At 34.7% G+C, this 72,089-nt stretch overlaps 5 protein-coding genes across 8 annotated transcripts; 2 read left to right on the top strand and 3 right to left on the bottom strand.

Annotated features, from left to right (window-relative positions):
- Positions 1 to 4,728: 4,728 nt before the first annotated feature.
- LOC118030214 (zinc finger BED domain-containing protein DAYSLEEPER) lies at positions 4,729 to 8,318 on the top strand. Of its 4 annotated transcripts, none has more exons than XM_035034226.2 (6): positions 4,729 to 5,039; positions 5,154 to 5,232; positions 5,423 to 5,498; positions 5,748 to 5,987; positions 6,279 to 7,147; positions 7,235 to 8,318. In XM_035034226.2, exons 3-6 carry the CDS (start codon positions 5,459 to 5,461, stop codon positions 8,144 to 8,146), a joined length of 2,061 nt encoding a protein of 686 aa, XP_034890117.1. In that variant the 5' UTR covers positions 4,729 to 5,039; positions 5,154 to 5,232; positions 5,423 to 5,458; the 3' UTR covers positions 8,147 to 8,318. The 4 variants fall into 4 exon arrangements, with proteins under 4 accessions (XP_034890117.1, XP_034890118.1, XP_034890114.1 ...); XM_035034227.2 differs by having other exon boundaries at positions 5,766 to 5,987; XM_035034223.2 differs by having other exon boundaries at positions 5,154 to 5,206.
- Positions 8,319 to 8,555: 237 nt separating this feature from the next.
- On the bottom strand, positions 8,556 to 12,946 carry LOC118030215 (uncharacterized). Its single transcript, XM_035034228.2, has 7 exons — positions 12,261 to 12,946; positions 12,009 to 12,161; positions 11,458 to 11,804; positions 10,240 to 10,984; positions 10,033 to 10,129; positions 9,896 to 9,950; positions 8,556 to 9,007 (listed from the first exon to the last, which is right to left on the bottom strand). Exons 1-7 carry the CDS (start codon positions 12,781 to 12,783, stop codon positions 8,942 to 8,944), a joined length of 1,986 nt encoding a protein of 661 aa, XP_034890119.1. The 5' UTR covers positions 12,784 to 12,946; the 3' UTR covers positions 8,556 to 8,941.
- Positions 12,947 to 20,136: 7,190 nt separating this feature from the next.
- On the top strand, positions 20,137 to 21,021 carry LOC118030187 (oleosin G). Its single transcript, XM_035034183.2, has one exon. It carries the CDS (start codon positions 20,338 to 20,340, stop codon positions 20,830 to 20,832), a length of 495 nt encoding a protein of 164 aa, XP_034890074.1. The 5' UTR covers positions 20,137 to 20,337; the 3' UTR covers positions 20,833 to 21,021.
- A 4,947-nt stretch (positions 21,022 to 25,968) lies between these two features.
- Positions 25,969 to 28,364, bottom strand: LOC140954363 (uncharacterized). Its single transcript, XM_073403692.1, has 3 exons — positions 27,892 to 28,364; positions 27,285 to 27,785; positions 25,969 to 26,050 (listed from the first exon to the last, which is right to left on the bottom strand). Exons 1-3 carry the CDS (start codon positions 28,362 to 28,364, stop codon positions 25,969 to 25,971), a joined length of 1,056 nt encoding a protein of 351 aa, XP_073259793.1.
- Positions 28,365 to 28,721: 357 nt separating this feature from the next.
- On the bottom strand, positions 28,722 to 34,036 carry LOC140954364 (uncharacterized). The gene is made up of 7 exons (XM_073403693.1): positions 33,719 to 34,036; positions 33,111 to 33,425; positions 32,436 to 32,909; positions 32,192 to 32,247; positions 30,840 to 32,028; positions 29,559 to 30,323; positions 28,722 to 29,075 (listed from the first exon to the last, which is right to left on the bottom strand). The coding sequence occupies exons 1-7, from the start codon at positions 34,034 to 34,036 to the stop codon at positions 28,722 to 28,724; spliced, it is 3,471 nt and encodes a 1,156-aa protein (XP_073259794.1).
- Positions 34,037 to 72,089: the final 38,053 nt, after the last annotated feature.

Genomic DNA, 72,089 nt, shown 5'->3' on the forward strand with positions numbered 1-72,089 from the left:
TTTGATTTTTTGGGTCCTTTTACTAAATTGATTTTTCTTTTCAATATCACTGTTCAATTAAATATAAAATTAATTTTGTATTTTAATTTTGATCCTCATTTTTTTAATTCTTTTGTATAATTTTTTATTTATTTCATCCTTCAATTTTTGCTTGATTGAGAATTGATCTTCCTAATTTTTTGAGATTGGGTGTTTCGGGTCTGATGACCTAGGTTACAGGTTTAAAAACTTAACAAAGTTTTTATTTCTTTATTTAAAAAAGGGCTTTACAATTCCAATCTCATGACCCTGACCGTGGGTTGAGAAAGATATCTCAGGTTGGTTGACATTGATCACCGAGGTTACAAGTTTAAGCTAATTCGGGTTCATTTTTTTTATGTCTTTTTGTTACCCTAGTTTTTTCTTCTGTATTTAATGGGTTGTGAATTGAGATACATTGTTTATTTTATTTTGAAAAAAATATTTCTTCCCCATGTTATCCTAATCACTTTTCTTTTTAAATTTTAATAATTTACTATCATTTTTTTTTTCATCTAATTGAAATATAGCCATCTTATTTGATTTGATTGGACTATAACTTGAGGCACACATTTTTTATTTTTTTTTTGAAAAAAACACTTATGGCAACCGAACATTATATTTTGTGCAAACAAAAGTACTCCGGTCTCATGGCAAAGCATAGGCATCAAGGCTAGTATAAAAGAATCTCAAAAATTAAAATATTTAATAATGCATGCATGCATAGTTAAACACTTACATAACTAACTCGTGTTATGTTGTGGGTTGGGCCAATTTGTTTTTAACATAAAAAAATGTTCAGGCATTGATAATGTCTTTTTCAACAATAAGAAAATCATAATAATTAACTTAAAATTCAATGTGTATTTTTAATAAAATAGATTGAGGATTATATACACTAATTAATGATAAAAAGAGATCCTAACACTAACTAAAGATCGAGTCATGAAGTTGAGAAACATGCATGGATAAAGATATCTAATCATATGCTTTGAGAAGCCTTTTTATTTATTTTTTTAAATGGCACCAATATTTTTTTATAAAAACATTAACAATTTAAATTTCATTGGAACAAAATAATTTTCTAATAAAGTCTTTTTTTTATTAATATATTTATTTTTTTAAAAACAAATATAACATTTTTTTTCTATGTCACTTTTAATGAAAACTAAAGGAAATAAGAAGATATGCGTAAAAAACAATCGGACAATTTTAAATAAGAACAAAAAAAAATCCCTAACTAAAACCCCTTTATCTCATTAACATGGTCCTTATTTTTTTTTTTATAAAAAACATTTTCACTAGGACATTTGGTTCTTAAAGAACGTCCTATTATTATTCTAAAAGCAAGATTTTTTTTTTTAAATAACACCATGATAATTTTAATACAAGTGTATTAAAAAACATAACTACAACAACAACAATAATACAACATTCATGTCTTGTCATAGGGAACTCTTTGCAAGCATTACTAAACTCATCTTAGACCTGAATAATTACCTAGTCTGAGTTTCAAATTAAACCAATGAATGCTAACTTGATGTGACCTAATCAATTTTAGTGAGTCTAGAAGATAATCTAGAAGATTGATAAAAACATGGATTTATTTAAAAGAAATTTCAAGATGACATCTTTTTTTTTTTTTTAAATATTCGAGGTGATGACATATCATATCGATATGGGTTAGTTAACCTATCAACCTTGCCACCTAAGTTATAGACCCAATAGAGTTTTAAAAGTCTGTTTTTCTAAAATTATTTTTTATTTAATTATATATGATGACAAAAACTGGTCACCGCATTAAAAAAAATGAATAAAAAAATTTGATTATGATGGGCCATATAAAAAGAAAGATTGCTCGAGAACTAAGTAAAAATTAAATAACATAAACTAATATAACATATAAAAATCATTCTTAGTTAATGTAAGGATTTAAAATAAATTATACATATTATATTTTTAATTATTTAATTTTTAAGAAAATGAATATGAATTGATGAAACAAAAATAGGCTAGCAGTGCAATCCTATTGGCCTAGCGCTTAGGCCTTTAAAAATAAGCCTAGACATGTGGGCTTTTATTTTTTTCTTTCAAATTGATCTTCCACCCATTTTTTTAAAAGAACTAAAAGATGTGTTGTTTGTGTGCCCGAAATCCGGCTAACATAAAGGTGGCAGAAATATGAGCTATGCATTTTTTATCTCAACCCCCTTTTTTTTTTTACATATTTTGGTCTATAAAAACATGAAAAACACTCTCATAACTTCACGAAACTAGTTCTCTAACTCAAAAAACACTCTAAACTAGTTAAAACAACACATATCAAACAAAAAAAATCACGCAACCCTAATATACTTTTTTAAGTGATAGGGCAACCCAAAAACACTTTGATGGCACTCCTTTGGCCAAGCCTAATCTTGGCCATGTTGGTGAACTAAATTGGAACAACCAACCTATTTCTCTTTTCTTAGTCATTTTCCAGCGAATCATGTTGTTCTTCCTCAAACTCGGAGACTAAAATGTAAATAAAATGAATCTTTGTACTAATCATTATAATTTTAAAACTCAAGGGACCAAAATAGAAGTTTGACAAAATTTTAAGCCTAGCAGCTGCTGACACCAATTTTATTTTAAGAAGAAGGGCTTATATCTTACAAAGGTTTTAGCTTTGGTCCCTCCTCATTGCTAATTTCTCACAAACAAGAAAACTAAATAAATTCTTACAAAATTAAGAATCATCTTATGTTAGGACCTTTTTAAAAAAAACTAAGATAACTTGAGAAAAACCAATATGAAATAAATAACCGAGCCAAATCATCAACTAAAGTAATCTTGAAGGATGAAATTGAAAAATAAAATTAATAATTAGACTAGAAAAAATAAATAAAGGACTAAAAAAGAAAATATATTTTATTTTTAAATAAAAGGCTACCATTTCACCCTACTTTCAATTTTTTTCCCCTAATATTTAATTTTACATAAACAACCATATGGAAACCCTTTTTACAAAATTAACAACCAGCTCAAAGCAATGATTTTTTTTTTAAAATTGAAAACCTGAAAGAAATCAGTATGAAACAAACCATCAAGCTCAATCACAAATCATTACAACGTGAAATGATGAAAATGAAAAAAAAATTCAATAGCTAAAGCAAAAATAAAAAATAAAATTAGGGACCAAGAAAAATGAAAGCATTGTGCAAATTCATGATGTTTTCACTTTAAAGCCATTGTAAAACGCAAATATTCCTTAAGTTGTCACCATATCAAGATGATACATTTTTTGTTCAGTAGTCTAGGTTGTCACCTTGTTGAGACAATCAACCTTTATTATATCCATCAGGTCAATCAAGATGGCTAAATGAACCCCTAAAAATTATCTTTTATTTAGTTGTCTAGGTTGAATTGTCATTGTGTTCTCTTCCTATTAGTGTAGAGTGTGTCGCTGTTGGTGGTCTGACTTATCGCTAATTGATCCCTGCTTTTCTCTCTTCTCCCCTAAAATTTATAGCTTGGCTCTTTTAGTTATTGGTATTAAAACTTTAGTCCTTATTCTTTTTATTTTTTATTTTTTGTTTTGACTATTTTGTAGAAGTTTATTTATTAGTAATTTTATCCTTCAATCCCAATTTATCAAATATTATATTCTTCAATTTGGTCCTTATTTTTTAGATTTCTAATTTTTTACTTTGGTTCTTTTGTAAAAGGTTTATTGACTTTCAATTTCATCATTCAATCTAAATTGATGGTATTATATTTTTTAATTTGGTCATTATTGTTTTGATTTTTAATTTTTTCTTGGTTTTTTTTTATAAAATTTATTATTTTTTTCAATTTCACCCTTCAATCAAAACATTATTTTTTATTTTTTATGTCAATCTTGACCCTTATTCTTTTATTTTTTTGTCTTTTTATTAAATTAATTTTTCTTTTCAATTTCACCATTTAATCAAATTTAAAATTTATTTTGTATTTTAATTTTGATTCTCATTATTTTAATTCTTTTGTATAATTAATTTTTTTTTTGTTAATTTTATCCCTCAATATTTGCTTAATTGAGAATTGATCTTCACGATTTTTCTAGATTGGATGTCTCGAATCTAATGACCCGAATCACAAGTTTGAAAAGTTAATACAAATCTTTTTTTTTAAAAAATAAATATTTATAATTATCATTATTTTTTATCAGGTTATTTGAATCTCATGATCTGAGTCGCAAATTTAGCATGATATCTCGAATTAACTCGACCTTGATTATCATGGTTATAAATTTCTAGTTTTTTTTATCATTTTTTATTTTATTTTAATATCTAAATATTATTTTTTATATAAAAAAATTAATGAATCACGAGAACCACTAGTACACACACACGTAAATCGTTGTAAAATAAATGGGTCGAAGGAACGTTGGATTTGAATGTGTGAACATCAAGCTCACAATGAGTAAGAAGCTCCACCTGGGGCTCGACAACAACTCCCAAACCAAGCAGCAGCCTTTGCATTATTATTATTATTATTATTTAGTTTTTACACAAAGCAAGGAAATTAAAGCACAAAAATAAATAAAAAGGACAAAGCTGGCTCCAAATTCCAAACTCTGCTTGACTGAGTCAAGCCTTCAGTTTGTAATGTATCTACCACCATAGAGAACCTGAGTCTCTCTCACTCGCTCCGAGCCACTCAGTCGAGTTGTTTTAAAAAACTTCTTCATTCAGTCATTAGGTTTCCACCAGCCGAGCCACACACGCAGGCGCAGACACGCACTCTCTCTCCTTCCTTTTATGACTTAATAGAATTTTCTTCTCTCAACAAAAAAGAAAAAGAAATCTATCAGTCTCTTCTTGCTCGGCTTAGATCCGGCTTAGTTAGATCCACAGCCTTTCTTTCTTTCTTGATCTCCCTCCCTCCATTTTTCTCTCTCTATACTCTCTCTCTCTCTCCCGCTCCGTAACACCTGTCTCTTTCTAAGTTTCTCTTCTTCATTTACCATAAAAAAACCCTCCAAATCCCAGTGATTAATGGTACTCTAACTACCTCTCCCTACACTTATACCAAACAACACTGCTTTCTCTCTTGATTTCGAATTCTTTTTTTATTAATATATAATTTATGGGTTTTTTTCTTTTCTGTTTCAGATTTTTCTTGTTAGAATTGGAGAATTATTTGAGAGGAAGAGATGGATTTTGGGGTAAGAAAGAAGGATCAAGCTAAGCTGTAAAACTTTCTTCCTTTTCTTCTTCTTCTTCTTCTTTTGGTGAAAATCTCCCTTTCTGTTGTGTTTTGGGTTTCAGACACTATTTTCTGGTTGTTTTTTTTTGGCTTTCTGTGTTGATAAATAGTGTATGGTAAGTAGTAAGCAGGCTGTTGTGTTCGTCTAATTAGTGTGTGTATTGGATTGTTTCAGACAGGAAGTGTGAGTGGGAGAGCTGCTGCAAACCAAATGGAGTGGACTGTAAATAATGCGTTCAAAACATACAAAGGTAAACTCCAATTTCACATTTTAAGTTTGGTCCTTCGAATGGGATTGGATTTATTCTTTTTCTCGCATCCTGTTGCATTTTACCTGTAAAGCTCAAGGTTTTGTTTTGTGGGGTTCATTTTTTGTTTGTACTTCCAATGATGGATTTCTTGATTGCTAAGTTTTAATCCAATAATCGTGCTGTGATGTGGAAAACTGGGAATGGAACTGATTGGATATTGCTTGTGTATGTAACTCTAATTGTACTCAGCTGTTGCTTGTGGAGTAGATATGGATCATCCCAAATCAATGATGGAGGTGGCACTCATCCAAAATGTCGATCCAGTAGATATTGGGCTGGGATCTTCAGAAAAGGGAACTACCGTGGTTCCAACAAAAAGAAAGAAGACAATGACTTCAGTCTATCTTAAATTTTTTGAGACTGCTCCTGACGGAAAGAGTCGGCGGTGCAAGTTTTGTGGACAAAGCTATTCTATTGCAACTGCCACGGGTAGGACTCCTATGCTAGTTCCATTTCCTCTTCTTTTCTCTACAATTACTCACATGTTGTAACTTGTAAGTGTCTAAAATGAAATTGAGATCGAACACTGAAACTGCTGACCTGAGCTTTGTGCTGCATTATGAGTCTGTTGTCCCGAAATCATGTGGCTATGTTCTAAATTGAAGTCTCCAAATTGCTCTTTGTTTTACCTTCTTGTGTTCTATTTTCAGATGAATTTGAGCATGATATCATGACAAGAATTTCTGTGTGCATGTAATGGTCTTAATTTATTTGATGAAGGCAATTTGGGGAGGCACCTGAGTAATCGCCATCCAGGATATGATAAGTCCGGAGATTCAGTCACTAGTTCAGCACCACAGCCCATCACTGTGGTCAAGAAAGCTCAACAACAGGGGAAACAACAGATGGATTATGATCATCTAAATTGGTTGCTCGTTAAGTGGCTCATCTTAGCTTCTCTTCCTCCTTCAACCTTGGAAGAAAAGTGGTTGGCAAACTCATTTAAATTTCTAAACCCATCAATACAACTCTGGCCAGGTGAGCGGTACAAAGTAAAAATCCGTGAAGTTTTCAGGAGCATGCAGGAAGATGTGATGGCTACTTTGGAAAAGGTTTCGTCCAAGGTTTCAATTATTCTGGATTTCTGGAGCTCCTATGAGCAAATATTCTATATGAGCGTCACATGTCAGTGGATAGATGAAAACTGGTCCTTCCAACAAGTCCTTCTTGACATATGTCAAATACCTTACCCTTGTGGTGGTTCTGAGATTTATCATTCCCTGGAAAAGGTTCTCAAGATGTACAACATAGAGAGTAGAGTCCTCTCATGCACTCACGATAACAGTCAGAATGCTGTTCATGCATGCCATACTCTGAAGGAGGAGTTAGATGGTCAGAAACTGGGGATGTTCTGCTATATTCCTTGTGCTGCTCGCACCTTGAACTTGATTATAGAAGATGGATTAAGAGCCACCAAACCAGTAATATCTAAGGTCAGGGAGTTTGTGCTAGAGCTAAATTCATCAGCCAAGATGTCAGAGGATTTTATTCAACTAACAGCAACTTATCAGGAAGGCAGTTGGAAATTTCCACTTGAAACTTCAGCACGCTGGAGTGGTAATTACCAGATGCTTGATATTGTGTGCAAGGTAATTGCTCTCTCACCTGAGATCTCTAACATCTTAATTTGAGATAAAGTGAGAAAACATGAACTAGGGTTTTATTTATGATTGCAGGCTGGAAAGTCTATGGATGGTGTTATGAGAAAGTACGAGGAGACAATTGTTGGGAGGATGGCGCTGAGCACTGCAGAGAAGAATGCAGTTAGTATCGTGCATAAATATTTGGAACCCTTCTACAAAACCACAAACAACATTTGCACAAATAAGTTACTCACCATTGGGCTGGTTCTCTTCTTCATGGATCACATCTCTGAGATGATTACCCTATGCAGAGATTCCCGTCACAGCTCAGATTGGCTAAAAAATGCTGCTGAAGACATGGCAACAAAGTCTAGGAGTTACACCACACAGGTTGGCAACATATTCATCTTCATGACAGCAATTCTGGATCCCCGAATCAAATGTGAGCTCATCCCTGAGAGCCTAAGCTCAGGAAACTATCTGGAGGAAGCCAGAACTCTATTCATAAGAAATTACTCCAACAGCCATTTTTCATCCATGACAAGTGGGTATGGCGCTCAAGAGATTGAAGATGGTGGGGGTGTTTCCTTTGCAGAGGAAATTGCTAGGAAGAAGCGAAGAGTGAGCTTGAGCAATGCAACCGACGAGCTAACTCAGTACCTGTCAGAGCCTCCCGCTCCAATACCAACAGATGTCCTGGAGTGGTGGAAGGTCAACAGCACGCGCTATCCACGTCTTTCAGTGATGGCCCGGGATTTCCTGGCTGTGCAGCCGACCTCAGTGGCGCCTGAAGATCTGTTTTGCAGTAAAGGTGATGAAATTGACAAGCAACGATTTTGTATGCCACATGATAGCACACAGGCGATTCTTTGTATCAGGTCATGGATGCAGGGAGGGATCAAGTTGAAGTGCAAGTCAGATGAGATAGACTACGAGAGATTGATGGAAATGGCAGGTGCTACAACAGCAGAAAACACTGCCGGCCTGGACAAGAAACAAAGATGATAAAAGACACGTCAATGAATGAGAATACAGGATGTAATTTTGGTGTAATTTAGTTTATGGAAGCAGAGTGCACTTACTGCCTATAGTTTAGGTTATCTCCTGCATAGTCCATTTGTAATTTAGGTGCCTGTTAACTCACAAGACGAACTGGACGCTCAGATTTTTTTTATAACCTCTGTTGTATCTATCAATGCTATGCATGTGCGGTTCGGAATCCCTGAGAATGCTAACCAGAGACGAACAAATTATGGCATCCTTGTTTAGCTGTAGTGGATCGATCAAATCTCATGGTCCATTACCATGTCTGGTTTTGTGATTTCTAAAATTGTAATATGATGAACGGTTATGATTGTAATGACTAATTGGATTACATTGCATAATGAATGGTTATAATTGTAGTGACTAATGATTTGCCATGCCCGGAATCTTCAATTCCGAAGACTATATTTATAGAAAAGCACTTTGCCTGCTTTTAAGCAAAAGGTCTGTTTTATTGGGCCGTAATTTCTAAGACGATGCACATTACTCTCAAGCTCTTTCACCAATATGGAAAGCAAACCACCTCCATGTCCAGAGCTCAGGTGGGGCAAAAGTTGCACCGTTCTCTTGTCTGATTTGCTAATAACAAATTTAAACAAAACTTATGTTTGGCAACGTATAGAATCATATCATTTTGATGTGAAGAATATGATTAGAAGAGGCTCCCAACCAGGTATAATAAAATTCAAAGTCCTGTTATTCCATGCAGGGGATCCGCTATAAAGGATCCTTAACCGAAGCAAGGCTTTTTCCGTATTACTGTATCCACAGGTGCTCCCTCCCATACTCGCGCACAATGACAGGCACACTTGTGGGTGGGATCTGCAGATAGCAATATGATTATAGACACAACCATCAGGAAGGAATCTCAAGCACCGTAAACAGTGGGTTAATACAAAAGGCAGCATCCATCACAACAGAGCAGCATGCACTAAAATATAATTTTTTTTTTTAAAAAAAAGCCAGGTAGGTGCAGAAATACCAGAGAACAGAGAAAATATAGATTAAATTATTCAACCAGCTAAATTAAACTTGAACATTCGTGGAAAATAAGAAGCAATAGTTGAATCACCATACAGAACAATAAGGTTTAAACATGTACATCTTGCATCTCCAGAAATTAATTCCTTCATGTTTTTGACTAGTTCACGTGCTGGATATGGTAATTAGTGAGTTGCCTATAGCAAAATTATCAAGTTCCAAATCGCATAATTATATTTGCATTGCACTGTAGTAGTTAGTACTTGACGACAGGGGTGTTTAGGATTGTGGCTGGACCATGCTTTTGAAAATTTTTGATTTTTTCTAGCTTTAAATTAGTTTTCTTTTTTGTATGTTTTTAAATTGTTTTGATGTGCTGATATCAAACACGAGTTTTAAAAAATAAAATAAAAAACATTATTTTAATTATTTATAAGTGAGAAACACTTTGAAAAGCAACTTCTACCACAATCCTAAACACGCATTGCATTTAACTTCTACTACTACTACACTGTAGTAGTTGGTCTCAATATTTTGTGTATTGTTTTACTACAACTATGCAGTTAAGTGTATTACATTATTGAAATGGAGTTGATATACAAAGAGTTGAGTGTATTATTTAGGTGGGATAATACTAGCATTAACTAATCATTTGTAAAGATTCATTAAACAAAACTGCAACACAGAATCCTGCAAAACAATCAAGTATTTTGAGACACCATGACTTACCATCCCATAATCAGTGATGATCATTGAGACATATTCCGAAGGAGTGGCATCATACCTGTCACAGTACAAGATCAAGATAGTATTTAGAAAATGTTTTTTTTCTGCTTTCTTAGGTTGTAAGGCATCTGGAAGCTTACATCAAATTTAGAAGCTGCAGATTGTCCTTATTGGTCAGATCATCCAGGAAATTAATATCCTTTCTTCCAGGAACCTTTGAAATAGCATCTGGATCACCTGCAGGCAACATGAAAAATGCTCCTTTATTTTCCTCTCGTAATCAAAGAACATACATGTAATCAAGGGATAAAGCACTATGAACTGATCTTGCAAGGAAACAAACAAACCTAATTCATTTGAACAGATTGAATCAAGCAGTACTCTTTCATGAAATTTATAGGCTTCACAGCATATTAAGACTGGAACATGGAATGCATGAGCAACCATAGCAACGCATGCAGTCCCAACCCGCGAATACACAGTTCCATTAGATAATACTGAGGAAGAGCCCAAGAAAACTCGAGTAACGTCATGCATGATATAAGAAACAGCATTTATGTGAGTATATGTACACCTCAGTCCCTTTCCCACCAGTCTACGGAGTAGGGCTTGGCCCTCAAGTTTCGGATGAGAGTCCACTATAACAACATGGAACTGTTTCCCAAGCTCATGGGCATATAACAGAATCATCTCAACGACACATGATGATCCATATGTGAGAAGAACATCCCCATCCGTGATCTTGGTGACAGCATGCCTAATTATAACATTGTCAGCAAGTACTATCTTCTCATTTATGAAACGATCAATATCTGCACAAAGGGAGGCTTTTGCTTCTGATTCAGAAACAGTTAAAGGCAACTTCGCAATCCGACTCTTGAGAAACCTAATTGCATTTCCCATGCTCATAGAAAATGGTCGGCATTCTATAAAAAAGGAAACAAAACTACTGATTTTTGCAGTTAAGTCTCTAGTTAGAGATTTCTCAGGTGGTGTGGAATAGTCTTTAATGACTTCCTGAAATGCCTGAAGCATTGCAATACATCGAGCATTACCTCCAGAGATATCTCCGGCCAAATACTGTAGGCCAACCTGACAAAAGGTCATAGCTACATCAATAAACAAGAGGTACACCAATGCCATAAATCAGTGTGCAACCAATGTATAAGTGTTTGCATATGTGTGTGTGTGTGTACCTGCTTTTGCATGCTTGGGGTCTTCCCTTGAACAGTACAATCTAGACAATCCATCCATCCCTCGTGATAAATTTAGTTTTCCAAAAATTTAAATGATATCACCAATGTAATTTCGTTTTCACAGCTCTTTACCACAAGTTCAGTTTACAAGAGAAAATTAAATTTGCGTACCAAAGTTGCAAGGGCATACAAACACATATCAGTCTATAGGAGCATGTTCAACATGTTGCAAGTGCATTCATGATTTTCATTAACAATTTATTTGAGAAACTAGATAAAAATTGATTAACATGGATAATGATTTATGTTCAATGGTTTGAACAAATTCCTGCATTAATGTATAAAGTCATTATCCAAACGAAGTAGCACCTTGTAAACAGCTGGATGCATAGGATCAAGTTGGAAAAATTTCGACTCAAGATCAGGAAGCTGAGTTCCATGTTCATACTGCGGTAAGTGTCGAAACAACTCAACCCTATTCCTAGCTTCACTTTGATTGACCACTGCACGCTTTTTAGCCTTTTCCACACGACTTCTGTCATCAAATTGCATTCGTGGTGCAGGGATATCTTTCCTCCTCTCTTTTTCCATAGAGCGTTCACCTCCTTTCCTATCAGAAGCTGCAATTGAAGATGCAGGTGGTGGAGCATCTTTCTTCTGCACTGGCTGCTGCTTCACAGGTTTACTAGTAGATACTGCCTCAGACACAGTCATAGCTAAACAAAAAAAGACGAATTATGAACAGTGAGACACGAAATTGATTGCATAAATTCTACTCTTCATTAAGCATGTTAAAATGAACACATTTTTTTTAGCTTCTGTATTATTCAAAACTTTCAACCCATTTTGGGATTAAAACAAATATATATATATATATATATATATATATATATATATATATATATATATATAACAAAAACCTTTAGCAGCAGCTTTTGCAGCACGTTGAGCGTCCTGCAAGGCACGCCGTTCAGCTTTTGTTGTTTTCTCTTTCGATGGTTTTGTACTCGAAGAAGAAGAAAGCCCTTTATTTAGGTGAGGTTCCACAACAGCAGAAGCTCCACTTTTCTCCTCTGCAACAATATTTTTTAATTTATTATTAAAAATCCAAACTATAATAATAATAGTAGTAGTAGTAGTAACGGCAGGTGGCAAAGGTAGTTGCAATTTACCTTTGGGTTGAGCAACAACAGGTTTTTTAACTTGATGAAATCCCATAGTCTCTGATGACTTAACCGACGTCAAGTCAAACCCGCCGCTAAAACTCGAAGCGAATTTCGCCGAATTATTCCTCCGAAACCAACCAGCAGACGACTCCTCCGAGAACTCTCCATCTCCAATCACTCGACTCGACGGGGAAGCCAGCGGAGGCGACGCGCCGAGGAGCGATTCCGATGGATTGTAGCTCCCGACTACCGCCACGTGGTGGCTGCGGATAGGGCGGCGGAAGGCGGAGGGTTCGGGGACGGGGAGAGGTGAGGTTGCGCGGTGAGCGAGGTTATCGGAAAGGTGACGTGGCGGAGGGATCATTACGGGTGATAAGGAGTTGCTTGCGGGAGAGTTGGAGAGAGGTGGTGAGCTCGAACCAGGAGGGAAGGACTGAGTCCGGCTCGGCTGAGCAGGCGGCGCGTTGGGAGTGAAGAATCCAACTTGCCGTACCCTGGGGACAGTGGTGATGGGTCTACGCGCGTCCATTGTGCGTGGATTAGAATTGGCGAAGCTATCTTAATGGTGAAACATTGGAGATTTTCGAGTTTCGTTGGTTTGATTGATTAATTTTAGTAAAGTAGTTTTAGGGTTTTTGCAGAAAAGAGCATTTTGCTAAAGGGGAAATGAAGAAGAAACTGCCGGCTCCCTTTTGGAAAAATATAAATAAGTATTCCAATTATATAAATAATATCAACTAAGTATCTATAGATTAAAATAGTGTGGAATTATCCTAAAACTATTAGATTTTAATCAATTTCATTCTCCATTAAAAGCAATCAGCAGCTTTTACTTCCCGTATATTCTTTTGAATGTGAAGGAAACTAGGATCAAAATTAGAATGGTTTCAAAAGAAGCAGCCTCGAGATCAACTGATTCGTCAGATCATAGCTTAATAACATTATTATGCACATCAATGTTTTAATGATTCTTTAAAAATAATTTTAGCATGTTTGATTCTGTTAGTCATGCTTTCTTTTTATTTTTATTTTTATTTTCTTAACAATAACTTCCTTCGCCCTAGATGCAATAAACTTCCTCCTTTTCAATATTTTCATGGTATTAATAGAACAATGAAAGTAATGCAATGTTAAAAAGATATAGAACATGATGTGGGAAAAAGATTCATTAATGATACTGCTCATATATGTTCTAAAATCATTATAATTATAATTATATAAAAAATATTAAAATGCATGGGGTTTTCGTTGTAGCTCCACGCATGTACACACAGGGACAAAGCATCATGGATTTATAGTGCTCTGTTTTTTTTTTTTTTTTTTTTTCATTTTTGTTGTTGAACCTTTTTCTCTTCAATTGCATCCTTTGTAATCAAATTAATGACCAGTTCCTTATAATTTGTTATATAAAGTCATAATTAAAAGACAGGGGCCAAAGTGTAAGACATGAAAAAATAACATGATCATTAAAAAATTCATATGAAAATGTTCTTTTTGGTCCCTTTATTTTCTATTTGCTCCTGTTACAACCATTTAGTTTTGTAGAAGTTTTGGAATAGTCACACGGGCATTGTCGTGAGCATAATTGCCATCGTAACCATAAGCATAACCGCTGGCTTAGCTATTGGCATGTCGTTGGTGTAGTTGCCACGGTGTTTGAGTTTCATCATCCATAAAAATAGCTTTAGAAAAATAGGAAAGAACTGAATTTTTATTCATTTTTCACATACGGTGTCAATGATGAGGTTGGCAAAAAATTCATTGGAGAAAGATTGAAGACACTTTCCATTGGCTAATAAAACTAAACTTGAAGGACTTGATTAACCCACACCTGCAAGAAAAACACTATAATACTTATGTCAACATAGTATTTATACAAGTAACGTGGAGAATAAATGTTATTCTTTAGACTTAAATATTCTATAAGCCTTGTTCAAGTCTTGTATTAGATTTGTGTGTAGTCTTGCATTGTTTGGATAGATGAGCTTTTTTTTTGCTCTCAGATAGATCTGTTTATATAAATTTTCTTGATGATGAATATTTTAAGAAATAGCTAAGATATCTTATATAAATATCTAAGTTATACTCAAACGATTTAATGCCAACAGAGTTAGAGTTTTGGTTTAATAAAACATTTCTTTTTTACATTAATTTTTTTTTGTATGAACTGCACCATATCGTAGGCCATTTATAAACTATTAAAAAATGGTTGGGGTAGTGAATTCATTGTGTACATAGACTAAGTGTATTGTGGATATGAATAATGTAATTACTATTTTAACCTTCCTAAAAAACTCATTTGCATAGCTTTGGGGGACAATATTTTAATTTTGCAAGGACCAATCGGTCATTATAATATTGATTGGTTCAAAGAGGTCTTTTAACTCTTTTTTTTTGGTACAATATAATGACAGGAACACCTTTGAAATCAAAATAAATAGGGCTAATTCATCTTTTTGCTTAAAAAAACATAATAAATTTTCTTGGTTACCCCTTGAATTAGAAATTTGTAAACTTGAGTCTAAGGGCTTATTCATCCTTTTATAATTATCGGATCAAGACATAGGCAATCCTAATACTCCGACGACTAATTAAAAAATAATTGTTTTATGATTTTTGGTATTTTGATCAAATTCTAATAGATAATTATAAACTAGTTATAATAAAACATTTGATTTTGTTTTTAGAAAATATGCATGAAAAGCCTTTAGAATTTGGTCATATGCACGAAAATGAAATATTTTTTTTATGTTTTTGAAATGAGAAAATGTTTTTTTTTTTTTTTGAAATTTCAGAGAAAATCAAGTATTTTTAATAGCATGTTTGTATCTTACAATGCAAGTCTATAATCCGATATGTTTTGAAAAAAAAATATATTTTTATGTTTTCTAGAATAAAGGAAATGTTAATGCATTTTTGAAATATTTTCAAAATTTTAGAGAAAAATCAGGTATTTTTCTATATCTTATATTGTAAGTCTACAATCCGATATTAGGCAAAAACTATTGGAAAAACACGCGAGGGACCCACAAATGATTTCAAAATGGTCTTTGAATGTTTTCAAAGTTTTTTTTTTGAAATTTCTAAGGGTCTATTTGGCTATACACACAAGCACGTCCTTAGAATCAGTGGCATTAAAAATACTTTAAGGGTGTGTTTAGAAAACACTTCATAAGAAACCAAACAAGGTCTTATTTTTTAAGGAAAAAAAAAGTGGGCCAAACATGCCCTTAAATCTAAGTTGAGCTTGGCCCAGCCCAACCCGATTTGTTGGGCTAATAAATGGCCTAACATGTTTTTTTTTTTTTTTTTTTTTTTTTTTTAATGATGTGAGTTGAAATGAAGTCTAGCCCATGCTTTTGCCACCATTGGCTTGCCATAGTGGTGGCTTAAAAAGAAGATTTGCTAGTAACATGCTTGTTACTGACATGTTTTATTCCCATTTTTTCTTAAGCTTTTACACAATCAAGATGAGAGAATGATGTTACTTGGACGAGGTTGGCTAGTTATTGGTGGCACCGCCAGTGCTAGTGGTGGCTCCTGGTAGTTGTTGGAGGTGGAGAAAGGTGGTGTTTATATGGCTGATTTTTTTGCTCTTTTTTTTCTCCTCATTTCTCTTTTTATTTTTTTTCTTCATAAAATTCATCTCTATTTATAAGAGATGAAATAGGGAAATCTAGTATTTATTGGGAATGAATCTTGGCCTTTGATTCAAACATGAATAATCCTAACCGTTGGCTAAAAGTCACTGTCACGAGTTGCAAATGCTAGTTAAGTCAACCTTTTTAGGTCAACTTTGCTGTGAGTTCAGGGCTTCCAAGGAACAATTTTTTTGTTTAGGTTTGGGTGCAATGACAAGTCACGAGGGTGGCATCTTTTTTTTTTTTTTTTTTTCTTATATAGTGAAGTATAAGAGAGAATAAAGAATTGAAATGTGACATCAGAGCTACTATTTTTGGTGTTGAAGATTGAAGATAATGAGTAGTGGCCAGACAATGCGTCGTCTAGTTTTTATATTTTTGACTTGGCGTTGACCAAAACAATGTTGTCTTGAACTAAAACATGTTGGTTTGCTCAAAACATAGCCAAAACACATTGTTTCATTTAACTTTATGGTGTTTTGGCTTGAATTAAGTCATTAATCCTTTTTTTTATTTTAGCCCTTTAATTTTCTAATTTATTCAATTACGGCCTTAATTGAATTCTAATTTTAATAATCAATTCAATATCACCTCTATAAAGCTTCAAAAACTCCCCCTAATTTAAGGAATTTTTTCAACTTAGTCTTTGGTCTTGAGTATTTTCAATTTTATTTCTAATTGACCTTCAAATTTCTAATTTTTTTCAATTTTACTCCTATTTTCAATTGAATTGGGTTTCTAAATTTGTGAACTTTTTGAAAAATAGTCCTTGGTTTTGAATTTTTTTAATTTAGCCTTTAATTAACCCCTAAACTTTGTTTTTCTTTTAATGCTGTCTCTGATTTCACCTAATTGAGCTTGTAAAAAAAATTAATCTGGTTATTTAAGATTTCAATATTCTTAATTAAACCCAAATTAAGTTTCTAAATTTAATCTCACTTTTTAAAAGTATAATTAAGTCATTTCACCTAATGAAATTTTTTAATTTGATCTAAATTAATTTGTAAACTTAATTAAACCTTTAATTAGGTCCATGATTAAATCAAACTATCCTATTAAAAATCTAATGAAATTCTTAGACTTATTTTTATGCATATTCATCCAATAATTATTTTATTTGACCTTGAATTTGCATTGTCTTTTTTGTCTTGAATATAATGGGGTATAATTGAGCTTCTAATTTTGTCCAAAACTCCAGCTTGGTTCCTTTATTCATTTGAAACCCTTCTTAGTCTACTCTTTCCAAGTTGTCAATATTTTTTTATTTGTTTTGTTTTGAATTTCAAAAGAAAAGGATAATTTTTGGGAAAACTTAAAAATTAGGTTATGAAATTATCTTCTTATTTTTTTTAGATATTTGATTCAATCATTTTGCTTTTGATTATAAGATTTTTGTTATGATTCCATTTGTAAACTTTAATTTTTTTTTTTTACTTCACCTGTAACATTCCCATTTTCAGGATCTAAAATTTATGAGTATTTTTTTTTTTTTGCATACTTATTTAAGGTTTATTGAAATTTTAACAAAGTCTTCTCTATATCAGACAGGTTTTAAGTTATCGATAATTTATCCTGCACATATTCTATGCTCATTCTGTAATTATAACATATTCATATTGCATCACAACCACAATCCTGCTAGTCATAAGCATAATAGTTCACATATTCATTTTTCCTTCTCATTCACAAGCATGTACAAAATGGTAGTTAAACATGGATAAACAACGTTAATATTACAAGCATAAAATAGTAAGAATCTTAAGTCTTTATGATTAATATAAAGAGATACTAATAAAATTCGAGTCATATAATTACTTAAGACAAAATACATTGACATTTATTTAATTCATAATTCATACAAAAGGAATTAGAAACATGAATTCCCTAATTCATACAAAAGGAACTAGAAATCTAGGACGCCTAGCGTGAATGAAAGGACCTGCAATATCAAATTATGAAAATAATTATATTAAAAGTAAAAATACAGGCATAGTTGTCTTGGAAACCCGTACTTAAATTTTCATTTACTATATTTAGAGCCTATCATTTCATAACCCACTTATGGGTTTTCTTTTACGGTTATTATCTATCATTCTTTATAGGGTACACCGATCTTACTACCCTATCCCAAATTCAGGGAGGTTATTATCGACACTAATAATTCCTATTAGTGTCATTAGTCGCTCTTACCCGGACCAACCAATTAATTCCTTGGTAATGTCGACATCAATTTACTAGTTGATGTCATTAACTATTTTCAACTCGAAATAGTCAATCAATTATTTTCTACCTCACCTTGGAGATTTTTTCAGTAATGCCCATGCTAAGGTCTCTTAACATCATTAGCTTTCTTCTTGGAAAACTAATCAAATTATCCTGGGTTTGCTTATATCGATATTGTCTGTCAGTATTATTAATTATTCTTAACCCGAATAGTTAATGAAGTTCAACATTCATTATATTTTCATCAAGATCATGTCGATGTTAGTAAATCTTGCTAACATCATTAACCGCCTATATTCAGGATCAACTAATCAAGTTCAAAGGTGGTTGTTTTGGATTCATCATTATAGTTCATTATTTGAAATCGAAGTCTATAAGTCCACAACCAAAATCAGATTTCAATCCATGTTCATTTCATCATATCTTTCCTTTATTTAACTTTATTTGCAAGTGCTAAATTCCAAAATAAAATAAAATATTAGTTTCAGTCTTAACCAAGGAGAGTATATGTGTGAAACACCTACCTACCACCGATGCTCGATTTGCACTCGCTTACTGTTGTTGTACTCCTCCCATGGTTCCTCCTGAATCCACAAGTACACCACATTAGTTTATGTTCAATTTACATTTTGCAAATAACAAAACAACAACAACAACATTTACTTTTTGCGTTCTGTTATCTTAAATCATTATGCATATTATCAAATTCATTTTAAAATGTGATTTATTCCCTTTCAGTGTTAAGGTACGATGTTATAAAATTTTGGTGGGAAGGAAACTGGGTTTTGGCAATATCGCGACTAAACTTCCTTATTTTATCAATCTTGCCGAATCTGCTTGCAAAGGCAGCAACTCGAACTTTCCTCATACATTTACTTATATCTGTAGTTCTAGAGCTTCAAAAAAGTGAGGTCAGATTTGTTGGAAAACTAACGTCCCTGACTACAATTTCTATGAGTTGTTTCCAAAATTTTATCGTTTTGAGGCTCGAATATCTTCTAGAATGAGGGTGATGAATCTACCTAGATTTCGTCGATGATTCCTTAGTGAGTTTTTCACCAACCTACCTTCTTTTTTTCTTCCACGACATTTATTTTCTACACTTTCCTACATTTTATGATTTCTCCTATGTCAAAATCATGAGCTATAGCCATGGTTAATAATTTCATCTTCGCTTCACATAACATGCATCAAACTTGTGAAGTCTCCTATTGTCAATGTTTTTCACATTTTTCCCTATTAGTGAGCTTTCCACTATAATTAATTCATGTATCAAGGTCATATAATACACCATAATTCTTCTTACCTACTCTTGGCTGAACTTGGCTTAAAGGAACTAAGGGTTCCCTTTTTCTTTCTAGTCAATTTTTTTCTTGCTTCATTCACCCATTATTCACATCATATACATACTATAAGTGTTTATCAACACAAATTTCAGAATTCTCTTCTTCCCCCGTTCAATCTTCACATGGCTAGCCACTCAAACCTTTAAGTTAATAATTTTTCTTTAATAATTTGGTATGTTTTTCATATTCAGAACATCTTATGTTAGCTCAACTAACTTCATTCTAACAATTTCTGCACTTCCCCTAATTTTTCACTCAAAAACCTTAATTTATAAAATCTAAAATTGATGCATAATTCCTAATTAATTGTTAAAGTGTTTTTCTCCATCAACATACTCAAGTTTGCTTTGATTATTTTTTTTCTTTTTTTTTTTAAATTTTCTTTGTGACATGCTCGGTTATATATATATATATATCATAATCACTTTTTTTTTCTTGGTTCAATACATTTAATGTAGTTAGATAAGAAAAGTTTATTTAGCCCAACTAAATTTATGATCGAAATCACAATCACAACTTTTTCTCACTTTTATAATACACATTTGCAGTCTCTTAACATTTATTTTTTAAAGCTAAGATTTTTTTTCCGGCATGCGGCCTCGCACGGATCATGGACTAGTACAATCTATATACAAATGATCTAAATATATTTGCCCATACCACACCCAAATCTCGAGAGAGAAAAGGTCAGTAACAAAATCCAAATGTAGGAGTTCTAAGATTCCACCCTTCCACGTGTGCCTTTGCATGTCTCCAAATCCAAACACGTGTCCCATCCATACAAAATAAACCAAACCAAATTCTATTTACCACCCTTCAGCAAACCCGTTCCTCTGTCTCCATCTCTCTCTTTCTATCCACAAAATTTCCCTAATGGCTGACCGTGCCCCTACCCAGAGAGCTACAAGACCCACCACCACTCCCACCACCCACAGTGGCTCTACTTTTCTACGTAAACTCCAACTCCATATCGGATCAAACTCAAGCCAACTTGTTGGCTTGTTGACTCTTATCATCTCCGGCTCCGTTCTCCTTCTCCTTACAGGGATCACTGTCACAGGATCAGTACTCGGGTTGACCCTTTTAACTCCTTTGATCATCATTTCAAGCCCCATATGGATCCCTATGGGCATAGTCCTCTTCTTTGTTGTTGCTGGGCTCTTATCTTTTTGCGGCTTCGGATTGGCCGTCGTGGCTGGATTGTCATGGGTGTATAAGTATTTTAGAGGGTTGAATCCACCTGGGTCGGACCAGGTCGATTATGCTCGTAACAGAATCTACGATACAGCGAGCCATGTGAAGGACTACGCCAGGGAGTATGGTGGGTACTTGCAGAGCAAGGTGAAGGATGCGGCTCCTGGTGCCTGACAAGCTGGTTAATTAGTGGTGGCCGGCAGGGTTTGGGTTCTGCCGAACTGGATTTGGGCAAACCAGGCGTCTTTATCTCTCTCTACTTAATTTACTTTTCTTTTTTTCGTGATGTTGTCTATTTGATATGGTGGCATTTACTTTTCTTCGTGTTGATGGAATCATGGAAAGGGTGTATGTTTTTGTCTATTTATAGCTTGGAGTTTGGCATATTATTATTTGTTTAATATTTTTGAACAACTTTATTAATTAATTGTTTGATGGAAATTCATAAACTATCACATTTCCTGAGCAAGCTCATAGTAAGTAATTTAGAAGAAGACAATGCCAGCAATCCAGAAGAAGAACAATACATGAATGCCATCTAGGGTGAAAAAAAGCACAACAAAAGAGATTAATCGAGGCTAAACCGACATATATATCATATATAATCCTGAGCCGTGGTGCAGCCAAGGGATTTCAGTCCAAATTATGACTTGCAAAAAATATCAAAGCTGGAAAATCTTAATTTTGATTTTAAAATTGAAGTTCTTATTTGATGAACGATTACAATTCATTAAAGTTTAAGAGTTTTGAGAAGGATTCTTGTTTTGATATTAAATTTATATGGATATTTAGCATTACTACTTGACATTGCAATAAATTAAGATATTATACCCCACTCTCATCAAGCTTTGAGCAAAAAACAAATGCATCATAATATTAAATACTTATTTAATATCACTGTCAACATGCAACTCAATGGCACAATCTATTACTATACATTATTTTTTCTAAGAAGAGTAAAACTAGTTTTTTTCAATGGTTATACGCCATTCACAAGTTATCTTAAAGACAATGTCAATCACCAACCTCTTTATTAATAGTGTCGCCCGTGTGCGGCGTAATGCGGGGATCACCCACCACCCCCCTTTCATGAAGGTGAGGTAGGTATTTATCTATTGTGGAAAATAGGGTGAGACAAAGAATTCTTTGTTTCTTAGCAGTGAAAACTGGACCGAGAGTTGCCACCTAGTATTCTGGTTACTAGAAACCCTAATTGGTCTTTAAAGATCAGGTACGGAGACTGGTTGCGTAAAGGGAAGGTATTAGCACCCCAACTACGCCCTACCTAAGGTAGGCTGCATTGTTTTGTCTAATAAAATCTAAGTCATGTTGTGGTTTCTTATTGTTTAGAATATGCATTACGTGTAATGTCATACCCTGGGTTCTATTATCCAATAAAAGAATTAAATATCCGGAGTACGCATTACGTGTAATGTCATGCCCTGGATACTAAGAGATAAACAAAATAAAATTTTTGTTTGTTTTTGAAATTTTGGCCAATGTTCTCTTGATTTTAATAAACTGGTTATTAAAGCCAAAATGCATGCTAAATATTGATTTTTGGTGTATATATAAAAAATATACAATATGATTTTTAACTTGGAGACACTTGGCCGTATGCACAGAAATATTTTTTCTTCTCTTTTTAATTTTTTTTTTCTTTTGAAGTTTTGACGAAAACCGGTTATTTTCATATCGGATTTTTGTATTAATCGAAATGCCATAAAAATACGCGTGAAACTTGTAAAGTTACAAACAAATATTTTTGAATTTTTTTTTAACAAAAATAAAATTTTTTAAAAAAACTGGGCCGCATCTGGCCCACCCATCTGGGCTGGGCCTGACCCGACCTATATACTGTGGGCTGGACTCAGCCCAGCCCCGTGGGCTGGGCTGATGTTCCAGCCCGTGACCAATGGGATGGGCTGGTTACTGTGCGCAACACAGTAACCAACAAATAATATAATTAGCTAGTTACTGTGCTGCGCACAGTAACTAGCTAATTAAATCTTCATTTTGCTGTAGAATGTAAACGTTCTGCATGCAAAATGAAGTTGGAGCGAACAACAGACAAGGGAGGGAAGAAAATTACCTGGCGCGGTGGCGGTGTTGGCGGCAGCGGAGGCGACAGAGGTGGTGGTGTAGGCAGTGACAGCGGCAACGTTTTCCTTCCTTCTCTCCTCTCCTCTGTTTCTCTTCTCAGTCCCCTCTCCTTTGTGTTTTTTCATTGTCTTCTCCTTTTCTCCTCTGTCTCTTCTGGGTTGTCAGCTGCAGTCAGGTGGTGTGCTGTGGCGGTGGAGAGGAAGCATGGTGGCAACTTTGGTGGTTCTTCTTCTCCAGTATTTTTTTTTCCTCTATCACTTCCTGTTCTTCCTCGTCTCCTTTACTGGTTTCCCTTTCCCTTTTTTGTTATAATTTTTGGGTGGTTCCCAGCCTTCCCTTCCTTCCTCAATCTTTCTCTCTTTCGGTTCCCTTTGATAAACTCTCGGCTCTCTTCTCTTAGTTTCCCTTAAATCATTCCTAGCTTCCCCCTATTTTTTCTCCTCTTTTCTCCCTTTGTAACACTTCTCTCAGGTGGTTCCCAGCTTTCCTTTCTCTCCCCAGTCTCTATCTTTCGGTCCCTCTTCAAAACTTGGTCCTCTCTCTCTCAGTTTTTTTTTCTCTTAAAAATACTGCCAGCCCTCACCCTTTTTTCTTCCCTCTTTTTTTCTCCCCCTCGCTGCACTCCCTCCTCTGGTATTTATAGGTAGAGGAGGGAAGGGCCACCTTATCCTTGCCATGGTGTAGGGTAAGGTGAGCCGGGATTTACTCGCAGCTTTCGGCGCGCCTGACTTCCATCATAGTGGCGTGGTGGCAGGATCTGTGTAGGCATGGGTCGTGGCCGGCTTTTCTGGTTTTAGGAGAGAGGGAGATGATCGAGAGGCAGGGGAATATTGCTTCTTCTTCCCCTGTTCCTTGCGTGTGCAGGGGAAGAAGAAGAACTTATGGTGCCGTTCAAAACGGCACTGTAAGCTTCTTTTTTTTTTTTTTTTGAACATTACATGAAACGGCGCCATTTTGCCCAAAACGCGCCATTTAAAAGACCCAATCATCACAGATTTTAAAAAAATAAGTAATTTGATGCCCCAGACCCAATCAACTTCAATTTCTTCCAATTAAAACCCAAATTGACTTAAAAATCAAATTTTCTTGTAATCAAACCCTCCAATAATTCAATTAAATCTTCAATAAAATTTAATTGAGTCCAAAAACATCTGATTTGTACTTTCCTTCCTCAAATAAAATTTCCTTAATCAATAGGGCTCTCACTGGTCAATGATATACTGCTAAATTTCGACATTTATATCTTTGAACCTCCTCAACCAAATTTTTTTTTTTGACTTTTTTTTTAATAAATTTTTATTCTTCTCTTTTCTTATGCGGGAACCCAAAAATGGGTTATGATAGATGCCCCCTCTTTACAATGCTTACGGAGCAAAGACTTTGCAAAGTAAGTTTTGTAAAGATAAACAAAAGTGAATTTCTGAAACTGATCTTCTCACAACTTGGTTTATCTAAAACTTTGCTTTTATAGCAATTCTCTTCAACCAGAACAAAAAACTTTGCGTGACTAGGTTAAACTGAGATCCCTTCGCCGATCCTCTTTAACTAGAATCAAAATCTGTGTGGTTAAGCTGAATTGAGATCCCTTCGCCGATCCCTTTCAACTAGAACAAAAAATCCTTTGCAATTAGGTTAAACTGAGATCCCTTCGCCAATCCCCTTTAACCATAACCAAAGTCTCTTCGTGGCTAGGCTAAACTGAGATCCCTTCGCCGATCCCTTTCAACCAGAACCAAAATCCTTTACAGTTAGGCTAAACTGAGATCCCTTCGCCGATCCCCTTTAACCATAACCAAAGTCTGTGTGTGGTTAAGCTAAACTGAGATCCCTTCGCTGATCCCCTTTAACTAGAACCAAAATCTGTATGGTTAAGCTGAACTGAGATCCCTTTGCCGATCCCCTTCAACTAGAACCAAAATCCTTTGCAGTTAGGTTAAACTGAGATCCCTTCGCCGATCCCCTTTAACCATAACCAAAGTCTCTTTGTGGCTAAGCTAAACTGAGATCCCTTCACCGATCCCCTTTAACCAGAGCCAAAATCCTTTGCAGTTAGGTTAAACTAAGATCCCTTCGCCGATCCCCTTTAACCATAACCAAAGTCTCTTCGTGGCTAGGCTAAACTGAGATCCCTTCGCCGATCCCCTTTAACCAGAACCAAAATCTGTGTGGTTAAGCTGAACTGAGATCCCTTCGCCGATCCCCTTTAACCAGAACTAAAATCTGTGTGGTTAAGCTGAACTGAGATCCCTTCGTCGATCCCCTTTAACTAGAACCAAAATCCTTTGCAGTTAGGTTAAACTGAGATCCCTTCGCCGATCCCCTTTAACCATAACCAAAGTCTCTTCGTGGCTAGGCTAAACTGAGATCCCTTCGCCGATCCCCTTTAACTAGAGCCAAAATCTTTATGTAGCTCGGTCATCCTGGAATCCCATCTAGCGACTCCCTTCAACCAAAGCTAACATCTTTATGTTGTGGTTAACCTGAGATTCCTTCTAGCAATCTTCCTTAACCAAAAAAAATGTTCCTTCTTTAAGATGATAGGGTTTGAATTGAAAACTCTTCTTCATTGATCTTTCTATTTCTTTGAGATTTCCCTAATGTTAGGATTCATTTCATCTTCTTCTCGTTCCAGGGTCAAAACCTTGATTCTTTGTTGTTCTTTAAATCAACAATTCTTTCTTTGTCCCTAATTTTGCTGGACTTCATTGAGGATTTTTTTTCTGCAATGAATCAGAAAAAATATATATGCAATGCTTCGATGTTAGATGACATGCATGCCTCCTTACCTGTTTTGGAAACATAGGTCTTATCACTTCCTTCAATTTCTGAAACTCTCTCTTAATACGATCTTGTTCACGTGCTTGAAATGACATGTTGGATCCATTTCCCATCGTGCCTTTTTTATCCATCACATCCCCAACCTTTTCATTAAGTGACCCTTTTGCAAAAATGTATGATTTGATTGCTTCTTATAATGCTCTTATTAGTGCTTTAATTTGGATTTTTCAAATTAAGGGCTTTTTTTTCTTTTTTTGTTTTTTTTTTTCGTTCTAGCACGCAACAAAATCTTTTCCAAAAAAATAAAATCTTTAACAAGACTTGAATTTGTTCATGACAACTAGAACTTTCAATATACGCGTCAAAAACCCTTTTAAGCAATTCCCATTGATGTTTTTATTGGTTTCTGGTATGCGAGTTGTCTTTAAGCTAAGGATCGGTTTCTGGTATGCTATTTGTCTTTAAGCCAGGGCTTTTATCCAAGGTGACCTTTTGTTTAACCTTTAAGTATCTGCATCTAATGCAAAAAGGCTGTGTCTAATGCGAAAAAGCTGTGTAAAAAGGAAATGTCTCATATTAGCCAAAAGCGGATTATCACTCATGTGTTAAATCTTGTGAGTTATAAGACCATCGTTTATTAACCCAAGTTACGTGCGCTTGATTAGAAAGGACTTCTGAAGGCTTGTAATGTAGGCTATGTCTATGGGCTATGAAAGAAAAGGATGTTTTAAAGCTCAACAGTGTTTTAGGGTTTAAAGACTTAAGACCACTCTTGTTCTATATTCCTCTTCTTCTTTTTTCTTTTCCTCTTTCTTTTTTTGAAATTGCCTCGTAGGTTGCATTTAGAGAAACTTGCTTAAGGATCCTCATCTTAGTCTTCAAGCATTATCAAAACATCATTTCTTCATTCATTCCCCCTCTTTTTTTTTTCCATGGGAATGCCCCCAATTGTGGGGTTTTGACTTTCAAAGATCCAAGTCCTCTTCTCTTTCTCTCTTCCTTTTTTTTTTGTTTTTGTTATTATATTTTTTTTCATAATTTGCTCTAATTCCTTCTCCCTTTTTTTCTTATCCTTTTCTCAATTGTTAGGGCTTCCATTCCTTACCCCTTTCTTTTTGTACCATTGTCTTCATCCTTTCTAACAAAAGATCTCTCATTTCCCCCAGTGCGGGGTGTGGTCTTAGTCGGGTTTTCATAAAGAAGAAACTCAGTTCGGCTCAAATGGGGACTTCAAAGGATAAAATCTTTAGAAAGTGAGGGGATGACAAAGATGACCTTTTCTCATTTCAAGACGCACATTGTTAGGGTTGATAAACCTTGTTCTTATCTCAAAAGAAAAAAAACATGCGAGTGATTACAAATATGATTACCTAACCATTTAGCCATACAATTCAAAATGCTATCAGGGACGAGGTTTTATCATAGGGTTAGCTTTAGGGTTTGTTTGGTTCGGTCACCTCTTTACTGGGAAGAGCTTAAATTTTATCTTTGAGCATTTTATGATATGTTCCTTGTAATCATGCACAAAACCAATTCTTTCAAGATTTTTTTTTTTTTGAAAATAAACAAATTAAGTGCTGTGAGATCCATGCAATGAAAAAAAAAGGGTTCTTTACACCAAGAAATCATGGCCAAACTTTGCTTTATTGATTTTACGAGAAAGCTAAACACATTAGACATAATATCTCTTTACATAATCATAATTCATGGGTTTGGCTAGATCTTCTCCATCCATTCTAGACAACTTCAAAGCTCCTCCTGAGAAAGCCTTCTTCACTACATAAGGACCTTCATAATTTGGGGCCCATTTGCTTCGATCTTCTCCTGGCGAAGACAATAATTTCTTCAGCACTAGATCTCCTTCTTGTAACATGCGAGGTCTAACCTTCTTGTCATATGCCTTGGCCATCCTCTTTTGATAGAGTTGATGATGACAGATTGCAGCCAACCTCTTCTCACTGATCAGGTTTAGCTGTTTATATCTTACTTTAGCCCATTCAGCCTCTTCTAATTCTAAATCCATCAACACCCTCAACGAAGGTATTTCTACTTCCAAAGGCATCATCGCCTCCATTCCGTATACCAGAGCATACAGAGTAGTACCTGTCGAGGTCCTTACTACAGTGCGATATGCATAGAGAGCAAACGACAACATCTCATGCCAATCCTTGTAAGTGACTACCATTTTTTGCACAATTTTCTTGATGTTCTTGTTGGCTGCTTCCATGGCACCATTCATCTTGGGCCTATATGGTGAGGAATTTGAATGCTTGATTTTCCATTTGGTATGAAGTATCGGTCACTATCTTTTCTAGCGGACCATATCGACAAATCAAGTCTTTTTCTATAAACCTCTTCACCACTTTCTGTGTTACATGGGCGTATGAACTGGCTTCTACCCATTTTGTGAAGTAGTCAATAGCTACGAGGATGAATTTATGCCCATTGCTAGCCTTTGGGTTAACCGGTCCAATCACATCAATTCCCCACATCGCAAATGGCCAGGGCGATGCTAAATTAATCAGAGGAATCGGAGGCGCATTGGCCTTATCGCTATGCACTTGACATTTGTGACATTTCCTAACATAGTCGATGTAGTCTTTTTCTAATGTCATCCAGAAATAACCGGCCCTTTGTATCTTCCTTGCTATCATATGCCCGTTAGCATAAGTTGAGCAAATCCCTTCATGTACCTCCCGTAGAGCATTTTTAGCATTTGTCTCATTCAAACACCTTAGCAAGGTTCTGTTAAATGATCTTTTATACAGAATCTCTCTGTCCAGGTAGAAATCCATGGCCAGCCTTCTTAGGGTTTTCTTATCCATTTTCGAAGCTCCCACTGGATATTCTTGATTTTGCACAAAATTCTTGATATCGTAGTACTAAGGCTTTCCATCTACCTCCCCTTCAATTGAGCAACAATGAGTTGGGTTATTTCTGATGTCTATGTGTACAGGATGTACCTTATGCCCGAGATCAATCGTAGCCATATCAGCCAATGTGGCCAAAGCATCCGCAAAATGGTTCCCTTCTCTTCCTAGATGGGTGAATCTTATCTCTTCGAATTCTTCTAACAGTGCAACTAAATATTCCTGGTATGGCCTTAATTTTTCTTCTTTTGTTTGCCATTTTCCTTTCACCTGACAAATAATTAACATTGAATCACCATATACATCTATCTTTTAGACCTTCAACTCTAGTGCGGCTTCTAAACCCAAGATACAAGCCTCATATTCAACCATATTGTTGGTGCATTCAAAATACAATTTAACTGAAATCGGATACTGTTTCTGGTCAGGAGAGATGATCACTGCGCCAGCCCCATTACCATAAACATTTACTGCTCCGTTAAAAAACATGGTCCACCAATCAGTCTTTTCTTCTTCTCCCGCTATTGATAATACATTTTCATCTGGGAAATCAAAATCCAATGGCTCATAATCTTCGACAACATTATCAGCTAAGTGGTCAGCAATCGCGCTCCCTTTTACGGCTTTCCTTGTCATATATACTATGTCATATTCTGACAATAAAACCTGCCACCTTACAATTCAGCTTGAGAGATAGGGCTTGTCACAGATGTACCTTAGTGGATCCACTTTTAAAATCAACAAAGTGGTGTGATACAACATGTAATGTCGTAATCTTTTTGTCGCCCAAACTAATGCACAATAGAGCTTTTCTATCACAGTGTATCTGGACTCACATTCAGTGAACTTCTTACTTAGGTAATAAATAGCCCTTTCTTTCCTTCCAGTTTCATCATGCTGACCCAATACACATCCCATAACTGTTTCAGTCTCCGTCAAATATAGTATTAAAGGCCTTCCTGATACAGGAGGAACAAGCAAAGGTGGACTTTGTAAGTATTGCTTGATTTTATTGAATGCCTCCTCACACTCCTCATTCCAAATCCCAGGATTCTTTTTCCTTAGTAGCCGGAAGACAGGTTCACATGTTGTGGTTAGTTGAGCTATGAATCTGGCAATATAGTTTAATCTTCCCAAGAATCCCCTCACCTCCTTCTCCGTCTTTGGTGATGGCATGGATTGGATGGCCTTCACTTTATCAGGATCCACCTCTATATCTTTATCGCTTACCACAAATCCCAACAGCTTTCCAGATTTAACTCTAAACGAACATTTTGCAGGGTTGAGCTTTAGTTCGTACTTCCTCAAATGCTCAAATAACTTCTTTAGAACTTTTACATGTTCTTCTCCCTTCTTGGACTTGGCAATCATGTCATCTACATACACCTCAATTTCCTTGTGCATCATATCATGGAACAGAGTCACCATGGCTCTCTGATAAGTGGCTCCTGTATTCTTCAGACCAAATGGCATAACCTTGTAGCAATAGGTTCCCCATAGTGTAACAAAAGTTGTTTTTGCCTTATCTTCTAGAGCCATCTTTATCTGGTTGTATCCTGAGAAACCATCCATAAAGGAATACGTGGAACTACGTGCAGCATTGTCCACTAAAACATTTATATGTGGCAGTGGAAAATCATCTTTGGGGCTAGCTTTGTTCAAATTTTGGAAGTCCACACAAACTCTAATCTTTTCTTCTTTCTTTGGTACGACAACAATGTTGGATACCCATTGCGGATATTTGACTACTTCTAGAAAGCTTGCATTCCACTGTTTTTCGAGTTCTGTCTTAACTTTGATCCAAATATCCGGGTGGGCTCTTCTCAACTTTTGCTTGACTAGCTTACAACCTTCCTCGAGTAGTATCTTATGCACAACGATATTTCTATCCAAACCAGGCATATCCTCATAAGACTAAGCAAAAACATTTGCATATTCTTGTAATAGGGCAATTATCTTTACTCTTTCCTCAGGAGTGATTAAGGTCCTTATTTTTAACTCTTTTTTAATCTGATCATTACCCATGTTTATGGTTTCTAGTTCTTCTGTAGCTGGTTCCTAGGTTTGTTCATGTTGCTCTACTAACTTTATAAATTCCTTAACATTGCTTTCATCCCATTCTTATTCTTCCATGGTGATAACATGTTCGTTAAAGTTTGGCCATTCATTCTCGATGCTAAGTGTATGTGGTGTTGCCGAAGATTCACTTTCAGGGTTCCTGAAAGCGGAAAGTGTTTGGTATAAATGCACAAATAGAGAGACGAATTTGGAAAACACATGATCTCATTAACAAAAGGTGGGCTCAATGACAACGACAAAATCTAATTGACATCCTGAGCCTTGACTGTCAATTAGGGATAATAAAGCAAACAAAAGCAATAACAAAAGCATGTTAAAGCAAACAAAGTTGGTTTACATTTTAAACACTACTGGGGCTTCTTGAGTCACCCAGTTTTGGAACTTCTCGCCCTTGGCCAGCTTTCGCACGAAGGTGTTAGCTGAGACTTCTTCCATGGTATGGATAGTCAGTTGTGGTAGGGCTTCATCTTCCCCTCCCGCTACCGTCTTCATGTCACCTCCTTCCATGTTATCCTCCTCCAAGGTGTTTATGCTTATATTTGACAGTTCTTGACCAAGGCTTTCTACTCTTTCATTGGGTTGCATTATATATGCAGCCTTCAAGAATGTCACTCTAAGGGGAGGGATTTCCAGCTTTTCTTCTTCAGGCTCTCTTCCTTCAATCCTGGCCATTCTTCTTTCCCTTCTCCGATTGGCAGCCCATCGATGATCCTCTTTTTTAGGTTTATACCCCAACCCAAATATTTGATCAGCACCTTTCATCTTTATCGGGTTTGCCCTTTTTGGTACCTTAGTGATAGGATTATACTGAAAAGGGATCCCCCGTTCCAAGAAGCATTGAGCCACCATCCTTGCCGCTTCTGAGATCCTTGGCCTTCTTAGTACTATGTTTTCAGGCACCCAATCAGTGTTTACAATCTCAAAAGCATGAATATTGTTATCCTTGCAATCCTCCGCCTCAATGAAAGGTATGGCCACATTCTTTATTATGGATACTGTCTCCTCAGCTTTGACAGTCACCAACATCCCGTTCATGATATACTTCAGGCACTGGTGTAATGATGAAGTTACTGCCCCGGCCGCATAAATCCACGGTCTTCCTAACAACATACTATAGGAAGGGTGGATATCCATAACCTGAAATGTCACTAAGAACATTTGTGGCCCCACATATAGCTCCACTTCTAAAGTCCCTATTATTGGTCTAGGTGAGCCATCATATGCTCTGGCCATCATGGTATTTGGTTTTATATGAGATTCATCGATCGGCATTTCTTCCAGAATATGCTTTGGCAACACGTTAAGAGCCGAGCCATTATCGACGAACACCTTTCCTATGAGGTAGTCCTTGCACCTAACAGTAATGTATAAGGGCTTGTTGTGTCTAGTACCTTCAGCATCAAGCTCATCGGTGGTGAAATACAGGTAATTAGTTGCATGGATTCTCCCCACCAAATGCTCCATGGTTTTCTGTTCAATGTCTTGAGGGACGTACACCTCATTCAAAACCTTTTGCAACGCGTTTCGATGTGGCTCATAGCTGAGTATTAAGGACATAAGGGAGATCCTAGCTGGAGTCTTTTTTAGTTAATCTACTATGCAATATTCACTATGCTTTATCAACTTCAAAAATTCATTCGACTCCTTTTCAGTTACCAGCTTATTAACTTCTATTGCTTTGTCAAGATCTACCACTTCTTTGCCTTTTGCCTTCCTCAACTCTTCGGGAGTAAAGCACCGGCCACTCCGAGTTAACCCACTGATTTCAGTTTGGAACAAAGGAAGAGAATCTTGAATGTTGGCAGCAAAACCATAATTATAAGGCATGGCATTGTGATTTCCTTTGGTGTAGGAAGGTTTAGCCAAGATTAACTTTGGTGGCCCATTAGCTGTTGGTTGGACCCTACATACTCTTGACATCTTATCTTAACCTTCCATCATACTCACCTCATGATTGACCTCCGCGGGTTCGATCCTCAACTCTCCCAAAGTCATCATTTTTGCCACCTTCTTGCGAAACTCGATGCAATCCTCAATATGATGTCCCTCTCTCCTATGGAACTCACAATAGTCACCTCCCTCAAATTGGCCTTCAATATTTATCTCAAGAAATCCTGATTTTACCAACATGCCATACAACTTCTTCATGGATACCTTCAACACCTTGTTTTGATTCCCAACTTCTATCATGTCTACTCCATTATTACTTGCGGCATGATTAGGCAAGGGATTTGAATTGATGCTGGGCATGTCTTCGAAAGAAACCCACCCCCTTTTGATAAGCGCTAACAATCTCCTTTTAAAGGTGTAACAGGTTTCGATTCCGTGCCCCGGATTACCGGCATGGTATTCGCAAGTTAATTCGGGCTTGTACCATATGGGAAAAGACGGTTGGATTGGTGGTAGAAGGACTGGAGCTATCTGTCCAATGCTCAACAATTTCACGTACAAGTCTTTTAAAGGCATGGGTAGTGAAGGCAGTTGCTTAGAAGGGTATCTTGTATATGGCCTTTGGTTGTTTTAGTTGTTTGGCTGGGGGTTTGCTCGATTGGTGTTAAAAGGTTTGGCAAAGTTCATGTTGGCGAATTGATGGACAAGAATTTGTGGGTTTTGGTAATTTACTTTTTTGCCCTTGTACCCGCCTTCTAAGTTGTTAACGTCACCTTCCCTTTTTCTTCCAACAAAACCTATCTTCTCTAAAGGCTCTGTTATGCGCCCAACTTTAATCCCTTGCTCTATTCTTTCTGCCACACGCACAACATCATAGAAATGCTGAGATGAGCTCCCCATTAAATGCTCGTAGTAAGGTGCCTTGAAGGTATTAGCGAACAAAGTCACCATCTCCATCTCTATCAATGGGGGTTGCACATGTGTTGCCTCATCCCTCCATCTTTGTGCGTAAACCCTTACTGACTCCTCTTTTCCATTGACATAAGGCTCGTTCGGTCCGGAGCAATTTCCAAGTTGAACTTGTACTGCTTAAGGAAAGCCTCCACTAAATCCTTCCATTTCTTGATTTTGACATTATCCAACCTCATGTACCAGCTTAGTGGAGACCCTGCTAGACTGTCTTGGAAAAAATAGATCAACAACTTATCATCATGGATCACCTTAGCCATCTTGTTGCAATAAGATCGAAGGTGAGTGTTTGGGCATTCTAATCCAGTGTACTTTATAAACTCCGGTATCCTAAAATCTTTTAGCACCATGATGTTTGGTACTAAGCATACTTCGGAAGCTCGCATGGGATCGAACCAATCATTTCCCTCAACTGCTCTTAACCTTTCTTCCAAAGTGGATATCTTGTCGTCGTTCATAAAACCAGTGGACCTATTATCGAAAGGGCCATCCGCTATTAAATCTACAGTGACGTGAGCTTGAGGGAGCTGAGTGGGAATGACAGGTGTAAAGTGTTGTTCCGTTACCGAATCTGCCCCCAAGTTCTGAGATACCCTAGGGACATGAGCTGAGGATGCTCCTATCGGTGGTTGGGTGGACATTCCCTCCCTGTTCTTGGCTCTTAGAAGTTGCTCAAGCAGATTGGTCATCCAGGAAACTTCATTTTTCACGGATTCCAGTTCACTTTGGTAGCGGGATTCTAGGGCGGCCCTCTCTTCGTTCTCCATTCTTGATCTCATGGGGGACCTATGTTTCACGATCTGGAGTGGTGCATGAAAAAAATGTAAATGAATGTATGATAAAGAATGATGCATGATGCATATGTAATGTTTCTTAAAAAAAGATTGATGGCCAATATTTCGCTTGCATAATGGGTATGGTCTCCTTTTGTCACGTTCCTTATCAGGGGCAGTTTTGGTCAAGTTATTGCTTTGGTAGACTTAACTCTAATAAGAGATATTTTACAAAAGACGGGTCAAAGCCCTTTTCATTAATAATATTAGTTAATACATCTCTTGAAAAGAGGATACAAAAGCAAAGAAGAAAAGTACATCATTCTTCTTTTTCATCCCTATTTCTAGCCACTGGCAGGAAAGCAAGGCCTCGATTCTCAATTTTTTCTAAGAATGCATCAATCTCAGCCAAGCTTTGTCGATAACGAAGGATGTCCCTCCCCACCCGTCGAGCATTGGTTCTAATAATCCATGCATGAATGACAGCTTCATCCATTTGCTCATCTGCTTTGGCCATCTTCTCTATAAGCAACATGTTGTTCCGATTCAGGGTATTGTTGTTAGTGTTGATCTGTTCCTTATGTTTCTCTGAAGCTTCCCACTTTTCGGTCAACTATTTTACCTTTTCCTGCTCTTTGTCAAGTTTTGCTTTTAGCATCCAAATTTCATTTTTTTTAGTTGCCAACTCTGTCTTAACAACCTCATCTTCCTTCCCTTTTCTTTTGCAATACTGCAATTCGGCTAGCTGACTTTCTATCATCACATATTTCTTGTTTAACTCATCATACTTCTCGATCCGGTCTAGCAACTCTGCTTGAACATGCAGGAATTTGTATTGATTGTATTCCACACTCTCTTGATAGTCATTGAAGTCAACCTTTAATGCTTCCCATTCAGAGCTGCTCTGCATCCAATCCAAAATCAGTACTCCCTTCTCTCTCTTGCTTAGTTGCAGCTCCAACATCATTATCTTCGCATCTTTAGATTCAAGTTGTTCGTTTAGAAATACTCTGCTTTTGTCTCCTTCCATCATCATCATTTCTAATGATGCTTTGTCTCTCTTGCTTTTTCCCAATTCTATTTGGAGCCTTTCTAATTGCCCCATAAGGTCCTCCTCATTACTGACCTTCTTCCTTTTCAGTGACCCTTCTATAATTCATGAAGGCCCGTCTTCAGAACATGGCATACTAGGCGTAGCAGTCAGGGTCGAATTCCTCCACTTTTCATATCCTTCATTTGAGCTGGGGTCTTTTAACCTTTCAGACTCCTTTTGAATTAAAGTCAAGTGGGTCCAATCTTGTTTAATAGTTGCAAGAACTTCTAGCGCGGATTGATCCTTGAAAAAACCAAAAAATTCAGCAAGTCCCACAGTCTTTGGGATGTGTTGTATGCCGCCTAACTGTCTTATCACCAGGGCTGGAGCATAACTGATATAACCGGTGATCCCAACTAAAGGTACCCAGCATTTTTGTCCACAACAGACTAGGACATCAACCGATTCGACCCAAGGGGCTTTCCAACTAAAGTGGCTACTAGGTAACTCTTGCAGCCTTTTCATCCAACCTTGATCACCCAGGTTTCCCCATTATTCTTCTGCTACTATCTTCAAGGGTTTTTGGTTAAACCACCAAAATTTTTTAAAGATCGGCCTTTTGGTTTCAATATGGCTTACCATCCAGATGCATAATAACTGAGTACAACATCTCATTGCGCCTTTCCCAGTCTTTCTGAAATGGTTGAGATTCAGGAACGTCTCAGCTAATATGGCAGTTATAGGGTTGACATGAGTATTTTCATATTCCACAAATGCAGTAGCAGCTTCTAGACTTATAACTCCTGTTAAGCTTGGAAATAACATAAGACCATATATCCCTAGAGCGATTAACCTGTCTCTTTCGAGCATCGATCCATATTGTGATTTTTTTCTTTCTAGTTCAACCTCCAGAAATTTCCACTTTAAACCGCTGACATTCTTCTCTAAAAATCTGCTCAAATACGGAATTTCATTCAGGGATTATCTTGTCATTTCTCAAAGGGAAATAAACCCTGTGCAAGTGTTTGGGAAACTCCATCAACATTCCATACTCCTCTACAGTGGGACACAAATCCACATTTCCAAAGGAAAAGCATCTGTAATCAGGATCCCAAAAGTTAATCAGGGCTTTGATTGCTGGGTTCAATACTTCTATCTTTGTAATTTCTAGCAGTCGCCCAAACTTCTCGGAAAATGCTGCCTCATTAATGTTCTGACTATGAACCAATATTCTCTTCATCTCATTTATCATGCAATTCAGGTCTTTGACTACTGGAAGCTTCCTTGCATTACATTTAGAGACACCTCCCTCTAATAGTTGTGACAATTCAGAAATCTGCCTATATTCCACAATAGTAAATTTGGTAATGATGGCCATCTTATCATTTTAAAAGACCTGAAAACCAATATGTTTTATGGTTAGGTTTATGTATTATGCAAAAAACATGTATTGTGGAGCATACACCCTAAATGCCGGTTCTAATTCTTTTATGCTTGACAAGGGTAGGTTGGCTATTCAGTCTCTAAAAGGGTCTCTTGTTGTCCCAGTGATTGCCCTCGTAATGGCAATATAGGGGCTCAGCAGGTAATGGGATGGCACATGTACCAATCATTACCAGTCTAAGCACTCAGTGAAGAGTTGGGGTTTACACAAACTTAAACCTTAACTAAAAGTCATAATGTAAGCTACTAGTCCCCACTTAACCTAAAGTTTGTAATACAAACTCTATAAAAAAAGAATGATGCATGAAACAGATCTATACAATATATGAACAAAATATGTACAGAAATTAAAGCGTGTAAATAAAATCATCATCTTAACGACCAACACAGACAAAACCAAAAATCAGACAAAATAATGCTTAGTCCACAAGGTCCCCAGTGGAGTCATCATTCTGTCGCACGTGTGCGGCGTAATGCGGCGATCGCCCACCACCCCCCTTTCATGAAGGTGAGGTAGGTTATTTATCTATTGTGGAAAATAGGGTGAGACAAGGAATTCTTTGTCTCTTAGTAGTGAAAACTGGATCGGGAGTTGCCATCTAGTATTCTGGTTACTAGGAGCCCTAACTAGTATTTAGAGATCAAGTATAGAGACTGGTTGCGTAAAGGGAAGGTGTTAGCACCCCAACTACGCCCTACCTAAAGTAGACTGCATTGTTTTGTCTAATAAAATCTAAGTCATGTTGTGGTTTCTTATTGTTCAGAATATGCATTACGTGTAATGTCATACCCCGGGTTCTATTGTCTGAAAAAAGAATTAAATATCCGGAGTACGCATTACATGTAATGTCATGCCCCGGATACTAAGAGATAAACAAAATAAAATTTTTGTTTGTTTTTGAAATTTTGGCCAATGTTCTCTTGACTTTAATAAACTGGTTATTAAAGCCAAAATCCATGCTAAACATTGATTTTTGGTGTATATATAAAAAATATACAATATGATTTTTAACTTGGAGACAATTGGCCGTATGCACGAAAACATTTTTTCTTCTTTTTTTGAATTTTTTTTTCTTTTGAAGTTTTGACGAAAACCAGGTATTTTAATATCGGATTTTTGTATTAATCGAAATGCCATAAAAATACGCGTGAAACTTGTAAAGTTACAAACAAATTTTTTTGATTTTTTTTTAACAAAAATAAAATTAAAAAAAACTGGGCCGGATCTGGCCTAACCATCCTGGGCTGGGCCTGACCCGGCCCATATACTGTGGCTCTCGGCTCTCTTCTCTTAGTTTCCCTTAAATCATTCCAAGCTTCCCCCCATTTTTTCTCCTCTTTTCTCCCTCTGTAACACTTCTCTCAGGTGGTTCCCAGCTTTCCCTTCTCTCCCCAGTCTCTATCTTTCGGTCCCTCTTCAAAACATGGTCCTCTCTCTCTCTCGGTTTTTTTCTCTCTTAAAAATACTGCCAGCCCTCACCCTTTTTTCTTCCCTCTTTTTTCTCCCCCTCGCTGCACTCCCTCCTCTGGTATTTATAGGTAGAGGAGGGAAGGGCCACCTTATCCTTGCCATGGTGCAAGGTAAGGTGAGCTGGGATTTACTCGCAGCTTTCGGCGCGCCTGACTTCCATCATGGTGGCGTGGTGGCAGGGTTTGTGTAGGCATGGGTCGTGGCCGACTTTTCTGGTTTTAGGAGAGAGGGAGATGACCGAGAGGCAGGGGAATATTGCTTCTTCTTCCCCTGTTCCCTGCGTGTGCAGGGGAAGAAGAAGAACTTATGGTGCCATTCAAAACGGCACCGTAAGCTTCTTTTTGTTTTTTGAACATTACATGAAACGACGCCGTTTTTCCCAAAACACGCCGTTTCATTAAAAAGGAAATGGCACCAAAATGCATCAATTTCAGATCAGCCCTTTAATTTGCGTGCCTTTTTCATTGTAGTCCTTAGTTTTGGATTTCTTCAATTAAGTCCTTAATTGGCCACCAGACTTTAATATGCATGCAATTAAGCCCCTGATTTGACTCAATCAACTTTTAAAAAATATAATTTGACCCCAGAACTTTAATTTCTTCCAATTAAAACCCAAATTGACTGAAAAATCAAATTTTCTTGCAATCAAACCCTCTAATAATTCAATTAAACCTTCAATAAAATTTAATTGAGTCCAAAAACATCTGATTTGTACTTTCCTTCCTCAAATAAAATTTCCTTAATCAATAGGGCTTTTACTGGTCAATGATATACTGTTAAATTTCGACATTTATATCTTTGAACCTCCTCAACCAAATTTTTTTTTAACTTCTTTTTTTTTTTTAATAAATTTTTATTCTTCTCTTTTCTTATGCGGGGACCTAAAAATGGGTTACGACAAATAGCATAACAAGATACCACAACAAATAACGAACATCAATTTTTCTATCAATGGTATAATAACAAACAACTTACTATCATATACTCGCAACTCTACTACTCATTATGAGGTAATTGCAACGCCATTCACCACGCTCCATGAGGAAAGCTAACATGACCAAGTTGCATAAATACTATGGGTTACAAAGTAAGCAGTGGAATATAAGTTGTTTTGACAATAACAAACACACAATATTCATAGATACTCTCTTCCACTTTCTTTACTCTCTTAGACATTATTTATTTCCTACAATTTACTTGCTTAAGAATCAAAGGGTCTTTTATTCTGATAAGAAACTTGTCTTGTAGGGATTTTTAAGATCAATAACAAAACCTACATTCAAGACCTAGCACTTTCAACCTATGATTAAGACATGGAAAGCCCAAATCCAATATCAAGTTTTCATACCTTCATTAGCGGTGTTGTCTATAAAAAACTAAACAAAAGTTAGGTCATTCTCATTTCTCATATTAACATAAATACTTTTCATGGTTGACAACTTAGAAAATCCAAGAAATAGGAGTGTCACTGACTTACTTATCAAAAGTATTCCAGCTCCTCTAGATATCTACCAACTCTCCTATCAAGTGAAGGTGCTCAATCCTATTTTAATAAAAAAAAATACAAAACATAGCTCCATTGCATGCACCATTAAATAAACAAAGACAAATCTAGTTATCTAAAAAAACAGGATAAAACAACATGTAAGCAAGTAGGCATAAGAACACTCGTACTTTAACTCTTTAAAGGTGCCATTCATACCATGAAGATCATTTCACAACAAGTCCTAGATACAAGAATGGCTATAACAATCAATCTCCCTCTAAATTTTACTCACTTAGTCCCTATTTAATTAAAAAGACCTCGACACAAGATGAGATTTGTAACTACACGAGATCTTAATAATGAATATTATCCCATCCAATTGGGGATTCTCTATTTTATTGACAAGTATTACATACTCATCTCTCCCAAGATTATGTATCTGTCAAGGCCAATTTAGGCAATTACAATGGGCTTACAAACCCAAGAGAGCACATACAAAACATCTTAGATCTTGTAACACAAGACAATGATGTTGTGTGCAAAGTTTTTAGAATGATACTTTATGGATATGCTTAGGTATGGTACTATAACCTAGATCTTGGCTTCATCTTTAACTTATATGATCTTAGAGCCAAACTCATCTTCCACTTCAGTACAAGTATACCAGTTAAGAAGAGCATCACTAAACTCTTCTTCATCATACAATAAGAAGATGAAAGCAATATAACATATATCGTAAAGCTTAACGAGAAAATACTAAACATGAAAAGTCTACTCAAACCTATTTTCATAAAAGTCTTGATTAGTAAGATCTACAATTATTCTTATGATAACGATTGTATATTCTCACCTATTGAACTCTTCTCAATATGAAACAAATGATGAAAAACCATATTCGAGCACAAGAAATGAGTGTGACCAAACAAGAACACCCTCATTTCTAGCCATAAAAAGCAAAATCTCCTTAAAGCCATCGATCTCCTAGAAGTCCAAAGACATTAAGAGATCCTTTCATTATTAACTAACATTTTATAAGCTTATGACCACATCTTTGATCACCATACATGTTGAGGTATTGGTTGCCATCAAGAGAAAATAGTTTGTACGATATCAACCTCTTATAAAAAATGTCGCCAACACAAGAAACCTTAGCAAATTTAATTTCCTTCACCACAACAACGATCATGATATTAAGAAATGTTATACCCTAAAAAACAAGATCGAAAGTTTGATCTCTAAGGGTTATCTCAAACAATTTATAAGAAAAGAAATGTGACCCAAACAAATAGAAAAATATCCATATGGTGCATTACTCAAGATCAAATAATCTTTATAAATTGTATCTCTATTTGCATGATAATTTTTTTTGAACTTTTCAATAAAATTAGTAGTGTTTCTCCATGTCTCTAATGAAGTCTCCACATCTCTATATGAACTCTTCATGTCTCCAAACAGATCTTCATATCTCTAATAAAATCTCCATAACAAAATCTTTATATTTCCAATGAAAAATCTCAATGTCTTTGTAAGAATCTCCATGCAACATCTCCCTACATAATGCTTTGACACTAATTTCATGATCGCAAAGCATTCTTTATTTTTTACTTAATAGTGTTCTCTTCTATAATAAAAATAAACAAACTAATTGAGCTCTTATATATCTTGTAGACACATTAATACACAATGCTTTGACACTAATTTCATGATCGCAAAGCATTGTCTATTTTTTACTTAATAACGTTCTTTGCTTTAAGAAAAATAAACAAACTAATTGGACTCTTATCTATCTTGCAAACACGTTAATACAAGGCACAAGCCACGAGAAGATAACATGATGTGTATGAGACACTACATGTATTTTTAAGTTCTTACATGTTAAATCTTAAATTTTATCAAGATTATCAAAATACATATATGATATTTATCATAAACAAAAATTCAATAAAATCACAAAACGATCACCAAAAATCATAAAAAAATAATCACATCAACGATCAAATAAGCCAATCAAATAAAAATTATCAAGAAGTTTAGGGACTGAGATATTACTTTGAGATAGAACTCATTCTTATAATATCATATATCTATTATAATTTTTATTTTTTGTATCAATTATTTTAGGTTAAAAGTATGGAAATCAATTCTTAAAAAATGATAATAAAGAGAAAATTCTCATAATAAATAAGCACATATCCAATTTATCTTTAAATAAACATACATGCATTTCATGTGTGTGTATTAAATTTTAGATTGGATATTGATTTTTTCCCTTGCACCTACTACATAACACTTTCAGTACACACATTATTTTTAGATTAACATGGAAAATATAAGTTTTACATCCTCGTATCTTTAAATATGATAGGTTTGGTCTTTTACAATTTCATATTTCATTCTGAGTCTTATATATTATGTTAACTAAGAATCTATCTCATAGAGGTCCATGCTAGCTAGTGTGTTACTGCTTATTCTTTTTCTTTATTTCTCATGATGAATATATACTATACTGGAGTTGTAGAGGAGCCGATAACACTAAATTTTGCTCAATCATGCACGATTTTTAGAAGATTTTTATAGGTTAAACATTTTGGCTATTGCTGAGCCTAGGGTCTTGGGAAAGGGGCTGATAAAATTATAAAAAATTGAAGTTTGATTCAATTTTAGAGTTGAGGCTCAGTGTAGATAAAGTTTAAGTTTATATAAAGATCTTACAGCACTCTCGGTACTTCATACATACAATTGCCAATGATAGGAGTGGGGAGCCTTGGCTCTGTACAGTGGTTTATGTCCATCCTAGTGAAGTTGAAGAGAGAGTGCTTTGAGGTGAAGTTGAAGAGAGAGTGCTTTGAGCAACTCAGAACCGTATCCCAATCAATCTGTTCTCCTTCGGTTGTTTTGGTAACATTTTCCTTCGGAAGAGGAAAATCCTAACTAGGCTTGAGGGTGTTCAAAGGGCTTTAACTCAAGGAGACAACCCGTTCGATTATGATTTAGAAAGGAAACTATCGGATGAATTCAACCAGATTCTAGCTCGAGGAAATTCATTGGTTTCATGAATCAAGATGCCAATGGATATGCTTTGGGGACAAGAACTCTTCGTACTTTCATACAAAGACTGCGATTAGAAGACAAAAGAAAAGACCAAGGCGTTGAAAGATACAAGTAATCAGTGAATGGCAGTGGAGATTTATAAGCAACTCTACACAGTGCAGGATAACTCCGGGCAGTCATTTCCATTAAAAGGTATGTTCCAAAATTAAATAATCTGAGTAAAGAGCTATTGATTAATGTGGTTATTATGGATAAGGAGATTAGAAAAACGTTGTTTGATATGAAGCCATACAAAGCTTCAGGTCCAGATGGATACCGGCCTTTCTTTTAGCAGTCACAATGGAATGCGTTCCGTGTTCAGTTTTCTCCGGCAAGTTGCTGCCTTTGGATCGGTTAATTTGGCTATAATTAACCAGACCTTTCTGGTTGCAATCCCGAAGGTCCCTCAACCAGAATATATCCATCAGTTCTTATAAGCAAAAACTATTTAAGCGGAATGAATTCTCTGCATTGATTTTGTTCAATATATATACAAGATACATTAGGGTTCCCTTATAGACTAGAAACTGATAAGGAATGACAGCTAAATCAATGTAGATAAATACAAAATATTCTTACGTATCTTTCCTATTTATCTCAAGATACAACTTTTCTATTTACATCAAAACACTATTGATATAATTTCCAACACTCCCCCTCAAGTTGGAGAGTGAATATCAATAACTCCCAACTTGCACATGAGTTGTTTGAACTTTTCCTTTCCCAAAGCCTTTGTAAACACATCTGCTAATTATTGTGAAGAAATCACGTATCGAGTAGCAATTTCACCTCGCAAAATTTTGTCCCGAATAAAGTGGCAATCCATTTCAATATGTCGAGTTCTCTCATGAAATACAGGATTTTGTGCAATGTGTAAGGCAGCTTGATTATCACAATGAAGAGTAACAGGATCTGAAACTGGCATATGTAAATCTGTTAATAAATGTCTTAACCAAGTGAGCTCACAACATGTACCTGCCATTGCTCTATATTCAGCTTCCGCACTTGATAAGGAAACTGTCTTTTGCCTTTTGGTTCTCCATGAAATTAAAGAATTCCCAAGGAATACACAATACCCGGTGGTGGAACGACGAGTGACAGGGCAGGGCAACCCGCCCAATCAAAGTCACAAAATGCCCTTAAGTGTAATGAATTATTTGAATGAAGAAGTAAACCTTGACCAGGAGCTGATTTTAAATAACGAACAACTCCAAGAGCAGCAACCATGTGAGCTTGACGTGGTTCATGCATGAATCGACTGAGAATGTGAACTGAATATGTGATATCTGGTCTAGTGATGGTTAAGTAAATTAATCGACCAACTAGACGCTGATATATACAAGGATCTTTGAGCAATTCTCCTGTATTTGAAAGTCTACATTCTTCCATAGGAAACTCAACTGGTTTGGCACCCAAGTATCCATTGTCTTTGATAATTTTCAAAGCATATTTGCGCTGGGAAATGTAAATACCTTTCTTGGAACGGGCTATTTCAATGCCTAAGAAGAATTTCAGATCACCAAGGTCTTTAATGCGGAAACGAGTGTGGAGGAACTGCTTTAAACCTTTGATGGATTCAATGTTGTTCCCGGTTATTAAAATGTCATCCACATAGATTAATAGGACAATAAGGGATGTGCCGTCTCTTTTAATGAACAAGGAATAATCGGTTTTTGACTGAAAGAAACCAGCAGCAAGAACAGCTTCTGTGAACTTAGAGAACCACTGTCGAGATGCTTGCTTAAGCCCGTATAGTGATTTGTGGAGGCGACACACAATGTTCTCCCCCTGTCGCCGAAGACCAGGAGGAGGAGACGCATAAATTTCTTCCAATAAATCACCATTTAAGAAAGCATTGTTGACGTCTAGCTGATGTAAAGGCCAGTTCAAATTGGCAGCAATAGCAAGGAGGCAGCGAACAGTGACCATTTTTGCAGTGGGGGAAAAAGTATCATGATAATCAATTCCAGCAGTTTGTGTGAAACCCCGAGCGACTAGGCAAGCTTTATAGCGCTCAACAGATCCATCAGCCTTGCGTTTGATGCGATACACCCATTTACAACTGATCGAGTGTTTACTAGGGGGCAAAGGAACGGGGCTCCAGGTGTGATTGTCAATGAGAGCTTGAAGCTCAGAATTCATAGCTTCCTGCCACTTAGGATCAATCATAGCAAGTTCATAGGAAGGAGGTTCCTCATCACGACTAACATTGGCAATATAACAGAGATGTGATGGAGAATACCGATTATAAGAAATAAAGTGACAGAGGGGATATTTCGTACCTGGTGTAGGTGCAGACGAGGCCGAGAACAATTGGTGTGGAGGCAGAATCACCTGCGAGCAAACATAATCCTTAAGGTGAACGTTGGCTTCTCGAGGTCGTTGAGAACGACGAAGTGGTTGGTCATGGATAACCAGAGTAGGTTCAGGAAAGACATGGTCATTCGACTGAACAGAGGTTTGCGGTGCAGCTGATGGAGTTAATGGAGTAGAGGAAGGTGGCTCAAGAAGAGAAGGTGCCGAGTCGGGTGGTGCACTTGAAGAGGATATAGGGGGATCAAAGGGATCAATGATGGCTGATGAGGGAGGAAGATGGGAATAAGAATCAGATACAATAGGAAGAGGAATAGGCAAGGCTGGTGGATTGGGTGCTGTAGGATTGATTTGTAGTGGATGATAGAAGGTGTCCTCAAGAAATACCACGTCCCGATTGGTGAAAATTTTCTGAGTTGCAATATCATAAAGTTTGTAAGCTTTTTGTCCCATAGGGTAACCAAGAAAAATGCATTTTGTGGCACGAGGAGAAAATTTTGAGGATGGATTGACTATGGTTGCAAAAGCAATGCATCCAAAAACTCGCATGCGAGAATAATCAGGTAATTTGTTGTAAAGAATCTCAAAGGGTGTTTTTTTATGAAGCACAGAGTAGGAAGGCGATTAATAATATGGACAGTAGTAAGAATGCATTCTCCCCAGAAAGTAATGGGTAAATGAGATTGAAAACGGAGAGCGCGAGCAGTTTCAAGGATGTGTCTATGTTTGCGCTCAACGACACCATTTTGCTAAGGTGTATAGACACAAGAGTGTTGAAAGAGAATGCCTTCCTCAAGGAAAAAAATTTTTAATGAAAGAAATTCAGCCCCATTATCAGAACGAAGTTTTTGAACCTTTGTATTGAATTGAGTGTGAACATAATGAAAGAACTGACGAAGTAGAGTTTGTGTTTCACTCTTGTTACGCATTAAAAAAACCCATGTAAAACGAGAAAAATCATCCACAATGGTCAAGAAATAAAAAGCACCAGAAATAGAGGGGGTTTTATAACAACCCCAAATATCACAATGAATAAGAGAAAAACACTTTGAAGTTGAAATTGAACTAGAAGGAAAAGGGTGACGAGTTTGTTTTGCCAATGGACAAACATCACATTTATGACTGGAATCAAAATTAAATTTAAGTGAATTATCAGCTAAAAATTATAAACGATTAGAAGAAGGGTGTCCTAATCGGTGATGCCAAAGATCAGATGAAATAATCAAATTGCAAGCAAAATGGGTAGAAGGAGGAGTTGAAGCCAACGCCACAAGATAATACAGGTCATCACGTCACTTACCCACACCAATCATTATCCTCATAGCCAAGTCCTGCAAAATACACCAAGATGGAAAAAAATTCACTGAGCAATGTAAATCATCGGTTGTCTTGCCAACATACATAAGATCAACTTTAAAGCTTGGCACACAGAGGACATTGGTCAATTGAAAAGAATTGTTAAATTGAATGGAGCCCGTCATAGTAATTTTTGCCACATCTTCACTAGGTAAGGAAACAAGTGCCAAAGACAGATTCTTGTCGACATGCTTTAATGATGTATGAGAAGAAGTAATATGATGGGTTGCCCTACTGTCAAGTATCCTACGATTGTGAGCAACCGGTAATAAACCTGATGCATTGAAGGTTGGGGCAGCAACAACATTAGCCTGTGGAGTGACAGGCTTGGTGGTCAAGGCACTGAGTATCTGAACATATTGATCCTCGGTTAAGTTGGGCAGAGACACCTGGAGTTCCTGAAAAGTGGGATTAAAATCCACTTGATTTGCAGAGGGGTTACCAGATGTAGAGTGTGAGTTATGCCTGTCGTAGCCTTGGTGCTGGTGTGGTGCCTTTTCTTTACCTTTTGGATGACCAGGAGGGTAGCCAATCAATTTGTAACAGGTTGCTTTCCTGTGATACATATCACCACAGTAAGTGCACTGAAAAGGCTCTTTGTTACGTGAATTATTTGATTGATTCCCATGAACTTGATTATTGTGCCGACCCTTAGGCATGTTGTAATTTCCACGCACAGCCATGGCTGCTGTATTTGATGGTATGATGACAGCAGCCCCCAACTCATGCTGTTTTTCTTCTTGCACAATAGAGGCAAAAGCTTGATGAACCGATGGTAAAGGGTTCATCAATAAAATCTGACCTCTTGCACCTGAATATGACTCATTGAGTCCCATGAGAAACTATATAAGTTTGGTTTGATCATTCTGCATGCCACAGGTACATGTTTCTGAATTAAAGGATACAAGCTCGTCCCATAGACCCTTCAACTTTGTGTAATATTCTGCAACTGACATCTGACCTTGCTCAATCCTATAGATGTCTCGCTGAATCTGAAAAATACGAGGAACGCTCCCTAAAGAAAATCTTTCACGAAGATCTTCCCAGATGGCATAAGGAGTATTGCATGAAAGAACAGAATCGGCTAATTCTGGCTCAAGAGAATTTAGGATCCATGAAAGCACCATGTCGTTGCAGCGCTGCCAAAGGGCATGTTCTTCAGGATTTGAAGCCTCATGGGGTTCTTTGATTTTGCCAGTAATAAAACCTGTCTTATTCTTGGCACTTAGAGAAATTTTCATAGCACGGTGCCAAGAATTATAGTTGTCACCATTCAATCGTTTTGAAACAAGAAGTAAACCAGGGTGATCTGAATGGTGGAGAAATAATGAAGAACCAAGGGTGCTGGGAGCAGAGGATGAGTTGCCAGAGCTCAAAAAATCAATATCATTAGCAGCCATGATTTAAAAGAGAAAAAAGAGAAGACAAGGCTGAGACTAACAAAACAGATGCGTTGGAGAATAAAAAGAAATAGGGTTAGGTCGTAGCCTGCTCTGATACCATATAAGCAAAAATTATTCAAGCGGAATGAATTCTCTGTATTGATTTTGTTCAATATATATACAAGATACATTAGGGTTCCCTTATAGACTAGAAACTGATAAGGAATGACAGCTAAATCAATGTAGATAAATACAAAATATTCTTACGTATCTTTCCTATTTATCTCAAGATACAGCTATCCTATTTACATCAAAACATTATTGATATAATTTCCAACAGTTCTGTCTGATTGGGTACTTATGTAATAATGTTAACTGTAAGATTGTGACAAAAATCCTAGTTAACAGACTAAAAAATCTGATGCCTCATTATTTAGTCGCCAAAATTTTAGAGCCAGTTGAAGTTAAGGGAGAAGACATGTTTAGAATATATTCTAAAGGCTATGATAGATTGTATGCATCCCTCCCCTCATGTAATATATATATATATATATATATATATATATATATGGGTATAGGGTTGTACATAATACTAACCATGTAGTATACTACACATGATCAGAACCCTATATAAGGTAAATACAAGATAATTATAAATATACATAATAAACATTCTATAATATGCTCTCTCAAGCTGAAGGGAGAGAATCCACATAAAGCTTGGACCGAAAATAAATGAAGGACGCATAAGGAAGAGGTTTGGTAAGAACATCAACAAGCTGATCCTTAGAGGAGATTAACCGAACCTCAATGTCTTTTTTAGCAACCGATCACAAACGAAGTGATAATCAAATTCAACATGCTTAGTGCGAGCATGAAAGATATGATTGACGGACAAGTAGGTAGCACCCAAATTATCACAACAAAGGATAGTCGTAGGATTAGAGGAGAAATGAAGATCAGATAACAGAGCCTAAATCCATAAAATCTCAACAGTATCATCCGCAAGAGCCTTATATTCTGCTTCAGTCGATGAACGAGCCACTGTGCGTTGTTTTCCATACTTCCAAGAAATAGGTGTTCGGCCGAGATATACCAAGTAGCCATCGATGGATTTTCTGTCATCAAGACTACCAGCCCAATCAACATCTGTAAAACCATGTAAGAAAGAGAGGAACCACGAGTGATGTGTAGACCATAAGATGCCGTTCCATGAAGGTATCAAACAATTATTTTGACAAGAGACCAATCGCCATTGGTAGGCGAGTGCATGAAGTGGCATACTTTATTAACAACATAACAAATATCTGGGTGAGTAAAAGTGAGATACTGCAAAGCACCAACAATCTATTTGTAACGGGTAGGATCAGAATATCGAGTATTTGAGGACAATAATAGCTTAGACAAGGATGAAGCAGGTGTGTCGACAGCTTTACACGAAGACATACCAGCTCGCTGAATGATATAGAAAGTATATTTATGTTGTGAGATCATAAGTCCCATGGCAGTCTTGGTAACTTCAATTCCCAAGAAATAATGCATAGAGCCTGAATCCCTGATTTTGAATTCTAAATTTAGTAAGGTAATCAAGTGGCATAACAGAGTTGAATTGTTCCCAATAAGCATAAGGTCATCCATATACACAAGCAAGTAAATGAGATCATGGCCACAGAGTAAATAAATAGAGAGGGGTTAGCATTAGAGGCACGAAAACTAAGAGAAATGAGATAGTCACTGAGTTTGGTATACCACGCCCGGGAGCCTGTTTTAAACCATAGATAGACTTATGCAGGTGACAAACATGAGATGATAGAGTAGGGTGAGAAAAACTAGGTGGTTGCTCCATATACACCTCTTTTATAAGGATCCCATTCAAGAAAGCATTGTGAACATCAAGTTGATAAATAAACCACCCACGGGACACAGCAATAGTAAGTACTAACTTCACAATTGCAGGCTTAACAACCAGATTAAAAGTCTCAAGGTAGTCTATTCCTTCTTATTGAGTGAACCCTCTGGCAACAAGACGGGCTTTATGCCTGTCAATACTACCATCCGCTCGCCGCTTGATTTTATAGACCGAACGACTACCAATAACATTCATCTAGGAACAATAAGGAACTAGAGTCCATGTACCATTAGATTGTAACATTGTTTAGGATATAAGCATTGAAGTCCATATTGAGTTTATATTATACTTATCTTAACACCATTAGTGAAACCTTTTTACCTTGACATAATAAATTTAGCTAAACATAATGAAGAAGAGAAATATAAATAAACAAGAAGAGAACATGATTATATAAGTATAGTAAAGGAAATGAAAGACATAAACAAGAGATTAATGAAAGCAAAACTTAAGCATTACAAAAATATAAAGAAAGAGAGCAGGAACATGATCTTGATTTGAAAACCAAGATGCCTAAATGCATGTCAAATGCCTCCATTTATTGGCTAAAATTCAAAACTATTGATTTGATGATTAATTGTTGAGTGGGTGGCCACCTCTTGACATGATAACAAATCTTATATTTTTATCTGCAGAAAACATCATTGCTAACATCAGAATTTCAACAGATAGTCTTCATGAAAGTTCTGACAAATTGTGAAACCCTGGAAATTTATAATTTAAATATGCAGATGTGCAAACCCTCATGTAAATGTAAGACTGAAAGTGGTAATATTTCAATGAGTGATGGAAACCAAGATTAGAAATAATAGATAAATAATGATATAGAATGGAAAAGATGACCTCCATAAAATGAATTTTGATTTAGAATTTATAAGGACAGAGAAACTAGTAACGTGTTTTGATGGATAAAATAATGAGAAAAATAACAAAATATTTCCAGGAAATAAGTGAGGTAACAAAGAATACATTATAATAAAGGACAATGCAATGAAGGGTAGGATTGAAGGTATAAACACCGATTAAAATTAGTGATGTTATTTTGAAACGATAATAAGTCCGATAAATAAATAAAGGTGGAAATTCTAAAATGAATATATTCCAAAATAATAAAATGACCTTAAAGGGATTGAAGGACAATTGATATGAATTTATGTGAAGATTGAACAAAAAAAATCTAGATTGTTTATGAAAAGTCATGAAATGACCAATTTTACATTAGAAAGCAAAGCTCTCAATCCAATCGTCGGATCAGGATGTAATTTTTGCATGAAGTCTATTAATATGTTTTCCTACCTTGGTTAAAGATCACATCCCAATCGAAGTTCAGTAAAGACTAGCTATTTAAGCAGAAATAAACCAGATAGTTTACATGAAAAATAAAATAAAATACATAAAAGTATAAATGAGGGACATAATTGTAATTAGGGGAAAATATACATTTAAAACAGCCAAAGGCCACCAGTTCAAGGAAAAGGAAAAAAAAAGAAAAAAAAAGGGGAGAGGCAATGGAGAATTCGGCTAGAGAGAGGGGTGTAGAATTTGGAAGAAACAATAATACTCCGGTGGCCATATCTCTAGAATCCACCGTTGGATAATGCTGATGTTTTGATATATTGTTCTTCTCACACTCCTCTACTAACTGACAGGAGAGATTGGAAGGAACACAATCTATTTGACATAAATCATCATCTGAACTTTTCTGGAAAACAAAAGGAAATAATTCTGCAGAGCAGTTTTGGTCGTTGGCCGATTTCTCTGTATTCCACCGTTGGATCATGCTCATTCTTGGATATGTGGTGCGCCTAGATGTTACCTTCATTTTGGACGGTGGAGATCGAAAAATATTTCTCCGGAAATGTTTCATGAATGTTGAACAGTATCTCGCCCATTTTCAGGTAGCTCGATTTTCTTCAGATCTAGGGAGATTTAACTGTTGGATCATTATGATTTTAAGATATATTATGCATAACTCTATGATATGTAGTCTGACCGTTGGGTTTGAAACAATAATCAGAGGTTGATGACTTATTGCCTTTTGAATCTATTGCTAGTTTTGGCAAAATGTAGTAAGCTTGATTAAATACATGTTTTGATGAAATTAGAATTGTGTAGGTGTAGGTTTTATGGAAGATGTAATGGTAAAATATGTTCTTGTTATTAGGATTATTATAGATTAATTGTGTATTCTTTATATGAGGGGAATAAAGATTATTGTGTGAGAATAGTAAGCAACATTGCTATATGAACATGTTGATTGAATAGAAAGCTAACTTGTTGGTTGTGTGGATATAAATAGGGTGGAACCATGAAGAAATTTGGAAAAAATAAAACATATTTAAAGCTAGCCATAAGTGTTTTTAGCAAATGGTTAGTTAATGAAGGTTGTCATAGATCCCAATTAGTAGGGTGAAATTATGGTTGTGATAATGATCTGAGAATATTAATTGTTAAGGTTTGTCGTATATGTTTAATCGCACAAGGAGAAAGTAAAAGAAAATGAATAGTTCATCATTTTGTTGTATTAATAATAATAATAATAATAGGAGAAATCTCAAAAGGAATGAGTTTCCTTATTTTGGTCTAATCTTGCTATATTGTAGAGGTAGGGAAATTGTTTGAATGTTTTACTTTAGAATTGGTTTGAATTTGTGATTTAATGATGCCAAATGACCTTGGATAATGTTGATTTTGCATGAAAATAAGTTGGAAGTTGAAAAGGATTTCCAAGGAATGAAAATCCTCGTTGTCCAAAATTTTAGCTATAAAGAAGGGGTTATTGTGATTGTTGATTTTGAGCTTTAAAACAAAATAATTTGGAGTTGATTTCTTCATAAAAGTTGTATCTCTATGTTTTAGCCTTTCATAGAGATAAATTCATGCCCCAAAATTGAGTCTTACAACTTTAGTTATGATTAAGACACTAGATAGTGTTCTGGGTTGGTTAAGCTTAATTGATCGGAATTAGATAATTTTTAATCGTTGTTTGGAATTGCTATTGAGTGATGGTTTTGATAAAAAAAATTATAAGAATGAATATAAACATTAAAATGAGTAAGAGTATGAGATCTTAAAGAAAATTCCTTGTGATTAGTTTGAGAATACTAGTTGAATGAGAATTAAATGAAGATGTGATGTTGGTTGTATTGTTGATAAAAATTGAATCCCTGGTGGTACAGGGAAAGCTGTGGGGATTGGACAATTGCATGGAGTGGCAGCACGTGCACCTATTCTAGGTAGGTGATTCATCACCTTATTTTGTAATTATCAGTTTTTCTTAAATATCTATGTTGTGTGTTTAATTGATGTTAATAGAATGAAACAAATGAATAAGTTGAGTGATTATTACAAATGAGAACTATTGGTAAGTTAAGAGAAAGTGCTGAAATTATTTGGCTAACAAAAGAGGTTAGCCGGGCACTGGGTAATTCAAATGGAATTACCGGATTGATTTTGGCAACCAGGATGGGTAAGCCATATTTCTTGGGTAATTAAAAGAGTTATCGGGTTTATTGATTGACGAGGAAGTTAATTGAATATGGGGTAATTTGTATGGAATTACCGGATTGATTGGCTAATAAAAGAGGTTAGCCAGATGCTAGGTAATTCGTATGGAATTACCGGATTGATTTTGGCAACCATGATGGGTTAGCCAGATTTCTTAGGTAATTAAGAGAATTACCGGGTTTATTGGTTAACGTGGAAGTTAACCGAATATGGAGTAATTCGTATGGAATTATCGGATTGATTGGCTAACAAAAGAGGTTAGCTGGAGGCTAGGTAATTCGTATGAAATTATTAGATTTATTGGTAACTGAGGAAGGTTAACCAAATGTGTGGGTAATTATGTGAAATTACTAGAATTATTGGCAATCGGGATGAGTAGTCGGATAGTTAAGTTTTGAAGAGATTATGTGAATTAATTTATTGAAGTTAGAAGTAGTAACTTCTAAATGTTATGAGTAAAATAATTAATATATGACTAAGATATTGAGTAAATTAATTAATGTGGTTATTGGGTAGACACAATCACATGGAGATTGGAAGGGAATTGATAGATAATTGGTTACCATAGTGTTTGTTGCTACCCAATTTTTGACCTATGTTTTAATAAATTTTTCAAATTTTTTTTTTTAAAAAAACAATAATAAGGGTTTACATGTGGAAGCAATATGTCAAGGAAGCAATATGTCAAGGAGGTAATTACTAAATCATAAATAATTTGGTTTGATTTGTGCTGCTTATGAAAAATAATTACTAAATATAAAATATCATAGATATATGATTTGATTTGTACTGGTTATAGAAAAAAATCAATGCAATATAAAATACTATATATATGGGATTTGTTAGTGCTGGTTATAGAAGACAATCTCTGAAATAATTATTGCAATATTTCCTTGAATAGCACACATAGAGATTTTTTATATAAGTGAACCTCCAGTCATAATAAAAAGAAAAGAGGAGATAATTTGGAAGAGAGCAATTTAAAGACAAAAAAAATTAGGGCATCCACAAAACCCTAAACCTATCTCTTTTAAGCCAGCCGGCTACACACCCTCCTTTGAAAAAAAAGAGCCACCGCCCAAGGAAGCCCTCTTCCTTCTCCTTTCAGTCGATAAAGCTCCCCTGCACTCTCTTTTCCCTGCCGCTAACCAAACAAACCAAGAGCTAACCTCCAAATCACAACAGCCACGCATTGTCCCCACACACTTCGCCTCCAGCCGCTGCCTCCCAGGTAAGTCTTTCAAACTTTGAGAATATATTCACATGGTTTCTTGTCTTTAATTGAAATTAACTGTGATGCTTGTGTTTTTTTTTTTTTTACAAAAAAAATATAAAAAAATGTTTTTGTGTGTTGCATACGGCCAATACCCTAACATATTTTGAATTTTCTCTTTAAAAAAAATATAAATATTTGAAGTTTAAAAGAAAATGTGTTTTTTAGCATGTATTTCTTAAACACAAAAAAAATATTTTCTTGCTTTATGGATTTTACAACATGTTTGTAAAACTCCAAAGGGTGTTGGCCAATATTCAAAAAAATATAAAAATCTTATTTTGGTGGGAATTCATTTATTATTCACCGTTAATGTTTGGATAAAGAAATCCTTAAGAGATGAATGTCCAAAATATTATTGGGAATAATTTGTTATTATTCACTGTTAATGTTTGGATAAAGAAACTCAAGTGGTTAATATCCAAAATATTTTTCTAGGAATAATAAGTCACCACATATCCTTGAAAGAAGCCTTGAAAGTGCCATCCCACCATCTGTTGAACCCCTATATTGCCTTTACGAGGGTGATCACTAGGACAACAAGAGACCCTCTTTAGAGACCAAGTAGTAAACCTACCCCATGTCTCACATAAAGGAACTAGAACCTATCCTTAGGGTGTATGCTCCATAATATCTTTTTGCATCCAAACAAGCCTAAGTTCAAAGCATCTTGAATTTGAAGACCTTCATTCAAAAGCTAGCCAAAGGAGAGGTTTCCAGAATTGGGAGACCCAAAAAGCTCCATTGGTGTTCAAAATTTAATCAATAATGTTTGTTTGATCATGATATTGTGTTGTTTGACTTTTTTCACTTTTTTAAATCGAGGTTCCAAATGTCAATTGGATTTAGCCAAACTTTTCCCTTCAATGAGATCATGCATTTTCAAAAGTTCATCTTGGTTTTTTTTACACATCACTTTCCTTTTCAAAGCGAATCTTCCATAACTACACTTGCACTTTACACTGAGAATGAATGACCAGACTTTAAAGAATCCATATTAGTTGTAAAAGAGGAAGAATGGTAGGCAAATAACATTAGGGGATTCACAAAAATTAATAACATGAACAAGCTTGGAAACCCGCTAAAGAGGAGCTTGAAACCATAGATGTGGGCGATGAAGAAATCAATAGAGAGTTGAAGATACAGACTTTGATCACCCTTAAAGAAAGAGAAGAGTTGATTGCACAACTTTGAAATTATGTAGATGTTTTTGCTTGGTCCTACAAGGATATGCCTGGTTTATATAGGGTACCACTAGTAAAAGGATGCAAGTCGGTTAAGCAAAGGTTGAGAAGGACTAATCCGAATAAAGGCAGAAATTGAAAAATCGTGGAACGCTGATTTTCTTGAAGTAGTCAAGTATCTGCGAGTGTGTCCAACATAGTGGTAGTATCTAAAAAGGAAGATAAAATCAGGGTTTTTATGGACTTTAGGGATTTAAATTGGACTAGCCCTAAAGACAATTTTGTCTACCACACATAGATATGTTTGACAATGTAGCACGTAGCTCCACATATTCTTTTATGGATGGATTTTTGGGCTACAATCAGATAAAAATGACTTGAGGATAATGAGAAGAAACCTTTGTAACACCATGAGGAACCTTTTACTATAAAATCATGCCATTTGGGTTAAAGAACGTTGGGGCCACCTACCAAAAGGCCATGGTAACTTTATTACACAACATGATGCAAAAGGAGGTTAAAGTATACATGGATGACATGATCTAGAGAGGGAGAGAATCATGTCCAAATATTGAAGGAATTATTTGAAAAAACTAAGAAGGTACAAAGTTGAGACTTCACCATGCAAGGTGTTCATTCGGGGTGAAATCTAGGAAGTTGTTGGGATTTATGATGAGTGACAAAGGGATAGAAGTGGACCCTGGTTAAGTAAAAGTTATTCAATCTATGCCAACTCCCAAGACTAAGAAAGGATGTAAGGAGTTTTTTGGGAAGGTTGAATTACATTGCTCAGTTTATATTCCAATTAACCACGATTTATGACCTTATCTTCAATTGTTAAGGAAGAAGAATCTTGGAATTTGGAATAAGAGTGTGAAGAAGCTTTCACAAAAATCAAGTAATACCTATTAAATCCAACCCTATCTATCAAACTGAATTGTAAAATGGCAAGATCTACTGGCTGAGTACGACATAGTATATATGACAAGGAAAGCCGTGAATGTCATCGCCGATCACCTAGTTGACCATGTTGTGAAAGTTTATGAGCTGTTAAAATTTGATTTTCTTGATGAGGATGTGCTTTTAGTCGAGGAAGGGAAATCAGATTGTTGGATTATATACTTTGATGGTGTTGTGGTAACGGAGTGGGGGCAGTGCTAATCTCTCCTGATCAGAAATAGTATCCGGTTTCAGTTAAGTTGTAGTTTGGGTGCAATAACAACATAGGAGTATGAAGCTTGCATTCTCGTTTTAGAGGTGGCATTGGAGTAGAATATTAGAAAGATAGATATGTATGGAGACTCAATTTTGATTATTTGCCAAGTGAAAGGAAAAGGGCAAACTAAGGATGAGAAGTTGAGACCTTACCAAGAATACCTGCCTAATTTGGTTAGAGAATTTGAGGAAATAAAGTTCACCCATCTAGGAAGGGAAGGAAACCATTTTAATGTTTTGATCACGCCAGCTTCTATGGCTAGATTAGACTTTGGGCACAAGGTACAACCGATACACATTGATATAAGAAATAACTCAACTCATTGTTACTCAGTCGAAAGGAAAATAAATGGAAACCCTTGGTACTATGATATCAAGAATTTCATCCAAAACCAGACATATCCCATAGGGGCATCCACAATCAACAAGAAGACTTTGAGGAGTTTGGCAATGGATTTCTATCTGGATAGGGAAACTTTGTATAAGAAATCATCTGACGAAACTTTGTTGAAATGTTTGGATGACGTGGAAAAAAAAGTGGTGAAGAAATTTATGGAAAGATATTTGATATGTTGATATAGCCCACTAGAAAAATTAATAATGCCTCGAACTTCAATAGCAGGATGATAATAGAATTCTGCGCTAAATGGAAAAATCAAGTATGCCAATTCCTCGCCATACAGGCTGAAGATGAATAGTGCGGTAGAAGCTGCTAACGAAAATATTAAAAAGATTATTTAGAAAATGTTAGTCACTTACAAGGATTGGTATGAGATGTTGTCATTTACCCTTCACGCGTACCGCACTACAATCCGAACCTCAATAACATTCACCCTATATACGTTGGTATATGAAATGGAGGTGTTAATACCTTTAAAAGTTAAAATCCCCTCATTAAGAGTATTGATAGACTCCGGGCTAGAAGAGGTAGAGTGAGTAAAAGTTAGATATGAATAGTTGAATCTGATAAGTGAAAAGAGGATAGCTGTAATCTGCCATTATCAACTATACCAAAGAAGAATGGCTAAATCATATGATAAGAAGGTTCGACCTCGAGGATTCCATGAGATCTTGTACTGAAGAAAATATTGCTTTTACTAGGAAAAGATTAGAGTAAATGGGCGCCAAACAATGAGAGCCTTTACATGGTAAAGAAAACGTTCTTGGGAAGAGCTTTATTGTTATCTAGAATGGATGGAGAAGATCTAGTTAGACCTGTGAATGCTGACTCTATAAAGAAATACTATGCTTCCCGATCAATGAAATAAAGTTTGGCCATGAATTCTCTCTGTAAAGAACCTTTTCTTTATAAAGCGCATGATCGCATAGCATTCAAAATCTTTTACTTAAAAGAACTATTTTTATACATGACTAAGGAGATGACTCCATCGATTCTCAAATTGGAGGGATCTAAACCAAATTTAAACCTGATAGGTATTGCACACCACACTGGGGGCAAAACATGCATATAGGGGTTTATAGTGAACCAAAGCCCAAAGGGGTATCATCAAAGAACTTCTAAAACACCTTTTATAGGAACAAGAGCTCAAGAAATCTACAACGAAAAGGGGATCTATGTTTCAAAAAAGTAAGTAACAAAAAAAACATGCATACTATATTGTCATAAAACTAACCTGGCAGGAGAAAGTGTGACAAAAGCCAAGATAGTTCCAAGTTTTAGGAAACCGCTGAGGTACAAAATCTTAGGTCAACGGAACTACAGAAAAGGATAAGGATTGTAAACCAGCATTGCTTCATTTCCTTGAGGTATGATGTTTTCTTTAAGAATTTTAAGAGGAGCCGGTCACCCGATGTCAAGTTTGTTTCTTAGAAAAGCGTGGAGTTTTCTAAGAATTTTAAGAGGATCCGGTCACCTGATATTGAGATCGTTTCTTAGAAAAGCATAAAGTTTTCTAAGAATTTTAAAATAGACGGGTCACCAGATGTTGAGACCATTTCTTAAAAAAGCGTGGAGTTTTCTAAGAATTTTAAGAGGAGCCGGTTACCTGATATTGAAATCGTTTCTTAGAAAAGCGTGGAGTTTTCTAAGAATTTTAAGATGGGCCGGTGACTTGGTATTGAGATTGTTTCTTAGAAAAGCGTGGAGTTTTCTAAGAATTTTAAAATGGGCAAGTCACCCGATAGTGAGACAATTTCTTAGAAAAGCGTGGAGTTTTCTAAGAATTTTAAGAGAGGCCGGTTACCTGATATTGAAATCGTTTCTTAGAAAAGCATGGAGTTTTCTAAGAATTTTAAGATAGGCCGGTCATTTGATATTGAGACCGTTTCTTAGAAAAGCGTGGAGTTTTCTAACAATTTTAAAATGGGCAGGTCACCCATTAAAATAAGACCATTCTCCATCTTTTTTTTACCTGGGTAGGTCACCCATTATAATGAAGCCATTCTTCCCCCTGGGTAGGTCACCCATAAGAATGAGACCACTCTTCCTCTTTTCCACTTGGGTAGGTCATCCATCATAATGAGACCATTTTTTTTGGGTAGGTCACCCATTAGAATAAGACTATTCTCCATCTTTTTTTACCTGGGTAGGTCACCCATTATAATGAGGCCATTCTTCCCCTAGGTAGGTCACCCATAAGAATGAGACCACTCTTCCCCTTTTCCACTTGGGTAGGTCACCCGTCATAATGAGATCATCTTTCATTTTGGGTAGGTCACCCGTCATAATGAGATCACACATATATTTTTATATTGGTTGTGGTTAAAGGAGATCGCTAGATGGGATCTCAGGTTAATCCAACCACATACATAGTTTAGCTTTGGTTAAAGGGAATTGCCAAATGGGATTTCAGGTTGACTGGGCCATACACCGACTTTGCTTCAAGTTAAAGGAGATTGCCAGATGGGATCTTAATTTAACCCAATCAAAAGGGCAGGTCGCTCGTGAAAATAGACCAGTGTGAGTATATGGGCAGATCGGCCCTGAAAATAGACGAGGTTGAGTGAGTGTGGGCAGGTCGCCCGTGAAAATAGACCAATTTTCTTTTTTTAAAAAAAGTAAAGTCCTTGGATGAGTGAATCACTCAGCCAGTAAGGAAGATTTTTTTTTCTTTACAAGCTTACTATGCAAAGCATTGAGGAGCTTTGCTTCGTAAGCATTGTAAAGAGGGGACATCTGTTACTACCCAATTTTTTACCTATGTTTTGATAAATTTTTCAATTTTTTTTTTTAAAAAACAATAATAAGGGTTTACATGTGGCGATAACCTAGAGCATCATGTCTAATATTAAGGAAGCAATCTGTCAAGGAGGTAATTACTAAATCATAAATAATTTGGTTTGATTTTTGCTGGTTATGAAAAATAATCACTAAATATAAAATATCATAGATATATGATTTGATTTGTACTGGTTATAGAAAATAATCAGTGCAATATAAAATACCATATATATAGGATTTGTTAGTGCTGGTTATAGAAGACAATCTCTGAAATAATTATTGCAATATTTCCTTGAATAGCACACATAGAGATTTTCTATATAAGTGAACCTCCAGTCATAATAAAAAGAAAAGAGGAGAGAATTTGGAAGAGAGCAATTTGAAGACAAAAAAAATTAGGGCATCCACAAAACCCTAAACCCATCTCTTTTAAGCCAGCCGGCTGCACACCCTCCTTTGAAAAAAAAGAGCCACCGCCCAAGGAAGCCCTCTTCCTTCTCCTTTCAGTCGATAAAGCTCCCCTGCACTCTCTTTTCCCTGCCGCTAACCAAACAAACCAAGAGCTAACCTCAAAATCACAACAGCCACGCATTGTCCCCACACACTTCGCCTCCAGCCGCTGCCTCGCAGGTAAGTCTTTCAAACTTTGAGAATATATTCACATGGTTTCTTGTCTTTAATTGAAATTAACTGTGATGCTTGTGTTTTTTTTTTTTACAAAAAAATATAAAAAAATGTTTTTGTGTGTTGCATACGGCCAATACCCTAACATATTTTGAATTTTCTCTTTAAAAAAAATATAAATATTTGAAGTTTAAAAGAAAATGTGTTTTAGCATGTATTTCTTAAACACAAAAAAAATATTTTCTTGCTTTATGGATTTTACAACATGTTTGTAAAACTCCAAAGGGTGTTGGCCAATATTCCAAAAAAATATAAAAATCTTATTTTGGTGGGAATTCATTTATTATTCACCGTTAATGTTTGGATAAAGAAATCCTTAAGAGATGAATATCCAAAATATTATTGGGAATAATTTGTTATTATTCACTGTTAATGTTTGGATAAAGAAACTCAAGTGGTTAATATCCAAAATATTTTTCTAGGAATAATAAGTCACCACATATCCTTGAAAGAAGCCTTGACTATAATTGAGGACATTTCAATTTTTTTACTCCATGGTTTACGAGCCGTGAAAGTATAAAACACACATCCTTAAAAGAAGCCTTGATTATAATCAAGGACATTTCAATTATTTTTACTCTACGGTTTACGAGTCGTGAGAGTATGAAACACTAAGGCAAAAAAAAAAAAAAAAAGACTTTTAAAGCACCATGAATTTCCTTTGATTTCTAAATTTTTGTCCATCTTCATTGCGATTTATGAGTCGCAAACTCTTGAAATACTAAGGAAAAAATGAGCTTTTAAAGCACATGGAATCTCCTTGGATTTCTATCTTAATAAATTTAGTTTGAATCAAACCTAGGAAAAACTGATGGGATTAGAAAACATCAATACCATAGCAATTATAAAGCAAAACAAACACCAAGTAGCTTACCTTAGGTAGGGCGTACTAGGGGTGCTAATACCTTCCCTTTACGCAACCAGTCCTTTGCCTTAGAATCTCTAAAAGACTAGTTAGGGTTTCTAGTGACCAAAATACTAGGTGGCAACTCCAAAGAACCAATCAAGCAAAACAACAAAACAAATGAAAAAATCACCATCGAAAGCTGCGCGGGGGACGTGCGACAGTGTTGGTGGCTAAGGATACATTACAGTGATACTTAACACCATAATAACGGTGGCTAAGGGCATAAATTGATACTTAGCACTGTGATGATGGTGACCAAAGTTATGTGAAGGATGTTTAGTGACCGTAGTGTCGATAACTAAGATTGTGTGCAGATGATACTTGGCAATCGTGGTTACAATGCATATGATGTTAATAAGAAAAAATGAAAGGGGTTTAGCACGAATGGAAGAATCAAATGGCATTGATTAACTATTCCGGGTCGAGAATAGTTAATGATATCAATAGGTCACATTGGTATCGACAACCATTTCTGGTGTGATTAGCTACTCTAGGTAAGGAGGCTAATGATGTCAAGGGTTCTTGACATCGACAATTTTGATGGTAAGCCAGATATGAATAAGATTTGATTAACCATTCTAAAGAAGGAATAGTTAATGATACTGATAGGTTGTATTGATATTGACATGTGAATGTAATTGATTAGTCTAGCCCAATATTAGAAGACTAATGATACTAATGAGATTTATTAGTTTCAGTGATTACCTTTTAGCAACAGATTCAGAAAGGGAATATATGGATTAGTTATTCCAAAAGAATGAGATAAGCTAATGATACCAAGAGAGGAATATCTTGGTATTAAGTGAGAATTGATTTATAAGGAGATGGTGTTCGCAAACCATTGAGTTGTGTTGAAATTTCCAAAATTGAATTATTCTTGGAAAATGAGATAGGATATTAGATGGATATTGGTAATAGATGGAAAATATATGTTGTAAAAGAGGTTTATGCCTAATTTTATATATAAAAAAAAATTCTGTAGAGATTATTATCTTGCATTGTTATTGCTTGTTACTATCTTTTATAATTATGTGTACATGTTAATTTCTATTTTCAGGTCCATCAGGGTCGTGTCAAGAGTGATACTAGTTTAGTTGTCTTTTGCTTTTGACCATGTAAATTATTTGTAAATTAAAAGACTTATCTCCTAAAACTTGAGATGTAATATCAATCTGTAAATTTGAATGTATGCCTTTAATCTAATGGTTGAAACTCTATGTACCTATTTAACCATGCATGTTTATAGTTGAAATTGAATCTTTCATTTGAACTACATTACTTGATGTTATTGAATAAGATGTGTTGTGTTGATGATAATAAGTTGGGTTGAGACCCAGGACGATTGGGTCGTAATTGAGTTATAAGGAGATGTGAAATATTAGAAGTGTAAACATGGTATATGTCGATAACTTAGGACCTCCCAGTATAGGGGAGACTTTGCCAAAATTTTGGTGGAAACTGTATATCAAAAAAAAAATTACCTGAAAATTTCCAACGTATCGCGAAAAAGAATGTAGAAAATCAGGGTTGTTACACAAATTGTCTTCTCTTTTGATGCTAAGATTTGGACTTTCAAATGGCTGAATTGAGTCTTGGACTCTCATGAATGTTTTAGGCCTATGTCTTAGCTTTCTAGCCATATAAACCAAACTGAAATTCAAGATCTACAGCTCCAGATATGATCCAATGACTGAACATTGTTCCCATTTGAATTGAATCAACACTCTTTTCTAAGCTTATCCTTTTCTTTGTCCTTTCACTTTCAATAGTTAATTACATCAATAAATCATTTGAATAGTAAGATATGCCTACATTTAAAATGAGCATTTACCATAAATTAAAGCTATCTTATATTATCAAACTTGTTTATTATAAAACATGTTCTAGTTAAGGAGTTATTAATACTTCAAGTGCAATACGACGATATAAAACCTTGATAAAAATACATTATTAAGTACTAACGAGTTATCTTGCCTTGTTTCATTAAAATTTGGCTAGTGTAGATCATTTTATATATATATTATATATATATATATATATATATATATATATATATATATATAATATATATATATATATAGTTATTTTCTTGAAAATTCTTGAAGTAGAATCTTGACTTATGGAATTAGATAGTTTTCTTTAAATCATTAATAAAAACTTCATTGCTTTGATTTCATTTTTTTTTTTTTCATCATTACATTCTGAATGAATTTACATTGCTATTTATAAGTTTGTCCTCAAGTTTTTGTTTTGATTAGTTTTGTATATTTCTTGATTCTTGAATCTTTATTATTATAAAATTATTATGATGTTTTGTTTGATAATTTGATAAATTGTTAAGTTACCTTTAAGAATCTAAGGGAATAGTGAGGTAAAAGCATAATAAGATTATTAGACTGAAAAGCTCGATTGAATTGTGTAAAATACAAGTGAGGTGAAATTAAATTGAGTGTAAGAATATCAAAAAGTGTGTGAGGAAATCTTTCTTTCTTACTAACCTTTACAAAATAAATAAACAAATAAAGATCTCTACTTCAATTCACACATTTTATCATTGCCCCTAAAAACCCACTTGAAGCCTTCCATATATAAACCTAGTTCTAAGTTTCATCAATGAAATATTATATAACTTGTTCTTAGACTGAAAATGAAAGGCTTTAAGCAAATATGTCAAGGAAGGTGTCTAGTAAACCTTTAATATTTAGAATTCTCTTTAAAGATTATATCTTTTTTGAAGGAAAATAAACAATAAAGAAATATAATATTTTAGAAAAAAAAAACATTTTTTCCTTTTATATGTTCGCTCTGAAAACAAGTAGGTTAAGCAACTGATATTAATATCTCCATCTTCATATCATAAAGGCACTTCCACTGCATCATTTTCTTCTTTATCATGACCTCTAAGCACTTTTGATCCATAATGAATCCTTGTGGTTTTCTAGAATTTTTTTTTTTGTTAATTATAGCTCTTAGATAAATCAATTTCCAAATCAACCAAACCCCAACTCTCAAACTCAATCTCAAACCCTAAAAAATCAATGATAAAAAAAAAATCAAACATAAAAAAATCCATAAAACAGAAAAAATCTTAGAAGCCTAAATAGCCAAGCATATCTAAATAAGCTAAAAACCAAAAAAAAAATTAAAAAAAATAAAAAACTTCAAAACCACATTAAAACAAAATTGAAAGAAAGAAGTAAACACCATTATTGACTCCTTCACATCAATAGCAACCATCAGTTGCTATGTTGTCTTTTCTCTTTGTTCCTCTCTCAAAAAAACTCTTTTATTTTCAAGTTCCTTATCCTTATATTCATATTTGTTTTTGCGTAAAGAGAGGAAAATGAGGGAAGAGGATGGAGATTTGTTGTGGGAGTTGTTAAGGGCTGAACTAAAAGAGGCCATGACTAGAAGAAGAAAACAGGAAAAAAAAATCAGAATGAAAGAGAAAAATAAAAGATACAGACTGGAAGGAGGTATTGTTAAAGTCTAATATGTTAAAGAGTCCGCAATGTTTTTGCCACATATTTTAGTTTTTTTATAATTTCCTAATTTGTTTTGTACTGCTTTATTATTAAGTAATATAACCAATAAGCTCATTTATTGGACTTTTAACTACTACTGATTGTAGACATTTTACTATATTATTGGTTAGCGTTATGCTTGGGGTAGGATTAGTTTTTTTAACATAAAAAATGTTCCCAAACTTTGCTAACATTTTTCTATAGAAAAAAAATTTAAATCACGTGAGGTTGACCTGATATGGCCTAATTAACTTAGCGAATTCAAAAGCAACTCAAATTACCGGTAAAAACATAGTTTGATTAAAAAAAATTCAATATGACATCATTTTTTAAAAAAATAATTAAGACAACAACATATTGGATTAACCCGAGTTTACCTATCAAATCCACAATCCGGTCATGAGACAATGATAACTTCATAGAAAGTAAATTAAAAAAAATTTGAACCCTAATTTTCAATCAATCCAATGTTAAATGATAAAATTGAAAAAGAAAAATTCATTTAAAAAAAATAAAAAAGATCTGAGTCAATAAAAGTTAACTTATCAAACCCAAGACTTAGGTTATAAAACCATGATAACCACATAAATAACAAAAAAAAAAATATATGAACCCCAATTCCTAATAAATTTAATGTTAAAGGATGAAATTGAAATATAAATCAAAGAAAAAAAGCGAACCAAAGAAAAACAATATAATTCAATTCGGGTTAACCCGCCAAACCCATGACCCAGTTCATGAAATTGGGATAACCCTATAGAAACCAAACTAAAAGAATGACCTGGATCAACCTGATTTAACCTCCTAATCTTGTGACCCAACTTATGAGACAATAAAACAAATTAGAACAAGTAACAAAGCTCAATTCATAATCAACTCATTGTTGAATGATAAAAAAGGACACAATAAAACGACCTATGTCAACCTAAGTTTATGAGATCAGGTTATGAGATCAAGATAACCATCTAGAAATTAAATTAGAACAAATCATAATGTTCAATTTCAAATAAACAAAATGTTGAAGGATTAATTTTTTTTTTAAAAAAAAAACATAGATTAAAAAAAACTAAAGAAAACAAAGGGGAAAAAAAAATACAAAACACTATTACAATGAATATTGTTTTATGAGGTGGTGCATAGTAAAAGCACCACTTTTTTTGTTAATAATAAAATACTTTTTTATGCATAGTAACAAAAAAAACAAGATCAAACAAGTTGTTAGTGAATATAATAAAATTATATTTAGGGACTTAACTTAAAAATTAAAAATTTTAAATTAAATTAATTTTTTTTATAAAATATCATAATATTAATAATCAAACAATCATGAATTCAAATTTCATGTTAGGAGCCTCTCATAATTGTTTTAAGATTTTATATTGAATTGATTTTTTTTAATATAATATCATAATTTTAATTATCAAATAATCATAAATTTAATCTTTAAATAAGATAGAACATGAGTTAATAACTTAAGTTCTTATATTAAATGAACTTTTTTAAATAATGACCAAATGACAATTACTTCAAATTTCACGATAGATTTATTTTATTTTTAAGATTTGGAATACATAACTCCCTCATTTATATATTTCCCTTTCATGAGATAAGATCTCTCTCAATTATTCATTTCCCTCTCTAAGAAGTTATTTATTTAATAGACTAAATAAATTCTTTTGCTTCGTTTGGGTGTCTTTAGAAAATGAGTGAATGATATCATAAATGGATTTGGCTTTGAGGTCAAGAAGGAATGCTGGTTTATGGAACAGAAAATTAATTAAAGGTTGAATTCAACTGCTCTTCCTATTATTTACTTTGAATAGTGTAGTCAGTCAATAAGTTTGACTTTCAATCTTTTGGGCATACTTTGACCAGGGGAGTCGACTTCTTGGCTTTTTCTTGGAATGGAGTTGATCGAAGACCATGAACTAGTGAAAGACGTTACTGGCCTTGGTCTCCCAATAACAATTTTCTTTTATTTTTTTTTAATAAATGGGAGATTTAAATCTTTGATTTGATTAAAAAAGAATATATCACTTGCGTAGCTTATCCTAATAAAAAAACAACAAACGTTAGAAACTATATCATCTTTGCATAAAATTTCATTTTACTCTGTTAGTCTTAAAGAGTTTGATCTTCTATCAATTTTGAGATGTATTTCAAAATTATTGCTCCTTTTCAAAAAAATAATTTATTTTATTTTAATGTTATTTTATGTTATGTCTCTAGTTATACTTTCAATTCAATCACTCTCTTATTCGGGTAGTAGTAGTGAAAATTAATTTGATGACATATTACATCTTGATGTAATTAATTGCAATCTCTTAAAATTCAAATAATTTAGGATAGAGGGAGTGTTTATAATTAATGAACTACACCTCGAGTGTTAAACTTGATCTAATTTGATAAGCTGAACCAATAATTTATTGATTTAAAGCCTAATTCAAGTCAAGTTTGTTATTGAATCATTTTAAAAACTGACTTAGTCAAACTAGAGTGGCTGACTAGATCAACTTCATGAGAATTGTTTTTTTTTTTTATCTAAAATTTACATTGTTTTATTTTTATTTAATTTTTATTCAAAAAAAATATCATTTTAGGATCAAATTGCCTACTAGCTCATGAGTTGACTCGATAACCCGAGTCCTTAACCAAGTCAGACCCTGAGCTCGGGTCTAACATGTACGGTTGAATCACCTAATCTCAAACAATTAAATCATCATTAAATTTGTATAGATTTCATACCTTTTGAAAAAAAACAAAAAATTCTAAAGAAATAATTGGTTAAAATATTTATAAACTTTGTATCGTTTAGTTTTTTTTAGTTCATCAAGTTTAGTCTGACCCAATAGGTTGATCTAAGAACTTGGCAATCTAAGATCTAACTTAGACCATATTTAAAATTAAACTAAATAAAATGTTGTCCCAATCAACCTACACAATTTAACCTAATTTAGTCCAAATCTAATTAGGGCAATTATTTGTTTATAAGGGAAAGAAAGAGTCAAAACAACATTATTATAGTCCTTTATTAAAAAAATAAAAAAATAAATTGATTTGACAACATGAGGATAATGACCTAATGACCAAAAGTATATATAAGTTAGATTTTAAGTCAAGTCTAATAACTATTAATTTTTTTGTTTTATTTGGTGCACAATTCCACCAACTTTGTTTTTTCATGAAAGACTAAATTACAAGGCAAAAGAGTGTTCAATCATAGTTGAACTTTCAAATTAAGACCAAAATTATTTTCCTCACCCCTAGTCTGTTATAATCTTTCAAAGTTGGTAGCTTATGTCCAAACATCAATTATATGTCAACAATACAAATAATGATAAGTTGAACTTTCAAATCAAGACCAAAAACAATTCTTTGGAGAGCAAAACCATAGAATTTTACATAACATTAAATAAATAATACAATTTTTTTTATTATAAAAAAAAATTAATCTAATAGTTTATGTATTATACATTAATACTCTAAGTGAGAGATAACTATATTATTGATGCGCACATAATAATAAAAGAAAGATAACAAGTATAATAAACATAGAATTTTATCAAATATAGCCTTCAAACAAAAACTAGAATTTGAAATTTTATTATTGAATTATTTTTTCAAGTAGCCTTCTAGAATACAAACAAAACAACCATATTTTTACTAGACCTATGCCTAAATTGATATTTTATATTTGTATGGGCTAAATGGCTAGGACTTGCTGAGAAGCACCCTTCATAGCAAGATCGGCTTCTTTGAAGGGTTGCAACATGAGTTTTCTTGTGCCTATTTGCTCACATGTTGTTCTGCCATGTTCCTTCATATAACTAGAGCTATCTCCGAGCACTTAGAGGTACATGTAACGGAACTAGGTATTTTGTTTCTTGTTTAGAGAATGGAAAAGTGCAAAGCTATTATTATATAGCTAGAGTAATATTGTTGAGCACTTTCATTTAATGAGAGTCATTGTAGTTCTTAAGGAGTTAGAGATTGGTTACTTGTTTATGTTTAATAGTTCGTAAGTTATCATATATATATATATATATAATGGTAATAAGTATGAAATGAGAATAAACTTGGTGTTTTTCAGGTTCCCATAAATATTGGCATTGATGAAGTTGTTAAAACTTCATATTGGATATGGGCTTTCTACAACCCCGTCTTAGATTGAAAGTGTAAAGGTTAGAATATGGGTTTTGTTCTTGGGCTCAAAATTCCTTACAAAACAAGTCTCATATCAAAATAAGAGACCATCTGATATTTAAATTAGTAAATTATAAGAGAAAAATAACGTGAAAAAAAGAGTGAAGATTTGTGTGTTCTATGGAGACTTGTGCTCTTAAATAAACATGAAAGGCTTGAATGTTTACCTTGATCATATGAGCTTACCTCTTGCAAAGTAAAGTAATGATAGATAAAAATTGCTTTCATTTATAGGTTATCAAAAAAGATGAAATATTGGTTATTATACCTTGTTGTTCCATTAAAGAAGAAGGTTGGCACTTAAAGGTGATTGACGTGAAAGTAGGATAAGGTAAGCATTTTGTGAGGAGACGAATAGGCAGGAAATAACTATTGGCAAGAATGTTAGGTGAATGCATGTGTTATAGTTGACAATTTATGCATAAGCATAAGAAAGTGCAACACCATACTAATTTTTTTTGGAATTAGTAACATTATTTTAGATGTGTGCTATTGTTAGACTTAGAATTTTCATGGTAGGATGTGGTCGAGTTTGAAATGAATGCTTGAAATACACAAGCTTAATAGTATGCTTTTGAAAAATATATAATATCATCTATCATTAAGGCTAGCCCAAAAGACAAGAAATGGTATTTCTTGGAGAGACAAACATTTCTTTGTCTGAAGAACAAAGGAGTAATTCTTAACAGGATAGCATGATAAAGTTGTGAAAGATTGATAGTGTTTGTGGGATAGGGATAATGTTTTTATCTTTTATTTTTCCCTTTCCTCTCAATAATTTAGTTTTGGAGATTAAATTAGTAAATAGACTGAAATTAAGGGACTAAATGGAAAGAAGAAGAGAAATTTGCTAACATGGTAAGTGAGCCATGTCTTATTGATTTAGGGTAGTACGTATGGCTCCCTCATTGCTCTGATGGTGGTTTTTCTTGATGTGAATTCACTAGATCATTGGCTCGTGTAATACCACATTTAAGAAAGTTATTTTTACATCTATTTGATGTATTTCAAATATGTTAATAACCATGATGTCTAAAAAAACTATTATATGAAATTTATTTTTGACATAGGCAAATATAAGTCAAAATAATTCACAAATTCATATTGATGAATCATTTAATAACAAGTCTTGCTTTATATTTATCAATAGTTCCATAAACTTATATCCTTTTTTAAGATCCATTTATGGCCTAATTGTTTACTTTCAAGTGGAAGATTCACTAGCTTTCATGTATGATTATTCATAATGGATTCAATTTCACTATTAACTACCTCTAAGGCATGAGGTGTTGTCCTTCCCAACATCTAGTACCTTAGAGCTTGATGAATTCCACATGTGCAAGTGTTCAAAATCAACTTCTTATAACTAAAGAATATCATTTTATCGATGTATACATGTTTTGTTGCATTAGCGTGAACCCATCATTACTCAAGTTTTTTATTAGGTTGACTCCAGAAATAATAACAGACATGTTCATTTTCAAAACTTTATCAATGAGGTTTTGAGGTGATAAACCTCATTAATATTATCTTCAACATTCATTCTCTTCTCTTAGGTTATTTTTTTAACCCTATTTTTACAACCCTTGGCTAGGGGCCTTATCTTGTTGCATATAAATTATTTTCCATTAATTTGGAAATATTGTTCCTCATTTCAACAAGTTTCGCCTCTTAGTTTTTATTGTGGATTTTCACCACTTGTTCTACAAGGTTTGCTTTAGGAGTTATACCAGAATATTTAATTCTTTTTTCTGACAACTTATTGTCCTTTTGTACCTTTAGCTTTAAAATGAGGTATTCAACTTTTATTTTCTTACTCTTATGCTTAAGGTAATTCTTAGATTCTTTCCAAGATAGTGATAATTTTACAATAATTGCTATCACTTGGAAGGCTTCACTTATAATCATATTTTCAGCATAAAAGTCACACTATAAGAGTTAATCTAGAAAATTAGGTGAATAAAAGTGTCTAATTCTACATAAAAATCTATCCAAAATAATGCAGGAAAAAAAAAAACTTAGAACACTTCTTTTCAGCATTTTTTATAGAAAAAAACTATTTAAAAACTGAAGAAGTTGATTAGATTTATTCCATAAACTCATAGATTCATTCCATAAACTCGATAAGATAATGGGCTATAAACAATAATTCTCAATGGACCAAACTTAAGCCCAAATTTAAATGGCAAAAAATAATCTTTTGTGACCCATAAAAATTATTTTATAGCAAACTCAAACCTAGGATAAGCCAGAGCACGAGCCAAGCCGCACATGCAAGTATGAGTTTAAGATTAAAGCTCACTTTGCTTAAGTCTTCTTTCTTCTAAAAGCATGAGTGTTTTATGAGCCAATTTTTAACTTTCTACATTTCAACTAAATGGACTTTTGTTTCACGAAAAACACTTTCTAAAATTTTCTATGTATGTTTAATTTTAGGAAAATTGGTCAATAGAAAGTGGTTTTCACTAAAGGAAAAACTTAAGTCTTTTCAAATGAAAGTTTTTTCTTTCTCTTTACTCCAAAAAAATACTTTCTAAATCTTTAACAAAAAAAAGTAAATTGAAATGATTAAATTACCCTTAAAATCAAAGTTTGTTAAATTGTGGTTCATGGACTTTTTCATATTTTCATATTGTTTTTAAGTAATAATCAAGTAGATTGAAAGATAATTTGATATTTTTATAAATCTAAATTATAATTTTAAAATAAAAGGCAGTTCATAAAATTGAATGCGATGTTTGAAGACAGCGTTCCTTTAACGTGGTTAGAATCTTCTTGGTAGCCCCTCCCTTTTTAAGTGGCATATTT

Source organism: Populus alba, chromosome 12, assembly GCF_005239225.2.
Source record: "Populus alba chromosome 12, ASM523922v2, whole genome shotgun sequence".
NCBI classification, from domain to species: domain Eukaryota; kingdom Viridiplantae; phylum Streptophyta; class Magnoliopsida; order Malpighiales; family Salicaceae; genus Populus; species Populus alba.

Excerpts from the sequence above, each read along its gene's own strand:
- LOC118030214 (XM_035034223.2), top strand. Across the intron at positions 5,499-5,747 it reads TGCGTTCAAAACATACAAAG|CTGTTGCTTGTGGAGTAGAT; the intron begins GTAAACTCCAAT and ends AATTGTACTCAG. Across the intron at positions 7,148-7,234 it reads TGCTTGATATTGTGTGCAAG|GCTGGAAAGTCTATGGATGG; the intron begins GTAATTGCTCTC and ends TTATGATTGCAG.
- LOC118030215 (XM_035034228.2), bottom strand. The coding sequence starts at position 12,783 with ATGGACGCGCGTAGACCCATCACCACTGTCCCCAGGGTACGGCAAGTT. Across the intron at positions 12,162-12,260 it reads TGTTGTTGCTCAACCCAAAG|AGGAGAAAAGTGGAGCTTCT; the intron begins GTAAATTGCAAC and ends ATATTGTTGCAG. Across the intron at positions 9,008-9,895 it reads TCATCACTGATTATGGGATG|ATCCCACCCACAAGTGTGCC; the intron begins GTAAGTCATGGT and ends TGCTATCTGCAG.
- LOC118030187 (XM_035034183.2), top strand. The coding sequence starts at position 20,338 with ATGGCTGACCGTGCCCCTACCCAGAGAGCTACAAGACCCACCACCACT.
- LOC140954363 (XM_073403692.1), bottom strand. The coding sequence starts at position 28,364 with ATGGATAAGAAAACCCTAAGAAGGCTGGCCATGGATTTCTACCTGGAC. Across the intron at positions 27,786-27,891 it reads ACACAGAAAGTGGTGAAGAG|GCCCAAGATGAATGGTGCCA; the intron begins GTTTATAGAAAA and ends CTCACCATATAG. Across the intron at positions 26,051-27,284 it reads TTCTCAGGAGGAGCTTTGAA|ATACTTAAAGGTTAAACAAA; the intron begins GTTGTCTAGAAT and ends CATTAGATGCAG.
- LOC140954364 (XM_073403693.1), bottom strand. The coding sequence starts at position 34,036 with ATGACCAATCTGCTTGAGCAACTTCTAAGAGCCAAGAACAGGGAGGGA. Across the intron at positions 32,029-32,191 it reads AGAGTTGAGGAAGGCAAAAG|CTATGAGCCACATCGAAACG; the intron begins GCAAAGAAGTGG and ends CTTAATACTCAG. Across the intron at positions 30,324-30,839 it reads GGGTGACTCAAGAAGCCCCA|TCTTATGAGGATATGCCTGG; the intron begins GTAGTGTTTAAA and ends GTTTTTGCTTAG.